This window comes from Rissa tridactyla, unplaced genomic scaffold, assembly GCF_028500815.1.
Source record: "Rissa tridactyla isolate bRisTri1 unplaced genomic scaffold, bRisTri1.patW.cur.20221130 scaffold_29, whole genome shotgun sequence".
In the NCBI taxonomy this organism is placed as follows: domain Eukaryota; kingdom Metazoa; phylum Chordata; class Aves; order Charadriiformes; family Laridae; genus Rissa; species Rissa tridactyla.
The window spans coordinates 3962681-4032949 of NW_026529507.1; the positions used below are offsets into that span (position 1 = coordinate 3962681).

At 52.4% G+C, this 70269-nt stretch overlaps 3 protein-coding genes across 3 annotated transcripts; 1 reads left to right on the forward strand and 2 right to left on the reverse strand.

Moving 5' to 3' along the window:
* Positions 1-5981: 5981 nt before the first annotated feature.
* LOC128903394 (olfactory receptor 14I1-like) lies at positions 5982-6281 on the reverse strand (the record flags this gene model as incomplete). Its single annotated transcript, XM_054187410.1, has 1 exon — positions 5982-6281. A coding segment is annotated over exon 1 (300 nt), but the record flags the coding sequence as incomplete, so codon positions are not given.
* Positions 6282-6633: 352 nt separating this feature from the next.
* Positions 6634-33295, reverse strand: LOC128903290 (olfactory receptor 14J1-like). Its single transcript, XM_054187306.1, has 2 exons — positions 32750-33295; positions 6634-6660 (listed from the first exon to the last, which is right to left on the reverse strand). The coding sequence occupies exons 1-2, from the start codon at positions 33293-33295 to the stop codon at positions 6634-6636; spliced, it is 573 nt and encodes a 190-aa protein (XP_054043281.1).
* A 21516-nt stretch (positions 33296-54811) lies between these two features.
* LOC128903321 (olfactory receptor 14J1-like) lies at positions 54812-55330 on the forward strand (the record flags this gene model as incomplete). The annotated part of the gene is made up of 1 exon (XM_054187336.1): positions 54812-55330. A coding segment is annotated over exon 1 (519 nt), but the record flags the coding sequence as incomplete, so codon positions are not given.
* Positions 55331-70269: the final 14939 nt, after the last annotated feature.

Genomic DNA, 70269 nt, shown 5'->3' on the forward strand with positions numbered 1-70269 from the left:
GGAAGAAGGTGGGTGAACTGTTGGAATCTCACAGGCTCTGGCAAATCCCCAAGGGACAGGGGACAGGGCGTAGCTATCTCCATTGATGAAGTGCATCAAAGGTTTTCAGAGCCACCTCCACATTTGATTTTCCACCTATAACCAGTGCTTCTGACTTTCTGCTTCACCGGTCCCCAGGGACAGGAATCTTGTCCGGTCGTTCCCTCCATGGTGTCTCCAGTGATGGGCATCAGTGGGGCCTGGTAACACCCTCACCATCTTGGGGTTTGCTGCTGAGTTTTACTTCTCTAGAGGCTTGCCCAGTGTTTGAGGGTCTACAGGATCTTGGCCGGAGAGGACTCATTTCCATACAAAATGCCATAACCAGCCAAGTCTCTGTGCATAGACTTCCTGGATTCCTCAGTTCTTCTGTGCTTAATTAGAGAGTTCTCAGATGAATACATTTCAATACTAAACAACCATAAGAAAGGATTGCTTCCTTCTTATTTTGTTCTTTATTTTTTCTTCTTACACATGAAATGATGCCAGCAATCTCCAGTTCATGTTGGTCCTGAATTAATGCTAATGGAGCCTCAAGACCCTTTAAGGCAAGACCCTTTATTGCAAACACTCCGTGGACAGGCTTTGTCTCAATCTCACCATGTCTCTCACCTGGCAACCAGGACTTACAGCAGCTTGTTCAAACCTGAGCTTTCTCCACTCCAGTCCGTAGCTGCGTGTTTCCACTCCTTGGCACCGGTTCCCACCTGCTTTACCTTGAAAACGAGCTGACACAGAATGGTGTTTCCTAATGGCCAACAAAGGAAATCAAAGGCAGGCAGAGTTCAATACAGAGAAGACATGCCTCAGCTGTATGTCACGTCCCCATTCCCTGCCCTGAAGTTCACTTTCCATTCTGGATGGCCTTAGACCAATAGAAAACACATTTTCCTGTCAAGCACAGATCCCAGACTGTGTTCCGAGGACATGTTTATTTTAATATATTTCACATCTGTATCTCCTATCTAAAAGAGGCTGGGCGCAATGAAGGTTGGATACGTTGGATAGATCCTGCCTTTATCTCTTTGCAGTCAAGCAATGGTCCCACCTGCTAGCACTTCCCTCCTATCGTCCCTTTTTTGAGATGGCCAAATCTTTATGGGGCGTACAATGGCATAACACCATGGCCCTCCAAGTGCCAAACCGTAACCGGTGTACATGTTCCCTGAGTTCATCCAGGCACCGTCTCCTTCAGGCACCCAGAAATGCAGTGCGAGAGAACATGCTTTGGGACATGTTCCTCATCTAAAGGGAAGCTAAGCAGCCTTTAGCTCCCCACCTCCTTCTCTGGACCCTTTTGAAAGATGCATGCAGCATTTACTTTTTGCCAGATGTCAGGGAGTCCCGCCAGCCTCCAGGACCTTTCCAAGATGATGGAGAGTGGCCTCACTGTGACATTCTCTTACTTTCCAGCACCTCTGGATGTAACCTGTCCATTCCCATGTACTGGTAGTGGTTGAGTTTGCTCCAGTAGATCCTGATTTCATTCCTATCCGCCATTGGCTGTTCTTGTCCAGAGTCTTGCCTCGAGGCACAAAGCCCTGAGAGACCTTGCTGGGGAAGTCTGAGGCAAAAAAGGCATAGAGTGTCTCGGAACTCTCTCTCCCTACTCTAACTCAATACAGCAGTGTCCAACTAATATCTTTGTTTTCTTCTGTAAGAATTCCTGAAGTTGGAAATCTCGTTATGATTCCCCTGAATTTACTTTCAGGTTTCAAACTGAGTTTTGATACAGGCCAATGTTCTCCTTGGAGGATGCTGTCCTTGAAGACCAGCTGTACAGAGCTTTGCGCCACCTTCAATGCTCCTGACCATTGGATCCCCACGAAAACTCCTCAGCGTAGGCCAAAGGCAAAAGGACCTCTGAGGTCCAGCATCTGCAGTCTTCTGTTCTGCTTCCTCACTGCCCTGGAGTGCTGGGACCCCACTACTTCAGGATCACGACAGCCAATCTTCACGTCTCTGACCAGCTCTTCCTGCATTGCAGGTATCACATCAAGGTTGGCATTATTTTTGTTGGCCCATCTGGCAGCTGTGCTAAGACGTTGTCCTAAGACACTCCAGAAACCACCTGGACTGTACATGCTGCTGTGCTCCTCTTTCAGAAGCTGCCAGTATCATGGCAGTCCCCAGCGAGACCCAGGCTCGTACAGCCAGACGCTTCCCTGGGATCCTTCAGAAAGACTATACCCTCTTCCTCATCCTGACTGTGGGTTCCTTATCTCCCACCATGACAGGACACTTCTACTGGCCTCTCACCCTCACCCACAAAGGCTCACCAAACTCTTCACCTGCCCCAAGGAGTTGCGCCATACATCCAGTTAACGGCTTCACTTTCAGGAAACCCCACTCCTGATCCTTCCAGCCTGTCTCTCCTGAAAAGCCTGTAGCCATCCATTGCAGCACCCCAAGCTGTGTGCCTTGTCCCACCATGCCTTGGCAGTTCCTCTGTCAAAGTCAAAAAGCACAGGCTCTCTCTCAACTTGTCTCTTCCCCTGGCTGGGAGTTTTGGTGCACATCTGGGCTGTGGCACCTCAGGTGTAGCTCCAGGCCAAGCTCGGACGTCTCTTAAAGGAAACCTGGTACCAAGCATTGAAGACCTTCTGTGTGCAAAGGCTTTGCTTCACGGCAGAGACATGGTCAAGTGGACGGCACCTGGAAGCTTAAAGCTGAAATTGGATGTTGATGGTGAGCAAAGCCTGCTGTCTGCAAGAACAGAGAGAAACAGGGCTGGGAAGGGCGGCCCTGGCAAGAAAGAGGGTTTTTGTCAGTGGTGTCTCTGCAGCCCTCAAGGGCCTTTGACAAAGGTGAAGGTGATCTCCATGAATGACAAGGTGCTGCTGACAGGTCCCCCATGAGATTTTTTTGCCTGTTCCTTGACTGTATTATGAAGAGGGCGAGTAAATGTTGGGCAAGAGAAAAAACAGCACTTTGAGTGCAACACATGAGTGGAGACCCTGGTGCGACGTGTCTTGTGTTCTAAACTGCCTCACATCTACTGCATGGAGAAGGGAGAGACCTTGCCCCACTGCAGTGGCAATCAGTCACTTGTGTTATGAAAATTTGCAAGTGGCCCGTGCTGACCGAGCAGAGAGGCTAGGACACAAAGTACAGAGGTGCACGTGTAAATATTTAGTCATGTGCATGAGGCGTCCGAGCTCAATTGGGGTACCTCAAATGTGGTTAAACACAGGGTTCTTATGCCATTCAAGCATTCAGGTACCTTATTATTTGACTAATGACTAACTAACACAGACACGGAGTACCAATTACTAATCACAGTAAAACTGCACAAAGTAGCTATATCTCTGCAGCTCCATCAGCCATCAGCCTTCTCGTGGCTTGTCTATTGATCCAGACGTCCCCGGAGTTGGTCTATTGCTAATTACTTGTCTGTGATGCTGGACACTGGGAGAGTTTCAAAGGTGTGTAAGAGGGACGAGGATACTGGCATTATCTCGGTTCTCCAGGGGTATCTTTTATCCTTCATGGACAGCTGAATGATTCTGAGAAGTCCTTATTTTGAGGGCAGGGCTGTTCTTCTGCTCCTTGTGATGAGCTGACCTCCTTTAACTCACTTACCCAAGCATGATAAATCAGTACACAATGGGAGCTAGCTAGCTATATATCTTAAGAAAGTTAATTCATTCTCATACGATAAAGACTGATGGGCATAACAGTTAGGGAGGTAAATTTTGATACCCTTGGATCAGAGGATGTCTGTGGCCAGGTGGGTCCTGCAGAGAGCTTTTTGGTGGTCAAGGATCACCTCTTCGTCATCCAGAATGGTCCATGCCAACATGCAGGAAGTCATGCCAAGGTGTCAGGAGGCTGGCATGCATGAGAAAAGAGCTCTGAGTAACATCAAGCCTGAAGAGGAAGCACAGAGAAGGTGGAAGCTGGCTGCCTTCCAGCCTCCAGGGTTCCGTGGTTCTGTGCTGGAGTTGAACTTTCGGTTTTCCTTTTTCCTCTTTCCCCTTCCCAAGTTCTTTTCTTTAACCATTGTCGTAGATTCCTCTACAAACAGCCCAGCTTCTCTTTCCCCACAGGCCCTACATTTGCTTGCTTTGTGCCCTCTCTACGGGGCACAAAGATGTTTCTAACATAGCTGTCGTGACAATTCCTCTGCTGGACAGTACAAAATTAGGAATGTCTTTAATTCCCTGTAGTGCCCTGCAACTCCTCGTGCTGTTATCTTGTGCTGATGCATCACCACAACCATGGTGAGCTGCCTGCACGCAAACATGAAGAACGAACAAAATGGATCTTCAGTCCAGGGGGACCTTGGGAAATTCTGGGACTCAGCCAGAAGAAACTGCTTAAGTTTTACAAAGAGAAGTGGCCAGTCCTGCATCAGGGGGAAGAAAAACACCGTATTACAGTGCCAGGTGGGATGTGACAGGATGAGCAGTGACCCTGAGGAGAAGGGCCCACGCATTATGAGGGACACCACATGAGCCAGTGGCGCATGCTGACCATGAACGAGGCCAGCTGCACACAGGGATGGATTAGGAGGAGAGGGCTACCCAGACAGCTTGACTTTTCATGCCCTTTCAGTGAGCCGTGGTGTGGCCACACCTGGACGTGTCTGTCCCTCTGTGGGAATTCCTGCTGTAGACAGGTGGGGAGGAACGGGAGAGTGCCCAGAGGAGGTCTGCACATGGCCTCTGCTTGAGGCCCCAGACCCCATCCTTCTGACCTCTGCCATCCCAGCACAACCCCAGGAACATGCTGTCCCTGGAGAAACACCAGCCTCTCCAGACAGCTCCAGATTCCCCTCCCACAGGATGGGTGGCCTTTATGTCATCTGTGTGAAGGGCTGGGGTACGTCCCTCAGTTAAACCCACGATCTTACCTCTCACCAGACACCGACTGGTGACTCCTAAATCCAGTCCAATATCTCTAAAATGTTACAAACGGACAGTCAGCTTTTTATTCCTGGACACATGGAGGAAGAAGACCTTCAGGGGTGAATTTCCTCAGGCATGTTTGGAGAAAGACCCCAGCATTAAAGCACTGCACCAGGGAGATCTTGCTTTGTTAACGGAGACTCTGTGAAAGAGGCCAGCTCTGAGCCACTGTGAAATACATTTTTAGAAGGGAACCAGGTGAAACTAAGACGTAAATGTCTCAGGTGTAGTGACACAAGTGAAACCTTTGTGTAGGAGCATAAAAACCATAAATGACAATATCAACAGCAATGATGAGAAATGTAATCATTAAAAACACAAAGCCAATAACAAAACACACAAAAAAGCAGATGGAATCAAATAGTGCGGGAGTCATTTGTGGAGAGAGGTGGAACATTTCTCCCTCTTGAAAAAAATCCATGAAATCAGATACCTAATGGCCTCCTTGAGCTCCTGGTTCCTCATGCTGTAGATGAGGGGGTTCAGTGCTGGAGGCAACACTGAGTACAGCACAGCCACCACCAGGTCGAGAACTGGGGAGGAGATGGAGGGGGGCTTCAGGTAGGCAAACACGGCGGTGCTGAGAAACAGGGAGACGACGGCCAGGTGAGGGAGGCACGTGGAAAAGGCTTTGTGCCGTCCCTGCTCAGAGGGGATCCTCAGAACGGCCCTGAAGATCTGCACGTAGGACAGCACGATGAACACAAAACAACCAAAGCCTAAACAGGCACTGACCACAAGAAGCCCAACTTCCCTGAGGTAGGAGTGTGAGCAGGAGAGCTTGAGGATCTGGGGGATTTCACAGAAGAACTGGTCCAGGGCATTGCCCTGGCAGGGGGGTAGGGAAAATATATTGGCCGTGTGCAGGAGAGCATAGAGAAACCCACTGCCCCAGGCAGCTGCTGCCATGTGGACACAAGCTCTGCTGCCCAGGAGGGTCCTGTAGTGCAGGGATTTGCAGATGGCAACGTAGCGGTCGTAGGCCATAATGGTGAGAAGACAATACTCTGCTACCATCAGAAAAGGCAAGAGAAAAACCTGTGCAGCACATCCAGCATAGGAGATGGCCCTGGTGTCCGAGAGAGAATTGGCCATGGCTTTGGGTACAGTGGTGGAGATGGAGCCCAGGTCGAGGAGGGCGAGGTTGAAGAGGAAGAAGTACATGGGGGTGTGGAGGCGGTGGTCACAGGCAATGGTGGTGATGATGAGGCCGTTGCCCAGGAGGGCAGCCAGGTAGATGCCCAGGAAGAGCCTGAAGTGCAAGAGCTGCAACTCCCATGTGTCTGCAAATGCCAGGAGGAGGAACTGGGTGATGGAGCTGCTGTTGGACATTTGGTGCCTCTGGGCATGGCTGACCATTGAAAGAGGAGAAGACATTGACAAGTTACAGCTGACTTCTTGAGTCAATCCTAAGCTAGTTCCCCCAACACCCCCTCAGAATTACTTCTCTTTGAGGGAGCTCCACTCATCTTTTTTGTGAGCTCAGGTTTTTGCTGCTGAGTGAGGGCACTTGCTCTGAAGGGGCAGAAATCCTCATCTTTCCCATTGCTCTCAGCCTGACCACTGGTGAGCCCTGAGCAACAAATGGGCTCCCTGTGCCCTAATGCAGAGTCAGGAGAGCCGGTCTGCCCATGAGTGACCTGCTGGTCACCACACAGGTGCCCTCTGCTTACACGTCTCTCTGTTAGAGGATGTTCTCACTAGAAACCTTCTTGAAGAAGAAACGGGAGTTTTCTGAGCTCAGAAGAGTCCAGTTTCAAAGTCCATTTCTCCAAACTCTTCCCTCTCTCCCTGTGCAGCTGAGCAGAGAGTGATGCAGAGGGGTGGCCTGGCTCTCTGCTGCCTGGAGTTGTCCCTGCTGGGAGCTGTTTCTCTGTCTCCAAGTCTCCTCCCTGCCAGTGCTCACAGACCCCATCCCACCCGCTCTGTGCTCAGCTCTGCCCTGCAGGCACCTCCTGGCAGAAGGGCACTGCTCAGAGGCACCTCCCTGTCAGCAGGTCCTAAGGAGTAGTTCAGATAAGCACTGATGCCGCAAGCAAAGGTGATGCCGGTGCTGTCTGTAGGTAGAGGAGTGGGGGAAGGCACTTACGAGGCTTTTGGCAGATCTGCTGATCCCTCAGTGCAACAGGGCAGGAGGCTCAGTCTTAACCTTTAGAGCCCCTTTCTCCTTTCCCTTAGAAGCAAGCTGAGATCACAAATCCTGGAAAGATCTTCAGCTCTAGGATAGGCACTGCCTTGACCATTGCTCTTGAAATGCTGCCTCTGCCAATGTCCTGGTGTGATGTGGAGCTGTGAGCTGCCCTGGCCCATGCAGCACCTTCTCACAAAAGAAGGACCCTGCCCTGGCAGAGGTCACTCCTCTTACCCACAGCTTCTCCCCGCAGTGCCATGGGGAGCTCCCCAGGCAGGCTGAGAGCTGACCCTGGCAGGCGGCAGAGTCCCTGCCCCGGCAAACAGATCCCTGCAGCACAGGGACCCTGCTCTGAGGGACAACCGTGGCCACCCCTGGCTGCACACCCACCTTCACACCCCTGCAGCCGCCCCTGTCCCTGTCATGCCCTGTCCCTCTGATGGTGCAGCAGGGAAGCCCTGCTCTGAGCACGTCCTCCTCCTCTGTAGAAGACAGAGAGCCCACAGGCTGTGGGTTATGCCAGCTTTAGGAGATCCCTTCACGAACTGCAGCTGCATTGCCCTGCACCCAGAGACTTACTGTGTCAAGGACCGCAAAGACTTCTCCCCTCTTGAGCACTCAGCATCCTCCCACTCCTGACTGCCTTTAAACCTTTTTCTGCCTCCCTCCTCTGCCCTCGCTGCCTGCAGGCAGTGCCCTCAGCCCTGCTGCGCTTGGCAGAGGAGCTGCTCCTGGGCAGAGCTGTCTCTCTGCAGCGCTGCCCGCTTGCCATCAGCTCCCTCCATGCCAGGAGCCCAGCCCAGCTCAGACGCAGAGGACCAGCCAAAGGCCTTTTAATGTCAGATTCAAAACCCAAAGTTCCCTGGAGCGTTAATGGGTCCCACTGAGGACCATTACTGACAAAGCCTCCCCAGTGGCTGGTTAGAGCAGTCAACTGGAGGCAGAGATGACAGATAGGCAAAGGGAATGTCCAGGTGGAACACATTCGGAGTAAACCTGGATGGGTTCCATTCAGCCAAAGGGCGAAGCCGTGACCCCCAGCCCTTGGAAAGGGAGATCCTGTCCCTCAAAAGTAACTCAGGGCTCTTCCTGGGGCAGTGAGATGTGGGGATGCTCAACGGTAGGACTATGCAACAACAGCTCCCAGGCTCTTGGGTGGGGAAGGGGAGGCAATGAGACACTAATGCTGTCAGGATAAAGTGCTTCCTCACAGGCATCGGTGGCAGAGACAACAGCCGAGGGCAGAAAGAGCTCATCCCTGTTGGTGCGTTTCAGGCTTTCTTCATCCCTCTATCAGCTCCACCACAGGCTGTCCTACAGTGTCCCACACCTGCACCTCTTTCTCTGCAGGCTGTAGACCTCCACCCTGCCACCACACCTTGCTCTCACCTCAGCATCTTCCTTCCTTTACTGATGTCTCTCCGTCCTCCCTGGCTGTTCTTTGAAACACAAAGCCATGGGCTGATCCCGTCTCCCTCTGGGTGACTTGTTACACCACAGCACTGCCCTTGGAGTGACATTTCTTTTTCCTCATGTGCAGTCTGGACCTCCCCAGCTGCACGTTGCATCGCTATTTCTTTCTCATGCTGTACCTTACGAGAAAGGAAAGGCCCATCATCTCTGAAAGCAGCCTTCAAGCGCTCTCAGGTTACTGCAATACTGCCTGGAGCCCCCACAGTGCTGGGCCAAGGAACTGCACATCCCTCAGCCACCCCACACAGGTCACGTGCACGAGGTCCCGAACCCCACCTTGGCAGACCTCCACTCAGCACTCTCTAGTTCATCACTACTTCTCAGAAATGGGGAGCGACACACTGGGACACAGCCACATGTGTGGGGCCACACCGGTGCTGAGTTGAGGGGGATGAGAACTCAGGTTCTCTGGGTGGCCCACGCTCCTCCTAATGCAGCCCCATATGCAGCTGGCCTTGTTCATAGTGTCCCTACTCTACGGGCTCGTAGGGCATCCCTCGTAGTGCCCAGGCCCTTCTCCTCAGAGTCTCTGCTCAGCCCGTCAGGTCCCAGCCTGTGCTGATGTATGGGCTTATTCTCCCCCTTTCCCCCCAGCACCCACCAAGGCAGGACTGACCACTTCTCCCTGTAAAACTTCAAGGGACTTCCACTGTCCGAATCCCAGAGTTTCTCAAGGTCCCGGTGGACTGAAGCACCATTTACTCAGCTTTTAATGTTTGCACGCAGCTGGCTCATCTTGACTGGGGTGTCTCTCACAAGAGAACAGCATGAGGAGTTGCAGGGCACTACAAATACTCCTTCCTAGAGAAACTGTGGGTCTGGTACTGGTCAAGCCATAGGTCTGGACCCAGAGGGGAAGTTGCCCTTTCTGGGAGAGAGCAGCAGGAACACGTGGGGCTCTGCCTGGGGGGAGGTGATGAGTCAACTGAGAGCTGAAGGGCCAGCACGAGAGGGCAGGACATGGGCACCGCTGTGGTGGGTGGATGTCTGCTATGGATCCCCTGACCAGGAAGAGGAAGCAGATGAGGCCTTCTTCAGACACCTGGAAGAAACCTCATGTTTGCAGGCCCTGGTCCTCATGGCCGACCTAAACTATCCCAGCATTTGCTGAAGGGGCAAGAGAGTGAGGTGCAAACCACCCAGGAGGGGTTTGGAGCTCATTGGGGATGTCTTCCTTACAAGGGTGACTGTGATGCCATGAGGTGAAGTGCCCTGTGGGACTTCCTCCTTACAAACAGGGAAGAGCTGGTCAGGGCTGTAACAGTCAGGGACGGGAAGGTAAAGGTGAGGCTCCTGAAAGAAGCAAGCCCATAGCTTTTCCCTTTTGGTCCTTCCCCTCTTTTGTGTTGCTTTTAAAATCTTCTTTTGTTTTTCCCCCTCACAGCCAGAATGATTTACCAAAACTGGTTTTCAGCGAGAAAGTGGTCAGTGACTGAGGACCTTTCCCTCCTCCCTGTCTTGCTTACCTTTACTTCCCACGTCTCCTCATTTGTCACTCTCTCCATGCCACTTTCTCCACTTTCTGAGGTGTTTTCTCTTCCAATAGAATTCCTTTTAGCGTATCCTAAATGATGTATTTAAATAAGACTAGAGGAAGAACTAGAGGAAAAAGACTAGATTGAGAAACACCAATTGTGGTCTCCATTTACTGTAAAGAGACTCTTGGGTAAAGAGCGCATGTGCAATAACTTACCTACTGTTTCTAGTGAAGTCCTACTCTCACTCCCTTAATAACTTTGTTCTTTGTACATCAAAGGATGTCTTCTTGCTCTCAGATGATTCTCCTCTCCATTCTGTTTTCCTTCCAGCCTGTGCCCGAATGTCCCCATGAACCTCTTTTCTCGTCCTTCTACACTCTTTCGCTCTGTCTCATCTTCTTTTTACCTCCTGAAGCATTGTTTCCTCCACTGACCATCTGCCCTTGAACACTGCAGCTTGGATGCAAACTATTGAACCATACCAGTGTCACGGAGTTCCTTCTTTTGGGCTTCCCCTCCCTCCACCATCAGGAGGTGCCTAATGGCAATAACTCTCTGGGCTTCGGACCTGGTTATCTTAGTTTGCCCTTTTGAGAGGCCTGGTTGACAGAGTCCCCTGGGAGGCAGTCCTGAAGGGCAAAAGAAGTCCAGGAAGGCAGGACGTTTTTCAAGAAGGAACTTTTAAAGGCGCAGGATCAGGCCATCCCCATGTGCCTAAACACAAGCTGGTGGGGAAGAAGACTGGCCTGGCCGAACAGAGAGCTTTGTCTCAAACTCAGGGGAAAAAAGGAGATTATGACATTTTGAAGAAGGGGGAGGCAACTCAGGAGAACTACAAGGATGTTGTGAGGTTATGCAGGGAAAAAATTAGAAAGGCCAATGCCCAACTAGGTCTTTACCTGGCTAATGTCATAACAGACACTAAAACATGTTTCTATGATTACATTAGAAACACAAAGAGAGCTAAGGAGAATCCCCATCCTTTATTGGATATGGCGGAAAACATAGTGAAAATGGATGAGGAAAAGGCTGAGGTACTTAATACCTTCTTTGCCTCCGTCTTTAGTGGTAAGACCAGCAGTTCTCTGGGTACTCAGCCCCTGAGCGGGAAGACAGGGATGGGGAGCAGCATGAAGCCCCCATAATCCAAAGGGAATAGTGAGGGACCTGCTACAGCACTTAGACATACACAAATCTATGGGGCCAGATGGGTTCCACCCACAGGTACTGAGGGAGCTGTCGGAGATGCTCACCAAGCCGCTTTCCATCATTTTTCAGCAGTCCTGGCAAAGCGGGGAGGTGCCAGTTAAGTGGAGGTTAGTAAAGGTGACACCCATCAACATAAACGGCCAGAAGGAGGATCCTGGGAACTACCGCCCTGTCAGTCTGACCTCGGTGCGGGGAAGATCATGGAACAGATCATCCTGAGTGCCATCATGTGGCACATGAGGACAACCAGGTGATCAGGCCCAGTCAGCATGGGTTCATGAAAGTCAGGTCCTGCTTGACAAACCTGATCTCCTTCTATGAGAAGGTGACCCACTTAGTGGATGAGGGAAAGGCTGTGGATGTTCTTTACCTGGACTTTAGAAACGCCTTTGACAGCATTTCCCAAAGCATTCTCCCTGAGAAACTGGCTGCCCGTGGCTTGGACGGGAGTACTCTATGCCAGGTGAAAACCTGGCTGGATGGCTGAGCCAAAGAGTGGCCAAAGTGGTGGTGAACAAAGTTTAATGCAGGTGGCAGCTGGTCACAAGTGGTTTTCCCCAGGGCCTACAACTGGGGCCAGTTCCTTTTAATGTCTTTATCAATGATCTGGATGAGGGGATCGAGTGCACCCTCAATAAGGTTGCAGACGACACCAAGTTGCTTGGCAGTGTCGACCTGCTTGAGGGTAGAAAGGCTTTGCAGAGGGATCTGGACAGGCTGGATCGATGGGCAGAGGCCAGTGGCCTGAGGTTCAACACAGCCAAGTGCCGGGTCCTACACTTGGGTCACGAAAACCCAATGCAGCACTACAGGCTTGGAAGTGGCGAGGTGGCTGTTGGTGTCTTCTCCCAAGTAACGAGTTACATGACAAGAGGAAATGGCCAGGAGTTGTGCCAGGGAAGATTTAGATTGGATAGTAGGAAAAACATTTCTTCACTGAAAGGTTTGTCAAGCACTGGAATACTTTTATTTTCAGCCAAATCAAAGGGATTTGGTTGGTATCAGACAGCCAAGTTTAAACGCATGGGGGATGGAGGGCCCTGGGGACAGCCCAGTCCAAAAATCCAACCCCAACAAATCTAGCCCACAAAGAAAAACCCAACCCAAACACCCCCACCCCAAAAAAACCCAACCAAAACCACCCCAAAATCCACTCCAAACAACTAAAAATCCCAGGGTTCAAAAAGCCCAACCCCAAAAATCGAGTCCCCAAAACCCAAAATCTAATCAAAAAACCATAAACCGAACCCCCAAAAACCCAATCCCAAAAAACCCAAACAAAAAAACCCAACCCAAAATTCAACCCAAACAACCCGAAAAATCCAACCCGAAAAATCCAACCTGAAAAACCAAACCCCAAAAATCAAACCCCAAAAATCCAACCTGAAAAACCCAAAATGCAACCCAAAATATCACTCAAAAAACATAAAATCCACCCCAAAAAATCCAAGCCCAAAAAATCCAAGCCAAAAAAGGTAAAGCCCAAAAATTCCAAAATCCAAGCCAAAATCCAACCATTAAAAAAAAACCCACTCCAACTTCAAACCCAACCGACCCAAAATCCCAGGGCTCAAGGCCAGCTTGGATGGCATTGGAGGAACCTGACCTGCTTGAACATGTCCCTTCTGATGGCAGCCCCACCACTGCGGGCAGCACATCAGCGGTTGCCATGCCACCACCGCCAGACAATCAGCGCTGGCCCTGTCACTGTCATGTCACAATGGCTGCCTGACACACCCATGCAGGGGTAAAAATCAAACCCAAAAAACCCAACCCCAAAATCCAACCCAAAAAATCAAACCCAAAAAAGTCCAAAACCCAACTCCAAACAACCCAATCCCCAAAAAACCCAACCCAAAATTCAACCCAACCAACTGCAAAAATCCAATCCAAAAAGTCCAACCCCAAAAATCCAACCCCAAAACCCAAAATCCAACCCAAAATCTAACTGAAAAACACCCCAAATCCACCCCAAAAAATCCAAGCCCAAAAAACCCAAGCCCAAACATACAACCCAAAAAAATCCAAAATCCAATCCAAAATCCAACCCAACAAAACAAAATCCACCCCAACATCCAACCCAACCCACCCAAAATCCCAGGGCTCAAGGCCAGCTTGGATGGCATTGGAGGAACCTGACCTGCTTGAACATGTCCCTGCCGATGGCAGCCCCACCACTGCAGGCAGCACATCAGCGGTTGCCATGCCACCACCGCCAGACACTCAGCACTGGCCCTGCCGCCCTCGTGTCACAATGGCTGCCTGACACGCCCGTGCAGGGGTGAAAATCTAACCCCAAAAATCCAACCCAAAATCCAACGCAAAAATTCAAACCCAAAAAAATCCAAAACCTGAACCCAGAAAAATCCAACCCCAAAAAACCCAACATGAAATTCAACCCAACCCACTTGAAATTTCTAACCCGAAAAATCAAACCCAAAAAACCCAAAATATGACCCAACATCTAACTGAAAAAAAACAACAATCCACCCCAAAAAATCCAATCCGAAAAAATCCAACCCAAAATTTCTAACCCGAAAAATCCAACCCGAAAAAAATGAAAAACCCAACCCAAAATGCAACCCGAAATTCAGCTGGGTTAACAGAAAAAATCTAACCTTAAAAATCCAACCCGAAAAACCCCAAATCCAACCCCAAATACAACAACAACAACAAAAAAACCATACAAAATCCAATCTAAAAAATCCAACCCCAAAAAACCCAAATACTCAATGGAAAACTCAACCAAAAAATCCAACATAAAAAATCCAACCCTAAAAAAACCCGCAAAAAACGCCAAATCCAACCTAAACGACCCAAAATCCCAGGGCTCAAGGCCAGCTTGGATGGCGTTGGAGGAACCTGACCTGCTTGAACATGTCCCTGCCGATGGCAGCCCCACCACTGCGGGCAGCACAGCAGCGGTTGCCATGCCACCACCGCCAGACACTCAGCGCTGGCCTGCCGCCCTCATGTCACAATGGCTGCCTGACACGCCCGCACAGGGGTAAAAATCAAACCCCAAAATTCCAACCGACCAACCCATAATTAAACCCAAAATCCAACCCCAAAACGTGAACCCCAAAAAACAACTTAAATAAATAAAAAAAACAACCCCAAAAATCCAACAGGAAATGTCCAACAAAAAGAATCCAGTCCAGGAAACTCAACATCCAATCCAAAAGCCAAATCAAAAAACCCAAAATCCACCCCAAACTCCAACCCAACAAACCCAGAATCCCGGGACGCAAGGCCAGGTTGGACTAACAGCGTTCTGACCTGTATCAGGAACAGTGTGGCCAGCAGGACTAGAGCAGTGACCGTCCCCCTGTACTGGGCACTGGTGAGGCCCCACCTCGAGTGCTGTGTCCAGTTTTGCGCCCCTCACCACAAAAAAGACACTGAGGGGCTGGAGCAGGTCCAGAGAAGAGCAATGAAGCTGGTGAGGAGTCTGGAGAACAAGTCTGATGAGGAGCAGCTGAGGGAGCTGGGGCTGTTTAGCCTGGAGAAAAGGAGGCTGAGGGGAGACCTTCTCGCTCTCTGCAACTCCCTGAAAGGAGGGTGTACAGAGGTGGGGGTCGGTCTGGGGGCCGCCTCCGCTGTGCGCTAGTGCCTTGGTACCCGGGCCTTGGGAGAGGGTGCTGCCACACACACAGATGCAGCTCCTCGGGGCTTGTGAGCCGTGCTTGGTTGCTGAGGAAGTGGTGCCTGGCTGGTGTGTGTCCTGTTGTCGTTTGAAGGTGGCTGTCAGAGACCAAGAAGTGGGCGCTTTCCTTCCCGTGTATCTCGGACAGGAGGCACTAGCCCCTTCTGACACAAAAGTGTGCCTGGGCACTCTCAGTGGCCACTTCTGCGCGTGGACTCGCACATTTAGCACGAACCTGTGAGCTGCACTAAATGGCCGCATGGTTCATGGTGCTGGTTTCGCGTCTGGTTGAAAACCTCTGGTTTTCATCCAAAGACTTCTGCATCCAAAGATGCAGCGTCCCTGAGCCTGACAGTGCCGGTGCTTGGCCATTCGTGGGTTGGTTTTCTCTTCAAGGCAGTCTTTGATTAGCCCAGTTCTCATTAGCAGGGGGCCCATTAAATGCTGCCGGCCTTCCGTCCCCTGCAGCAACCTCTCGGGAAGTGTTTCCGGATAGTGTGGGGTGGTATCTATGCCCGGGTGAAGGGTAAAGCTCCCTCGGCCATGGCAGTCAGGCTGTCAAGCTGCCAAAGAGCAAATGACGGGAGAGGACGGTTTCAGGCTGCTGCCTGTCTCTGTTCTTGACTTGCGAGTTCTTCCCCACTTTGCCCGAGGCTGGACTTTCAGACTGCCTCCTGTCCCAAGGACATTTCCTTGGGCTGTCAGACAACAGCCAGGTGCCAAAAGAAAAGGGATTGTTTCCTTTTCTGCTCTCAAAAAAACTCTTCTTGGCATTTGGCCTTGAAAAGGGGCAAACCGGTCCCCTGATACAGGGCAGCAGTGCCCCGTGAGCGGCTGGGACCTGTGGCAGAAGAGACTGGAGCAAGGAGCCTGGTCCAGTACCTTCCACCACTTTCCCTCCGCTCTGCAACGCTGCCCAGCGCCTCCCGCGGCTGGAGCCAATGAGCCCGCTGGAAGTACCAGCCCGTGCGGGGGCTCGCTGTGCCCTGGGGCCTGTCCTCCAGACACGATCTGCGGTACTCAGGCAGCCACTAGCTTGCAGTGGAGGGCCGGCCCGTGGCACCTGGTTCACCGTGCTGAGGTCCAGGGCAGGTACAGTGCCCTTTGCTCTAAGCAACGTGGCACCTGCTGGATGCCAAGAAGTGCCCACAACACTTGGCTCGTGGCCACAGGAAACCAGAAACCTCCCTGTGCCCGCTAACCTACAGAGAAACCAGAGGTTTTCAAGCTGGACTGCTAGGGACTCCTCTGGGCAGGGGTCTTGTGAGGAGGAAGAGGAAGGCAAACCGAGGTGAAGGAACACAGTCCCTCATCATCTGCTCCTCATTCTAGTCTCCAAAGTGTGCCAAAGAAGAAGAAGCGCCTAAAAGCATCCAGCCTACGCTGCTGCAGGCTACGCTGGACGAAGACCAGGAGGTTGAAGAGAAGGCCGAGACCATGGTCGAGGAAGTGCTGGAGCAGGTGAAGGCGCTGGACCAGTCCGTCCACGTCTTAAGGAGGGCTCCCGATGAGGTCAGCGGAAGCTCGGTTGCCAGTGCCAGAGGGGCAGATCCTTTGGACACTTCTTCTTCTTGGGCAAAGCTGCTCATCTTGCAGCCACTGCAAAAGGCTGTTGATATCTCCCGAGTGAGTCGTGAGACTGCCAAGGAGAGCACGCAAAAAGCCATCTCCAGAATTCAGCAGCTGGGTGCAGAATCGGTCGGGTATGCCAAAACCATTGACCCTGAAGTTGTGGAAACCTTGAAGAAGAAGTCGGAGGAAGAAAGGATGTCAGAGCAGAAATGAGAGAAGCTTCAACCAAGGAAGGTCTTGCCACCTCTCAGCCTCCCTCCAACAGTCCCACCTGCAGAGGAAGCAGGAGAAATCAAAGACGAGAGCTCACGGACTCTCCTCCCACCCCTCCCCTGAGGCACTGAGTGAGATGCTCCCCGGCCAACAGAAGGCCTTCAGCAGTCCCGGCATTACACCTCTGGAGTCACAGAAGCAACTAACTACTTTAATAAAATATGAATAATAAAATAAAAAGAAACTATTGAAATTATACGATATGCACAAAACTGTATCAGACTCCCAGGATGACGATCACGTCACCGGCAGGCACTGGGAAAGTCCCAGACTGGACTCAGTGATGGACGGGAGCTGGATTCCCGATCTGGGTTTGGGAATGCACGGTTCAGGATTAAAGTCAGGTGAACTGACAGAGTCCTCCTGGGACGTCGGCCGTCGAAAGAAGAGACTGCCCCATGTGATCCCTCAGCTTTTATACTGAGCGTGGGGCAGGTGGGATGGAATACCCCGTGGGTCAGTTTGGGATCCCCCGTCCTGTCCCCTCCTCCCCGCAGGTGCCGCCCCTCTACGCTTCTCCGCTTCCCCCCCTCCAACGGGGCAAATAACACAGTGAGCTGAGCTTGGCTGTGACAGCAATAAGGATGAGCAGGAGCCTCTCTGCACACCGTTCCTTGGCATAAATTAGAAACAACCAGGTCTTATCACTCTGGGAGCGAACAGCGTCTGGACAATACGCTGTTAATGTCAGAGAGTTCAGTTGGTTCGAAGAGGCTTAGCTGCAGAGTAAAATTACTGAACACAAAATTGGTTCTGCTTTACCTCAAACCAGGACGCTCCCAAGGGCTTGCTTGTACCTACAGGAGTCACGCCAGGCCACACCGTGTCTGGGCATTTTCCCTGCAACGTTTTCCCTCGTCTTCCTCCCTCCTACAGCCCTGGTCAGGCTAAGACCCAGTTTTACAGGGAATGTGAAGTAGGGAAGAGAAAAGCAGCCAAGGTTTTAGCCTTGTGTAGGAAGCTTTGCGGCTGGGCTCTCTGAGGGGCTGGTCCAGCCCTGCAAAGCTCTACTCATGCCGTAGGCGAGTCCCATCTGCAGGTGCTGCTGAAGGCTGCGCCTTCTTCTGTGCCTTTATCCTCTGGTCCCCTCAAGAGCCCTGATGGGCCTTTCGGTTCCCACCCAGGGCCCTCGCTGGGCCTTTTGGTGTCCTGCCAATGGATGGGCTTCAGCTTGTTGTCTTTGCCACGGGACCCCTCCTCTTGTCTTCTCAAGGCCTGTTTCCTTCCCCTGTCCCCCCGGGACCAGTGTGTGGGCCTTTCGGGGCAGCTGAGGGGCCACCAAATGGCCTTTGGCTGCCTCCCAAGGACCTCCATTTCTCTTTGCGTGCTTCCTAAGGCTCTCTGCTTGCCCCTTGGTGCGGCCCTGGGCTCTAGATGTGCCCTTTGCTGCAGCCCAGAGCCCTCTGGCTGCCTCTCGATGCCCACCCCGAGCCCTTGGCGTGCCTCTGGGTACCCACCACGGCCCTCCGTGTGCCCTTGGGTGCCACCCAGAGCCCTCCCGCTGCCTTTCTCTATGCCCGGGGAACTCCTTTTATCCTCTTGTCCCCTCCAGCCTGGCTGGAGCCCTGCCAGAGCAAAAGGAGCAGGGGAGAGGGTTTAGGCTCCAAAGCTACACTTACAGTGTCCAAAGCCTCATTTTTGTTTTCCAAAGTCTTAGTTTGGGCTTCCAAAGCCTCATGGTAGGCTCTAAAGCACCATTTTCATGGTCCAAAGGCTCCGTTTCAGTTTGCAAAAGCTCCTTTTCAGAGTCCAAAGCTGCATCTTAAGTGTCCAAAGCCTCATTTTCAGGCTCCAAAGCATGGTCTTGACGATCCAGCCAGTCGTTTTTAGGGTCCAGGTTGCACTGTAAGTGTCTAAACCCTCATCTTTATGGGCCACAACCCTCCCTTAAAGATCAAAGCCACACTTTTTAGGCTCAAAAGCCTCATTTTTAGAGTCCAACACCTTCATTCTAGGCCTGAAAGGCTCCTTCTTTGGGTCCAAACCCTCCCTTTTAGGGTCCAAGACCTCATTTATACTTTCCAAGCCCCACTTTTAGGTCCAATGACTCATATGAAGGGCCGAGAGCACCATTTTTAAGGCTCAAAGTCTGATTTTGGAGGGCCAAAGCCTCATTTTCAGAATCCAAACTTCATTTCCAGGACCAAATCCTCATTTTTAGCTTCCAATACCTCATTTTCAGGGAGGAAAGCTCCCTTTTTAGGATTCAGTCCACAATTTGGAAGGCCGAAAACCTCATTTTGAGCCTCCCAAGCCCCATTTTTAGGGTGTAAAGCCTCAGGCTTTGGTACCAAAGCATCATTTGAGGGCACAAAACCTAATTTCAGGGTTCAAAGCTTCCATTTCATTTCCAACGCCCCGTGTTTAAGGCTGAAATCCTGTTTTGGGACTCAAAACCATCTTTTCCGACACAGAACATTTCTTCAGGGCCCACAGTTCCAACCTGAGGGTCTGAACCCAAAGGCGCAGCTTGTCGCCTGCCAATGTCCGCCCTCCCCTCTGTGTCCCGCCTATCTGCCTGAAAGAGCCAATCGCCTTTGAGGAGGCGGGAGCAAGGCACAAGATTGATGTGTAAACAACCAATCAATCTTCAAGGCGTGCAGGGAAGGTGGCAGGAGTCAAAAACAACCCTTGGCACCCTGTGGGGGCGGGGCATGTGGGCTCCACCAATCACAGCTGGAGTTCGAGCAGCACACAGATGATTGATAAGCGTCTGACCCATCAGTTGATGGGAGGAGCAAGGCAGAAGTAGAGCCAATGAAAGAAAAGATCCTGGGCAGAGTGACAGCCCAGACAGCCAATCAGAGAGTGCACCACCTCAGGTGACCTGCGCCTGGGCAGCCTGACCACCTGGGAGCCAATCAGGAGCCGCCTCCAGGCAGGGCAGGCCCCAACGCAGGGCAGAGTGACAGCCGAGGGGACCAATCGGAGGCAGCATCACCTCAGGGGAAGGGCGGGTGCTGCTGCTGTGCAGCCTGAGCACCCAGGAGGAGGGCGGTGGGCTGGGCCGGGATGGGGGAGGGGGATGTTGGCTGTGGGGCCGCCCGCCATCACCTCACCCACTCCCCTCCCGCCAGTCCAACTGACCCTGTGGCAGCCTGAAGGCTTGTGAGGAGGGGGGGACACGTCCCCGAGACGGTGCGTTGAGCAGGGGGAGATGGCGGTGCTGGGGCCTCCCCCTCAAAGCCGGGGGTGCCCAGGGTTGATGCTCTCCGCCCCCCTCTCCCCACAGCTGCTGCTCATCATCTCCTTCCTGACGCTGCCCGACCTGCTGAGCCTGGACCCGACGTGCCGCTGCCTCCCCTCCGCACCCCTCTCCCCTGCCAGTGCCTGGCCCTGCAAGAGGGCCGCCATCCTCAACTGGGAGTCGGCCGTTGCCACGGGGGCGTGGGGGTGGTGGCCCTTTGTCCCACAGCCAGTAACAACGTCCCGGCGTCCCCCCCTCCAGACACCAAGGGGCCGTACCTGCAGAGCCTGGGCCGCGGCTGGCAGCGAGCACTGATGGCCTCCATCCTGTCTCCCCCCTCTCATGGCTACCACAAGCTGGCGCTTGCCCAGCAGCACCTCTTCCTCCTGGGTTACAGCAGGACCCACCTCTTGCTCCGTGACTCTGGCCGTCACGCCTGCTCCTGCCAGGCCCTCTCCCACGGCGTCAGGGATGTATGCCGACCCCTCACTCCCCCTTCCCCCCCTGCCACCGCCATGCTGGGTGACCGTCCCCTCCTCCCCACAGTGACAGTGGATCCCCGTGGGGAGCCCCCCCACGCCTGCATGCTGACGGAGCAGAAGCAGAGCGACACCCTGGAGGTGTTCGACCCAGCCGACGTCCAGCACATCTTCTGCATCAGCTTCCCCTCCTCCCTCCACGTCAGACAGGCGGTCGTCACCAGCACGGAGGTGACGTGGACCCTTCTGCTGCTCACAGGTTTGGGGGGGACACTGAGGAGATGGGGAGAGCACCTTGGGGTGTGGGGACACTGCGGGGAGGGGGACACACGTGCCAGATTCAGCCCCCTGACTTCCCCGTGTGGGACCGCAGAGGAGGGGCAGGTGTACAACCTGCAGCTGACCCTATCCCTGACCCCAGTGTCATCCCTGTAGGTGCCATGTCCCCATCGCTGTCCCCACAGGTGTCCTGGCCACACCACTGTCCCCAGCCCTGTCTCTGTCCCTCCAGGTCTCTTGTCCCCCTCCCTGTCCCCGCAGGTGCCCTATGCCCAGGGCTGTGGGGACAGCGGCCGCCTGCTGGGCTGGTTCCATGGCAGCATCAGTTTTGTCCACCTCCGTGTCACAGTGAGACCAGGGGACACTGTCGACCCCACTGGGGGCTGGGGAGGACCCCAAGGCTCAGTTGTGGTGTGTAATGTCTCCTTTCAAGAGTACAAAAACGCACTTTTAGTTTCCTAAGCCCTTTTTCAGGCTCCAAAGAGGCATTTTTAAGATTAAGCCAGTCAGTTTTAGGGTCCAAGGTGCATCTTGAATGTCAAAACCCTCATTTTTATGGTCTAAACCCCTCTTTTAGGCACCAAATTATCATGGGTTTGATCCCAAAGCTTTATTTTTAGGGTACAAACCCTCATTTACAAGTTCCAAAGCCCTTTTTAAGATTCAAAGACTCATTGTCAAGCTCTCAAACAGCATTTTTAGCATCCAGGCAGTCGTTTTTAGATTCACAGCCACATCTTGACTGTCCAAAGCGAGAGCGAGTGGCCCACACGCGTGTCCAGACGGACCTCCAGGTGGGCCCCGGGGTGGCTGGGCAGCAGCCGGGCAGCGGCGTGGCAACATGACGATGTGCAGTGCGGTGTCGCGGCAACGTGACGATGCAACAATGTGCGTCTGCTCTCTAGAGCCGCTTGCTGGGAGACTGGCTGTGGTGGCCGCAGCTGGGTGCCTCTGGAGCGAGAGGTGGCAGCGCAGGGTCACAGCTCCAGGAGAGCTCTTGCAAGGAGCCATGGAGCACCGTCTCACTGCTGGCGTCCCAAAGGTGGACACACTGCTGAGCACAGCGGGGAGGAGGGGAGAGGTGAGCAACGGGCTGATGGAGAGGGCTCAGCCCGGGAGCCGGGGACACGTGGGGCTGCTCTGGGGCCTCGGGGCGTGTGTGGGGAGCTGGGAGGGATGGAAAGGTGGTGGTGCTGGGCACAGTTGCGGGGAGTCGTGCCTCTCTGCCCAGCATGGCTCACGGCTAAGCAGGTGGCAGGGGTTGCTGCGACAGGAGGCGGATGTGGGTTGAGGAGAGGATGGGAGTTGTGGGGCCGGGGGCGAGGAAGCAGAGAGCAGCTTTTGACGGGGCTTGCTCTTGGCGCTGCCCCTGGTGGGAGTCTTGCGAGAGCCTTTCTAGCAAGTGCCGTGCAGGAGGCTTATGGAGATAGTGCCTGAGCGCCCCTGAGTGTGTGTCTCTTTCTAGCTCGGGAGCAGGAGACAGCCGCTGGCAGAAGGACCTACAGCGTTGCTGGACCTCCCGCTCGGGGTCAAGGTCCCCGTGCTGTCTGGCTCCAAGCCTGTCTTCTGCAGGACAAAGCTGGGGGAAAAGGTAAAGGAAGTGGAAAGGGGTAGAAAAGCTCTCCTCTTTGACAGAGTCCCCCTGTCCTTCCCCCTTGTGGCCAGCTGCTCTACAGTGGGCGCTGCAGCCCTTCAACGTGGCAGCGCAGGGGAGGAGAGGGGAGCTCCTGGCTCCCTGGCACAGAGACAAAAAGGAGGACTTGCCAGTTTTCTGGGTTGGTTTCTGGCACCGTGCCAATGCGCGGCCGGGGCCCTGCCTGCAGCAGGCGTCTGTGTGTCCAGGTGCTGGGGCAATGTGCCCTTCTGGCTCATCCAGCAGCATTGAGCCGGGCCCCGGGGCACACTTGAGGGAGAATCATAGAATCATAGAATTGCCTAGCTTGGAAGGGACCTTTCAGATCATCTAGTCCAACCATCAGCCTAACTCTAAGAAAAACCATCATTAAACCAAAGGTCTCTCAGCACTCTGTCTACCCGTCTTTTAATTACCTCCAGGGATGGTGCCTCAGCCACTTCCCTGTGCAGCCTGTTCCAATGCCTGAAAAACCTTTCAGGGGAAAGATTGTTCCTAATATCCAGTCTAAACCTCTGCTGGGGCAACTGGCGGCCGTTTCCTCTTCTCCTGTTGCTTGTTTCTTGGGAGAAGAGACCGACCCCCACCTCTGTACACCCTCCTTTCAGGGAGTTGCAGAGAGCGAGAAGGTCTCCCCTCAGCCTCCTTGTCTCCAGGCTAAACAGCCCCAGCTCCCTCAGCTGCTCCTCATCAGACTTGTTCTCCAGACTCCTCACCAGCTTCATTGCTCTTCTCTGGACCTGCTCCAGCCCCTCAATGTCTTTTTTGTGGTGAGGGGCGCAAAACTGGACACAGCCTCTTCTGGGTCGGTTGGGTTGGATTCTGGGTTGGATTTGGGGTTTTTTGATTTGGATTTTGGATGGATTTTGAGTTTCTTGGACTGGATTTTTGGGGTTGGATTTTTGGACCGGTATTTTTGTGGTTGGTTTTTGGGGGTTGGGTTTTTGGGGTTGGGTTTTTTTGGGGATGGATTTTGGGTTTAATGAGTTGGATTTTGGGTTTGATTGTGGGTTGGTCAGGTCGATTTTTTAGGGTTGGATTCTTTGCCTTGTATTTTCACCTCTGTGCAGGCGTGTCAGGCAGCCATTGTGACGTGACGGTGGCAGGGCCAGCACTGAGTGTCTGGCGGTGGTGGCATGGCAACCGCTGATGTGCTGCCCGCAGTGGTGGGGCTGCCATCGGCAGGGACATCTTCAAGCAGATCAGGTTCCCCCAACGCCGTCCAAGCTGGCCTTGAGCCCTGGGATTTTGGGTCGGTTGGGTTTGAAGTTGGAGTGGGGGTTTTTTTAATGGTTGGATTTTGGCTTGGATTTTGGAATTTTTGGGCTTTACCTTTTTTGGCTTGGATTTTTTGGGCTTGGATTTTTTGGGGTGGATTTGGGGTTTTTTTCAGTTAGATTTTGGGTTGGATTTGGCGTTTTTTGGGTTGGATTTTTTGGGTTAGAAATTTCGAGTTGGTTGGGTTGAATCCTGCCCAGCCCCATCCTTGGCTATTGAGCCATGAAGGAAGATGCAAAAGGGCTCAGCAAGCATGAACATCGTACGGCTGGGGCTGCTCGGCACTATGACCAGCCCGGCCAGTGCAGGGTCTTTCCATGGCCACAGGGCACCGCAGCCCCCTCCTTCTACAGAGCAGCACCGCCAGCTCGGGGCCCTGCAGGGCGCATGAGGAGGCAACCATGAACGGCCAGCCAGGCCAGCAGAGACACACTCACCTGGGGAAAGGCTCTCTGGGGAGAAGGAGTGTCTCTGGAGAAGAGCAAGGGAGCATTTGTTTGCCTGCAGGGAGGAATGCGTGAGAAAGAGAAACTCTTTCTGCAGGCACACGCCTGGGGCAGGCTGCTCTGTCGCTGGGCCAGGGTGCTTGATCTGGCCTGGGGAGAGGGGCTGGAACTGGGGGAGCTCAGGCAGTCTGTGGTGAGGATCTCCTGGACTTGAGACCAGGGATCATGAAGTTTCACTAACCTCCTTTTCCTCCTGCTGTGTTCAGCCTCCAGCCCAGGGGCTCATGGGGAAACAGAGACCCCTCTCTGCCCCCCAGCAGCTGCTGAGCCCTGTAGAGGGGCTGTGGGGTGAGCTCCCCAAGTGTTGCTTCACCCTGTGGTGGGCTCTGCCATGGGGCCAGCCCAGAATGGGCTGCTCTGCTGGTCTGGGTTCAGCTGGGTGAGGGCGAGGGAGGTGAGGAGAGCTGGCCTGGACTGCAAAGTGACCAGGAGAGAAAAAAACCAAAGAGGATTAACTGGGCGGTGTGACTATGCAGGGTGAGGACACGCTCCCGTGGGTGTGCAGTGCAGAGCCAGGTGTCCATGAAGGGAGCGGAGACACGTGGGTGGAGGAGAAAGGAGGCTGCTGTGTGCCCTTGGTGGCATGAACAGACCAGGAAGGTGTCCGGGACATTCATCACCCCAGCATGTCCCATAGGCCATTGCCAGCACCTGCCACTCGCCCCAGGTAATGGGTGAGGTTTGCTGGTCTCAGCGCCTTTGTCGGGGGAACACCCCACCGTGCCCAGTCTCTCTACTTGCCCAGACCTTGGTTGACCCCACAGCAGGACTGTCTGCGACCCTCCGTGTGGGACACGGCTGGGGCTGGGAAGCGGTCAGGCACTGAGGGTGCTGTCAGTGCAGGAGGGCAGACATGGACTGAGCACTGAGGGCTCTCAGGGCATTTTGCCCTGGTGATCTCTCCCCACCCCTGAACCGATGCATCCCACGGGGCTCCTGCACAGTGGGACCGAGCGTGGGGCTGGGGCTGGGTATGGAGAGGGCACTGGTATGGGCCACAAAGCAGGTGTCCAGGAGGTGAAAGTAAGGACGGGTTACAGAAAAGTACTTGGCATTTATTGTCTGTGTTGCACAAGAATGTTTTTAGGAAAGGCAAAGCTCACCTGGAGCTGATGGTTGCAAGGCAGTCTTGATGCCCTCCCCTCTGCCCCTAATTTTGCTCTGGTCACCCCCAGAGTAGACAGTACTGGCCACTCTTCTTGTTCAGCAGTCTCTAGGGCCAGTTGGATGGCTTTCACTTCTGCAAACTGCCTTGACACCCTTTCTCCTTCCGTGGCTTCAGCAACTTTTTGTGTGGGACTCCACACCACAGCTTCCGATGGTTTCCTACAACACGACAGGATCTTCAGTGAACGGAGCATAACACCTTTCATCAGTAGATGACAACTCATTGTATGAGGGTGCCACCTGGGCAGGAGCCACCTCCTCATGAGATGCTCCAAAATCTATGCCCTCTGGACAGTCCGTAATCTCTTCAAGGATTCCTGGAGGTTTGGTTTTCCTGGTCGAGCTCACTGTGTGATCAGCACTACCCGCTTAGTCCATGTAGCGTCAGTCGCGTGATGTGTGGAGGGGATATCCAGTGTAGCACAGGCAACTGCTGTGCCAGGAGGAGCCGTGCTTGCCCATCAACAACTTCTGAAGTGGCTCAAACCCCCTCATACGCTGTCAGGATCTCTTTTTCGGTTGGGGTGTTGAGGGCTTCCGATCCTCAATACCCTCATCTCCAAAGCCTAGAGGTTGACCTCAGGTTTCTCCCGATGATTTCTGCCAGAGGCTCCAGGTGAGACCACGTGCCCCAGCTGCACTGTAGAGACCATTACGCACGGCTGGTCCTGTCTGGACAGACCCAAGAGCTACCACACGAGCTATCTCCTGTTTGATCTGCTCAAAGGGTTGCTGTTGCTCAAGGCCACACTCAGAATAGATCTTCTTTCAGGTTACTCCATAGAGAGGGCTCACAAGCTGATTATAACCTGGAATATGCATTCTCCAGCATCCCACAAGGCCTAAGAAAGCTTGTGCTTCCTTCTTCTTAGCTGGTGGAGACATGGTTGCAATCTTGTTGACCGCATCCGTAGGGACATGACGGCATCCATCCTGCCATTTTATTCCCAAGAACTGAATCTTCTCTGCAAGTCCCTTGACCTTGCTTCTTTTATGGCAAAACCAGCTTTCAGAAGAATCTCAATTGCTCTTTTCCCCTTTTCAAACACTTCTGCTTTGTTGCCCCACATGATGAGATCATGGATGTATTGTACATGTTCAGGAGTATCACGCTGTTCCAGTGCAGTTTGGATTAGTCCATGGCAAACTGTAGGATAGTCGATTACAGAATCACAGAATGGTAGGGGTTGGAAGGGACCTCTGGAGATCACGTAGTTCAACCCCCCTGCCGGAGCAGGTTCATCTAGAGCACGTTGCACATGAATGCGTCCAGGCGGGTTTTGAAAGTCTCCAGAGAAGGAGAGTCCACCACGTCTCTGGGCAGCCTGTTCCAGTGCTCTGCCACCCTCAAAGTCAAGAAGTTCCTCCTCATGTTTGGATGGAACTTCTTATGTTCAAGTACCTCTTGTCCTGTCACTGGGGGCATTCCAGGTGCATTGGACACCACGTGAAAGCAAACTGTGGCCTGCACCCTGCTGCCAAAGGGATTGAAAAAGAAGAATGCATTGGCAATGTCAGATGTAGCACACCACTTGGCTGCCTTTGGCACCAGTTCATATTGGAACTTCCACCAGAAGGTTCAAGCAAGTCGGGGGGCTAAGGCATCTTCTGTGCGAGGGGAACATTATCAGGGCTTTGGAAGAAGGTGGGTGAACTGTTGGAATCTCACAGGCTCTGGAAAATCCCCAAGGGACAGGGGACAGGGCGTAGCTATCTCCATTGATGAAATGCATCAAAGGTTTTCAGAGCCACCTCCACATTTGATTTTCCACCTATAACCAGTGCTTCTGACTTTCTGCTTCACCGGTCCCCAGGGACAGGAATCTTGTCCGGTCGTTCCCTCCATGGTGTCTCCAGTGATGGGCATCAGTGGGGCCTGGTAACACCCTCACCATCTTGGGGTTTGCTGCTGAGTTTTACTTCTCTAGAGGCTTGCCCAGTGTTTGAGGGTCTACAGGATCTTGGCCGGAGAGGACTCATTTCCATACCAAATGCCATAACCAGCCAAGTCTCTGTGCATAGACTTCCTGGATTCCTCAGTTCTTCTGTGCTTAATTAGAGAGTTCTCAGATGAATACATTTCAATACTAAACAACCATAAGGAAGGATTGCTTCCTTCTTATTTTGTTCTTTATTTTTTCTTCTTACACATGAAATGATGCCAGCAATCTCCAGTTCATGTTGATCCTGAATTAATGCTAATGGAGCCTCAAGACCCTTTAAGGCAAGACCCTTTATTGCAAACACTCCGTGGACAGGCTTTGTCTCAATCTCACCATGTCTCTCACCTGGCAACCAGGACTTACAGCAGCCTGTTCAAACCTGAGCTTTCTCCACTCCAGTCCGTAGCTGCGTGTTTCCACTCCTTGGCACCGGTTCCCACCTGCTTTACCTTGAAAACGAGCTGACACAGAATGGTGTTTCCTAATGGCCAACAAAGGAAATCAAAGGCAGGCAGAGTTCAATACAGAGAAGACATGCCTCAGCTGTATGTCACGTCCCCATTCCCTGCCCTGAAGTTCACTTTCCATTCTGGATGGCCTTAGACCAATAGAAAACACATTTTCCTGTCAAGCACAGATCCCAGACTGTGTTCTGAGGACATGTTTATTTTAATATATTTCACATCTATATCTCCTATCTAAAAGAGGCTGGGCGCAATGAAGGTTGGATACGTTGGATAGATCCTGCCTTTATCTCTTTGCAGTCAAGCAATGGTCCCACCTGCTAGCACTTCCCTCCTATCGTCCCTTTTTTGAGATGGCCAAATCTTTATGGGGCGTACAATGGCATAACACCATGGCCCTCCAAGTGCCAAACCGTAACCGGTGTACATGTTCCCTGAGTTCATCCAGGCACCGTCTCCTTGAGGCACCCAGAAATGCAGTGCGAGAGAACATGCTTTGGGACATGTTCCTCATCTAAAGGGAAGCTAAGCAGCCTTTAGCTCCCCACCTCCTTCTCTGGACCCTTTTGAAAGATGCATGCAGCATTTACTTTTTGCCAGATGGCAGGGAGTCCCGCCAGTCTCCAGGACCTTTCCAAGATGATGGAGAGTGGCCTCACTGTGACATTCTCTTACTTTCCAGCACCTCTGGATGTACCCCGTCCATTCCCATGTACTGGTAGTGGTTGAGTTTGCTCCAGTAGATCCTGATTTCATTCCTATCCGCCATTGGCTGTTCTTGTCCAGAGTCTTGCCTCGAGGCACAAAGCCCTGAGAGACCTTGCTGGGGAAGTCTGAGGCAAAAAAGGCATAGAGTATCTCGGAACTCTCTCTCCCTACTCTAACTCAATACAGCAGTGTCCAACTAATATCTTTGTTTTCTTCTGTAAGAATTCCTGAAGTTGGAAATCTCGTTATGATTCCCCTGAATTTACTTTCAGGTTTCAAACTGAGTTTTGATACAGGCCAATGTTCTTCCTGGAGGATGCTGTCCTTGAAGACCAGCTGTACAGAGCTTTGCGCCACCTTCAATGCTCCTGACCATTGGATCCCCACGAAAACTCCTCAGCGTCGGCCAAAGGCAAAAGGACCTCTGAGGTCCAGCATCTGCAGTCTTCTGTTCTGCTTCCTCACTGCCCTGGAGTGCTGGGACCCCACTACTTCAGGGTCACGACAGCCAATCTTCACGTCTCTGACCAGCTCTTCCTGCATTGCAGGTATCACATCAAGGTTGGCATTATTTTTGTTGGCCCATCTGGCAGCTGTGCTAAGACGTTGTCCTAAGACACTCCAGAAACCACCTGGACTGTACGTGCTGCTGTGCTCCTCTTTCAGAAGCTGCCAGTATCATGGCAGTCCCCAGCGAGACCCAGGCTCGTACAGCCAGACGCTTCCCTGGGATCCTTCAGAAAGACTATACCCTCTTCCTCATCCTGACTGTGGGTTCCTTATCTCCCACCATGACAGGACACTTCTACTGGCCTCTCCTCTCACCCTCCCCCACAAAGGCTCACCAAACTCTTCACCTGCCCCAAGGAGTTGCGCCATACATCCAGTTAACGGCTTCACTTTCAGGAAACCCCACTCCTGATCCTTCCAGCCTGTCTCTCCTGAAAAGCCTGTAGCCATCCATTGCAGCACCCCAAGCTGTGTGCCTTGTCCCACCACGCCTTGGCAGTTCCTCTGTCAAAGTCAAAAAGCACAGGCTCTCTCTCAACTTGTCTCTTCCCCTGGCTGAGAGTTTTGGTGCACATCTGGGCTGTGGCACCTCAGGTGTAGCTCCAGGCCAAGCTCGGACGTCTCTTAAAGGAAACCTGGTACCAAGCATTGAAGACCTTCTGTGTGCAAAGGCTTTGCTTCACGGCAGAGACACGGTCAAGTGGACGGCACCTGGAAGCTTAAAGCTGAAATTGGATGTTGATGGTGAGCAAAGCCTGCTGTCTGCAAGAACAGAGAGAAACAGGGCTGGGAAGGGCGGCCCTGGCAAGAAAGAGGGTTTTTGTCAGTGGTGTCTCTGCAGCCCTCAAGGGCCTTTGACAAAGGTGAAGGTGATCTCCATGAATGACAAGGTGCTGCTGACAGGTCCCCCACGAGATTTTTTGGCCTGTTCCTTGACTGTATTATGAAGAGGGCGAGTAAATGTTGGGCAAGAGAAAAAACAGCACTTTGAGAGTGCAACACATGAGTGGAGACCCTGGTGCGACGTGTCTTGTGTTCTAAACTGCCTCACATCTACTGCATGGAGAAGGGAGAGACCTTGCCCCACTGCAGTGGCAATCAGTCACTTGTGTTATGAAAATTTGCAAGTGGCCCGTGCTGACCGAGCAGAGAGGCTAGGACACAAAGTACAGAGGTGCAAGTGTAAATATTTAGTCATGTGCATGAGGCGTCCGAGCTCAATTGGGGTACCTCAAATGCGGTTAAACACAGGGTTCTTATGCCATTCAAGCATTCAGGTACCTTATTATTTGACTAATGACTAACTAACACAGACACGGAGTACCAATTCCTAATCACAGTAAAACTGCACAAAGTAGCTATATCTCTGCAGCTCCATCAGCCATCAGCCTTCTCGCGGCTTGTCTATTGATCCAGACGTCCCCGGAGTTGGTCTATTGCTAATTACTTGTCTGTGATGCTGGACACTGGGAGAGTTTCAAAGGTGTGTAAGAGGGACGAGGATACTGGCATTATCTCGGTTCTCCAGGGGTATCTTTTATCCTTCATGGACAGCTGAATGATTCTGAGAAGTCCTTATTTTGAGGGCAGGGCTGTTCTTCTGCTCCTTGTGATGAGCTGACCTCCTTTAACTCACTTACGCAAGCATGATAAATCAGTACACAACGGGAGCTAGCTAGCTATATATCTTAAGAAAGTCAATTCATTTTCAAACGATAAAGACTGATGGGCATAAGAGTTAGGGAGGTAGATTTTGATACCCTTGGATCAGAGGATGTCTGTGGCCAGGTGGGTCCTGCAGAGAGCTTTTTGGTGGTCAAGGATCACCTCTTTGTCATCCAGAATGGTCCATGCCAACATGCAGGAAGTCATGCCAAGGTGTCAGGAGGCTGGCATGCATGAGAAAAGAGCTCTGACTAACATCAAGCCTGAAGAGGAAGCACAGAGAAGGTGGAAGCTGGCTGCCTTCCAGCCTCCAGGGTTCCGTGGTTCTGTGCTGGAGAGGGCCATTTGTTTGTGTGTGTGTGTGCTTGTCTGTGCATGGGGGAACTGGAGGGATGAGGGAATCCCGAGGCCAGCTTCTAGAGAGATGGAGGGTCTGAGACCAGCTCCTGGAGGGATCCGTGCTGTCTGTGTATCTATAGAGGTACACATCTAACACTAACGCTAACTAGCATGCAAACAGCCCCATCCTCATTGCCCTTTCTCCACAGACTGTGGATTGTCTTGGTCTGGAGTCTTCCCAAGGTCCCTTCCAGGATGAGAGACTGTGCATTTCTTTCCACCACGGGTCTTCCCTTCATGATGAGGGGGAGAGCGCTCACGTTGCCCATGACCACAGAAGTAAGCAGACATAACGTTGGTCCACTCCGCTGTGGGTTTTTTGTCCCACTCAAGGCATTGACTCAATGCTGCTCATCGGGTATCTCCAAACCGCTTTCATCATATCCTGAGTTGAACTTTCGGTTTTCCTTTTTCCTCTTTCCCCTTCCCAAGTTCTTTTCTTTAACCATTGTCGTAGATTCCTCTACAAACAGCCCAGCTTCTCTTTCCCCACAGGCCCTACATTTGCTTGCTTTGTGCCCTCTCTACGGGGCACAAAGATGTTTCTAACATAGCTGTTGTGACAATTCCTCTGTTGGACAGTACAAAATTAGGAATGTCTTTAATTCCCTGTAGTGCCCTGCAACTCCTCGTGCTGTTATCTTGTGCTGATGCATCACCACAACCATGGTGAGGTGCCTGCACGCAAACATGAAGAATGAACAAAATGGATCTTCAGTTCAGGGGGACCTTGGGAAATTCTGGGAGTCAGCCAGAAGAAACTGCTGAAGTTTTACAAAGAGAAGTGGCCAGTCCTGCATCAGGGGGAAGAAAAACACCGTATTACAGTGCCAGGTGGGACGTGACAGGATGAGCAGTGACCTTGAGGAGAAGGGCCCACGCATTATGAGGGACACCACGTGAGCCAGTGGCGCATGCTGACCATGAACAAGGCCAGCTGCACACAGGGATGGATTAGGAGGAGAGGGCTACCCAGACAGCTTGACTTTTCATGCCCTTTCAGTGAGCCGTGGTGTGGCCACACCTGGACGTGTCTGTCCCTCTGTGGGAATTCCTGCTGTAGACAGGTGGGGAGGAACGGGAGAGTGCCCAGAGGAGGTCTGCACATGGCCTCTGCTTGAGGCCCCAGACCCCATCCTTCTGACCTCTGCCATCCCAGCACAACCCCAGGAACATGCTGTCCCTGGAGAAACACCAGCCTCTCCAGACAGCTCCAGATTCCCCTCCCACAGGATGGGTGGCCTTTATGTCATCTGTGTGAAGGGCTGGGGTACGTCCCTCAGTTAAACCCACGATCTTACCTCTCACCAGACACCGACTGGTGACTCCTAAATCCAGTCCAATATCTCTAAAATGTTACAAACGGACAGTCAGCTTTTTATTCCTGGACACATGGAGGAGGAAGAAGACCTTCAGGGGTGAATTTCCTCAGGCATGTTTGGAGAAAGACCCCAGCATTAAAGCACTGCACCAGGGAGATCTTGCTTTGTTAACAGAGACTCTGTGAAAGAGGCCAGCTCTGAGCCACTGTGAAATACATTTTTAGAAGGGAACCAGGTGAAACTAAGACGTAAATGTCTCAGGTGAAGTGACACAAGTGAAACCTTTGTGTAGGAGCATAAAAACCATAAATGACAATATCAACAGCAATGATGAGAAATGTAATCATTAAAAACACAAAGCCAATAACAAAACACACAAAAAAGCAGATGGAATCAAACAGTGCGGGAGTCATTTGTGGAGAGAGGTGGAACATTTCTCCCTCTTGAAAAAAATCCAAGAAATCAGATACCTAATGGCCTCCTTGAGCTCCTGGTTCCTCATGCTGTAGATGAGGGGGTTCAGTGCTGGAGGCAACACTGAGTACAGCACAGCCACCACCAGGTCGAGAACTGGGGAGGAGATGGAGGGGGGCTTCAGGTAGGCAAACATGGCAGTGCTGACAAACAGGGAGACGACGGCCAGGTGAGGGAGGCACGTGGAAAAGGCTTTGTGCCGTCCCTGCTCAGAGGGGATCCTCAGCACGGCCCTGAAGATCTGCACGTAGGACAGCACGATGAACACAAAACAACCAAAGCCTAAACAGGCACTGACCACAAGAAGCCCAGCTTCCCTGAGGTAGGAGTGTGAGCAGGAGAGCTTGAGGATCTGGGGGATTTCACAGAAGAACTGGTCCAGGGCATTGCCCTGGCAGAGGGGTAGGGAAAATGTATTGGCCGTGTGCAGGAGAGCATAGAGAAACCCACTGCCCCAGGCAGCTGCTGCCATGTGGACACAAGCTCTGCTGCCCAGGAGGGTCCCGTAGTGCAGGGGTTTGCAGATGGCAACGTAGCGGTCATAGGCCATAATGGTGAGAAGACAATACTCTGCTGTGAGAAAGAAGATGAAGAACAAGAGCTGTGCAGCACATCCGGCATAGGAGATGTCCCTGGTGTCCCAGAGGGAATTGGCCATGGATTTGGGGAGAGTGGTGGAGATGGAGCCCAGGTCAAGGAGGGAGAGGTTGAGGAGGAAGAAGTACATGGGGGTGTGGAGACGGTGGTCACAGGCAATGGTGGTGATGATGAGGCCGTTGGCCAGGAGGGCAGCCAGGTAGATGCCCAGGAAGGTCCAGAAGTGCAAGAGCTGCAGCTCCCGCGTGTCTGCAAATGCCAGGAGGAGGAACTGGGTGATGGAGCTGCCATTCGACATTTTCTTCCCCTGGGCTTGGAGACCTGTTAATGGAAAGAAAAGCAGTGAGAAGTTGGGGAAGATTTCTCTCAAACTAAAGTATTCAATTGGTCTTAGAAACCCACCAAACTGGCTCTCGCCTTTCAGGAAGACCTTTTGCAGGTCCTTTTTGTACACTCTGGTTGGTGCTGGCTGATAGTCCACCAGAGAGCTGAGATCTCTGCAGGATTCAGTCCTGCCCTACAGCCATGGGTAAAAAGGAACACGGGGTGATCTCAGATTAAATCCACTCCTGGCATCAAAGGGCTTTTCAGCATTGTCACCCGACTGCAGGGCAGAGCTCAGGGCACCTTGTTGTTGGTGTTGTTCTGTTGTAGTTTCCCCACCACACCTGAGGAGTGTTTTTAAGGCAGAAATCCCTGGCATTTCTGCTGTGCTGCAAGTGAAACCTTGTGGGTCCTGCGAGCCAAGGGGACTGTCCCTCAGTGCAGAGCGAGGACAGCGAGTTTGTCCATCGGAATTGCTCTCAGCTGCCCTGTGCTGCTGCCTCTTTGAGCTGGAGGATGATCCCAAGCAGACATTCCCCTGAGAAGAACCTGGACACTGCTGAGAGCAGAGGAGTCCCATTTACAAGCGCAGTTCTCCCAGCCCCTCACCTGAGCTCACTGGACCCGAGGAGGATCTCAGCTCTCCCCTCCCAGCCAGGGACACAGGGGGCTCACTGCAGCTGCCTACATTCAGCCCTCCAGCTGGATTTACGTGGCCTTGGCACTGACATGTCTACTCCGTGGGGCTGCTAGACGACACAGGGATGCCACGGGAGAGCTGAGCCCTTCTGGAGGGCAGCGTGCAGCCAAGCAGGACACTCCTGGGAAAGAGCCAACTAGCCTAAAGATGGGGTGGCTTACTCTCGGCCCCACACACTGCAGTCCCCAGAGCCCAAAATATTAAAAGCATTTGGATGCTTTTCCTCCCTGGATACACAGGCATGACAGGACGTGCAGCGTCAGTGTCTGAGCTGCACCTGAATCCTCAGCCCCCACCACAGTGGAAGAAGGGAAGGAACAAGGACAGCAGGGGTGAGAGGGGAACAGGTGAAAATTCTTCTTCAAAAAGAGTCAGGACAGGGAGACACTTGAACATTTCTCCTCCAGGATGTGGGAGAGGAGACCAGGGAGTATTTCCAGGGAATGTATGTGTGGTGGTGGGGAGGTGCCATCCTAAATGGAAAAGGAAATTCCTTTCTCCCACTCCCCATGCATCCCACTAAAGGTGGAAAATTCAAAACATGGGCTCCATTTCTTTCAGGTAAATGCTGCCTTGAAGTCCTTCTCCAAAAGGATCCTCTGCAAATGTCCTGGGGGTGATCTGGAGCTGGGAGGAAACACGACCCATGCAGCACCCTCACGACTGCAGAAGGACCCTGCCATGACACGACTGGGGTCACTCCTTCCACCCACAGCTTCTCCCCGCAGCGCCAGGGGGAGCTCCCCGGGCAGGCTGAGAGCTGACCCTGGCAGGCAGCAGAGTCCCTGGCCCAGCACACAGTTCCCTGGGACACGGGGACCCTGCTCTGAAGGACAGCCCTGAGCACCCCTGCACGCACACCCACCTTCACAGCCCGGCAGCTGTCCCTGGGAGAAGGCAGCCGACATGCCCTGTGCCTTTGGTGATGTGGTAGGGGTGCCCTGCTCTCGAGCACATCCTTCTCAACACCGACGGAGCCTTGAGAGCCTTCCTGACAGATCACATTAGCCATGGGCTATGCCAGCTTTAGGAGACTGCTCCAGGGAGCCTCTCTGCATTATACTGCAGCAGAGACACAGCATGCCCTGTCCCTCTGACGGTGCAGCAGGGAAGCCCTGCTCCACACGTTGTCCTTCTCCTCGAAACTAGAGAAACTGTGAGAGTTGTACTTGCAGATCCCGTAGGCTGGGGGTTGGTCCAGCTTCTGGAGATGCCTCCAGCAGCTGCAGATTCAATGCCCTGCAGCCAGAGACTGTGCAAAGGCTGTGAGGATTTCTCCCAGTGAGCTCTCAGCACTCTCCCACCCCAGGCTGCCTTTAAGATCCGCTGGCCTCACACGTCTCCCCTCGTTACCTGCAGGCAGTGCCCTCAGCCCTGCTGCCCTTTGCAGAGGAGCTGCTCCTGGGCAGAGCCGTCTCTCTGCAGCGCTGCCCGCTTGCCACGAGCTCCCTCCATGCCAGGAGCCCAGCCCAGCTCAGACGCAGAGGACCAGCCCGAGACGTCACTTTCTCTGCCTCCTCGGGGCTCCCTGGAGGTGTCCCTGTGCCTCCAGGGGAACCTGCTGGGAAAGAGACTGAAGTAATACTGTGTGGTCTCTCTTGCACCTCTGGAGAGACGCTTCTTTCCAGCCGGGTAATTTCTCCTGTCAGAGAGCTGCGCACGAGAAAGGTCTTGTTCCTTCTGGTATGAGACAGGAAACCTGGACAGTGCCAGATCTCCTTTGCCCCGGCTGAGCAAAGGCAGTCGGCTTCGTCAATTGAGGCATCTCCTCCTTGGTTTGTAGTCCTGGGTGTGAAGTGGACTCAGCTCTCACTTAGGGCTGCCACAATCCCACAGGAGGGGGGATTCCTCTTGCCTCTCTTCAGGTGGGCACAAAACAGGCACCTGCTGCATGGGAGCTGCTGGTCTCAGCTCCCAGCGTCATTGCTGGAGATGGAGGCCAGCAGTGAGCTCTTCAGACTCAAACACCTACTGACATTTCAGGTCTCAGACGTGGTCCAAGATACGTGCCGGTAACTGCAAGATCTAACGGAGCAGTTCATGGAGACAGGGCAGTATCTGCTGCCACCATCTTTGAGATTCATGAGGAATTCCTTTGGCCACCAGCACATGCCCACATTTCGGACAACTGAACTTTTCCCTACTCTTTCAACCCAGGGCAGCCTTCTGAGGTAGTCAGGGGACCAGATGTACTCATTGCCATTGACATCATCCATCTTCTCCATCAGCCGTGTATACTAGATCCCCACTGACTGTAACGGCAGATGTCTCATGGACATCCCCACATCACCTAACCTAATTCAGGGCAGCTACTCAATGGCCATGGACAGGCCTGTTGTGCTACAGGAGATGCCAGGGCTCTCCAGCACAACTGCAGGTGGCCAGCAGGGACTGCACAGGACCTACGGGAAAGGCATCGCCTTCAGAGTGGGTGCGAGACACACACTCCAGATGCCATGTCTCATAGATTCAGTTTCTGTTGGCCGGCAACTGAATCCCACGAGGGCAATGAGGCAGGGTCTGACCCACCTCCATCCAGTCGATGCAGAGCAGTTCAGGAACAGGAAGCACATCACACTGGGATCTCCACTCATTTGCCTATTTAAGCAACACAAGGAAGTCTCCAGAATAATGACCCCAGGTCTTATTGGAGACATTAATGACCCTGACACCACTGGAAGGGGAACACAGCAGCATGCATACTGTCCAGCAGGTTTCTGTGTCTCTTGGGACAACATCTTTGCACAGGCGCAAGGTAGGCCAACAAAGGTGTTGCTGAGTCCAGTCAATTCAGAGGGAATTCTGATCAGGGGTGTGAAAATGTCAGCCTGGGCTGTAGCGACCATGAAATAGCGGGGTCTCAGCTCCCAAGGGGAGTGAGAAAAGACCGCAGCAGACTACAGATGCTGGGTCTCTAGAGGAGAAATGGGGATGGCTTTAGGTAAGCTAGAGCTTCCCAAGTGTAGACCCTTGCAAGGCAAGGGTTCGAGGGCACCAAGAGGAGAGGCCGCTGCTTCAGGAACAGTTAAAGAAGAAACAAAGAGAATGAGTGGCCACTGCTGGAATTTAGTAACAGCAGGAGTAGATGAATCTGAGATTCTCTGTGTCCTTCTTGCCTTGGTCTCCTCCAGCAAGTTCTCCCAGGCCTTTGTGCCTTGAGGCAGGACTCTGGAGGGAAAAAAAAACAGTGGTGAATTTGGAGAGAGTCAGGAGTTACTTGAGCAAACACAATCCTTACCAGTCTATGGGACTGGAGGGGTGGCATCCGAGGGAGCTGAGAGGGCAGGACGATGCCACAGTAAAGCCACTCGCCATCATCATTGAAAGGATCTGGAGTTTGCGGGAACTCCCTAACAACTGGCAGCACCCAAATGCTGCAGGCACTTTCTGCTGTGACCCTGCTTTGCGTAGAATGTTGGTCTATAGAAATCTTGCAAGGTCACTTCCAGCCTGAACGGAAAGTTCCCAGAACAGGCCAATGTCTGCCACCCTGAGACCTGGAATCTGCACTCTGCTCTTCGTCCTCACTCCCTCGGGAGCTGAGACTCCACTCTTTCTTTGCTACTAGAGCCAAGGCTGACAAGGATGACACAGGTTTTCTGATCCAGGTGAGCATCGCCTTGCTTGGCCCATCTGGCAGCTGTGCTAAAAAGCTGAGGCAAAGAGCCTCCAGACACCTAAAGGAGCATTTGCACCGTGCTCTCCTGGGAATGTCAGGGGGTGCTGGGCTGACTTTTGGCTGCCAGGTGCCCACCCAGCTTCACTCCCGCTCCCCCTCCTTCTCCACTCGCCTTGCTGTCTGCAGGGCTGTTTCTCTCCATGTGTCTCGCTCCTCTCTCTTACAGTGACTGCACACTGCTGTTTAGCCTTGCTTCAATATGCTATCACAGAGGTGCCACGAGAATTGCTTACTGGCTCAGTTTGGGCAGTGGCATGTCCCCTTTGGAGCCAGCTGAAAGTGGCTGTCTCTCACATGGAGTCACCTCTTGATCCCTTTTCTCCTAAGCCACCTCTGCAGCCCCCTCACCCCTACCAAAACCTAGCCATGTCAACGCAATACACAGGGTCATTGATGTCCCCAGTAAGACGTTAAGTCGTTGGTGAGCCCAAGACTTCCTCAGGTTGGTTAAATAAGAGTTGGTCCCCTTCCTCTCCTTCATTATAGGTTCTTTGTGTCAGAGCAGAGATGTGCTGGACCTCAGTTGTGGCACCAGGGCCAAGCTCAGGCGTGCAACAAAGCCAGCTGTTACCAAGTGCCCAAGTACCGTGCAGGCAAAAGGTTTGCGTCAGAGCATGCTGGGGGGGATGGCAGATGGCAATGTAAAGGGGAAAGGAGGAGATCAATCCCTGCTCTCCTCAGGACGAGAGAGAAGCAGGGCTGGACTCTGCAGCCCCAGCAGGAGAGGGCTTTGCTGTCTGCGGGGTCTCTGCAGCCCCAGAGGGCCTGTGGTGCAGGTGAAGCTGATCTCCAGGCAGGACAAGGGGCTTTTGCAAGTGTCCTTGGCTATGGGTATCCTGAGATCCAGGAACACTGTGAAAATCATTGCTCTGTTCCTTGACCGCATCATCAAAGGGATGACGGAGGGATGTGGGAGAAGCACTCCCTGCATCTACTGGATTGAGATGGGACAGCACTTGCCTCACTGCAGTTGCTTGAAGGAAAGCACTGAACGCCTCAGAAGGTCTCTTGGGGTCTCTTACACGGCTGCTCTGAATGGGGATGATGTTCGCGCAAGTCCTGTGCTGTCCCTGCCGGCTGCACGCAGTTGTGCTGGAGAGCCCTGGCACCTCAGGCAGCTCCACAGGATGGAGTCAACCTTGAAATTGGGCAGCTGCCCTGAATTAGGTTGGGCATTGTAGGGGTGCCAGTGAGAACCCAGCCCTAACTGCCAATGGAGATCTGGTAACGACGGCTGGTGGAGCAGAGAGAGAGACGTAGCTCTTCAGATGGCAATGACTCCATTTGCTCAGAGGAATAGCTCTGTAGGCTGCCCTGTACATAGTGAGCAGGAACAGGCTTCATTGTCCTGAAGGTGGTCATCTGCTGTCACTTCAGCTGCCCAAAGCAATGCCCCAAGAGCCTCCAAAATGATGGCCCCAGACGCTGCCCTGTCCCTCTGAACTGCTCCATCAAAGTTTAGAGATACCTGCACATGTCTCGGGCCACCTCTGGCACTTCAAATGTGCACTGTGGTTTGCAGGGGTACAGGAGATTCCTCCCTTTCATTGTCTGGGTGTCCTGTCTCATAGGTGGAAAAGAAGAGGTCGTTCTGGGACCTAACTCTGCCTCTGATAGGGGAAATGATACTGCCAGAAAGGAATGTCCCCCCCAACAGCTGAGGGAGGAAACATCAGTCATGACTTCAGCTTGTTTCACAGCAGGTTCCCCTGGAGCTTCAGGGACATCTATGATGGAGCCACAGCGAGCTGAGAAAGTGCCACCTGATTAGGTCAGAAGTCCTCGATTGCATTGCATGGAGGAGACTCAAGCATGCACATCATGTGCATGTGGGGAGAGGAACCCGAGTTGAGCACAAGTGCCACCAGCTATTCCCAGAGCGTCCACGAAGGCCTGTGGGACACACTCTGTCTTCGGGTAACTTGACTTTGAGAGGAACGTCCTCTGGGAAACCACCTGGATGCCGCACTGGGATGTGCTTCCGTGAACCAGGGTCCCTATGTCCATACCTCATGCCATGAGGCATCTCAGACGGGCACCACACCACAGGGCTGAGGTGCCTCCCAGCATCTGGGAGTGGCAGCAGGAGGCCAGAGAGTCCCTACGCCTCTGCACGTGGAAGGGAAGGGCTCGCGGCTTTGAACACCCCTGTCAGAGCCCTGACAATTCTGCGTGTGACTTCAGGAACAACCCCACCGGCCCAATGAGATTTCTCTCACCTGCCTTTTCCGGTTCATCGCAAGTGCCTCTGTGTGCTGCCTCACCCTCCCCTGTCCTTATGGCCCATCCCTTGTTTCACACAGTCTGAAAGCAGCATGTCCACAGAGCATTTCGCCCGCGCAGTCCGAAAGCGTTCTGCAAGCAGGAGTGTCGCTACCCTCCAGAAGATGGCTTTTCTCACCCTTCACACAGAACAGAGCATGTCTAGGGACTATGATGCACTCAGAAGCACAGACACCTCCGTGTTTCACCTCTCTGAACTTCCTTCCCAATGTCCTTAGGCACCTAACAGAGAAACAAATGTGGTCACTCGAAGGCGCACCCACAAGGAGAGAGGGGACAGGAAGACCTAAAATTTCCCATGGAAAAAGGGGATTAGGACAATTTGTCATCATCAGTGGAGTTTCCCCTAATGGGAATGGGCAACGTCCCCAACCTTCAGAAAAATCTCTTCCTCCTCCCTCCCATGACCTGCCCCATAATTGCAGTTGGGAACAGCCTCAGCATGGGGCTGCTGGTGGAAAACATGGAAACCTGCTACAGCTCCGCCACCCTGACTGTCCTCCCACTGGGCACAGCACCATCTCTGCTCACAGCGCTCTTAGGGCTATTTCCTGCACCTTTGGCAGGTACAGAGTGGCTCCTGCTGGTGGCCACATGCTATGAACAGTACTTGGCTCTGTGCCACCCCCTGCTCTCTGCAAGACTCCTGAACTGGAAGGGTTGTCGCTAGAAGACAGCTGCACCTTGGCTGGGGGGATTTCTGTCATCTGCAGTAATCATTTCCTTCTTGTCCCAGACACATTTGCTGGCCCTGATGTACTAGACCACTTTTGTGATTTTGCCCCAAGGCTGGAGCTCTCCTGCAGTGAAACCATGACGCTCATGCTCTCAGCTTTGGAAACGTGCTGTTTAGATCCAGTCTTCCCCTTCCTGGTCACACCGGCATCTTGTGTGTGCATCAGAGCTTCCATGGCCACCGAATTAATTCGCATCAGGTGCAGGGATGCTTTACACATGCCCTTATACAGCCCTGACCATATCAAGAATCCTTCAGTACTCCTTCAGGAGTTTGTTTGATCTCCCAAGGAGTATCAGTACCTATTAAAAAAAATATAAACATACATATGTCCAATGCAGCAGTCTGCATCTCTGTTAGAAGCCTTGAAGCAGTGTCCGGGGGAGCAGGGCTTGAGGTGTGAGCATCCCGTGAGTTGACGGATCCCCTTTCCCAGCAGATGGGGTCAGGGCTTGGCTGTCCTGCTTGGTGACACACATCAAGGGCTTTCACAACCACGTTCCACGTTTGATTTTCCACCTCGAAGCAGCACCTCTGACTTCCTGCTTCACCAGCCTCCAAGGACTCTCGGAAACTCTTGGAGGTTTGCTGCTGACTTTTAATTGTCTTGAGGCTTGTTCAGTCTTTCAGGATCTGCAGTTCAGGCACTTGGCACCAGAGGGCTCATTAACATGCAAAATGCCCTAACAAGTCAAGTCTCTCTGGGCATATTTTTCCTTAAAGTCTTCAATTCTCATGTGCTTAATTAGAGAAGTTGCAGGAATGTAATCAAAGTGAAATAATATGATTACTAAACAACAAGAAGAAAGGGTTTCTTTTTTCTTTTTCCTACTTTATTTTTCTGCTTATACATGAATGGAAATCAGCAGTCTCTACATGATACTGATCCTGAGCGTCTGCTAATGCAGTCTGAACAGATATGAAAATCAAGACCCTTTGTGTTCCACAACCTATGGCCAGTCTTCATCCTGCCCCCAACCCAGCATTTCTCTCATCAGCCCCCTGGGACTTACAGCAGCCCTGTTCCAATCTGAGCTTCCTCCACTGAAGCTGCGCGGTTCAGCCCATTGGCACCGGTTCCCACCTGGGTTACTTGGAGAACGAGCAGCACACGGACACAGAAGGGTGTTTGTCACTTGCCAACAAATGGAAACAAAGGAATGCATAGTTCAGTAAAAAAAGGAGACATTCCTCAGCTATGTGTAAAGTCCACATTACCCCCACCGAAATCTGCTTCCTACAGCGGCTAACCTTAGACCAACAGAAAACATAATTTTTGTTAAATCACAGATCCCAAGACTTCCCAAAAGATTCCCTGTCCTGGACTTTCTTTCTTTGTCCATAATTGTTCTTTGCACGCAGTGAGGCTTACACTCACGTCACGAGCTCCCTCGATTCGCAGAGAGAAGCAAAGAGACAAAGTAAATCAAATGGTCTTTTGAATACACAAATCTGCCTAAAGGGGGCCCTGAGCAGCAACAAGCTTTTGGACAAATCATGGAATAACAGAATGATGGAACGTGTGGGGTTGGAAGGGACCTTTAAAGGTCATCTAGTCCATCCCCCCTGCAGTAAGCAGGGACACCGACAACTAGATCAGGTTGCTCAGAGGCTCATCAAACCTGGCCTTGAATGTCTCCAGGGATGGGGCCTCCACCCCGTCTCTGGGCAACCTGTGTCACTGTCTCACCACCCTCAGTGGAAAGAACTTCTTCCTAAACTCTAATCTAAACCTGCCCTGCTCTAGTTTAAAACCACTGTCCCTCGTCCTAAGGCTACATGCCCTTGCAAACAGCCTTGCAACAGCTTTCTGACAGGGCCCCTTCAGGTACTGGAAGGCCGCTATAAGGTCTCCCCGGAGCCTTCTCTTCTCCAGGCTGAACAAACCCAACCTCTCTCAGCCTCTCTTCACAGGAGAGGTGCTCCAGCCCATTAATCATCTTCGTGGCCCTCCTCTGGACCCGCTCCAGCAGGTCCATGTCCTTCTTGTGCTGAGGGCTCCAGAGCTGGACACAGTACTCCAGGTGGGGTCTCACGAGAGCAGAGTAGAGGGGGAGAATCCCCTCTCTGGGTCTGCTGGCCATGCTTCTTTTGATGCAGCCCAGGACATGATTGGCCTTCTGGGCTGCAAGCACACATTGTTAGCTCATGTCCAGCTTTTCATCCACCAGGACCCCCAAGTCCTTTCCCACAGGGCTGCTCTCTATCAAGTCATCCCCCAGCCTGTATTGGTAACGAGGGCTGTCCTGACCCAAGTGTAGGACCTTGCACTTGGCCCACCTTGATTGCCGTGTCCAGTTTTGCACCCCCCACCACAAAAAAGACACTGAGGGGCTGGAGCAAGTCCAGAGAAGAGCAATGAAGCTGGTGAGGAGTCTGGAGAACAAGTCTGATGAGGAGCAGCTGAGGGAGCTGGGGCTGTTTAGCCTGGAGAAAAGGAGGCTGAGGGGAGACCTTCTCGCTCTCTACAACTCCCTGAAAGGAGGGTGTACAGAGGTGGGGGTCGGTCTCTTCTCCCAAGAAACAAGCAACAGGAGAAGAGGAAATGGCCGCCAGTTGCCCCAGCAGAGGTTTAGACTGGATATTAGGAAAGTCTTTCCCCTGAAAGGTTTTTCAGGCATTGGAACAGGCTGCACAGGGAAGTGGCTGAGGCACCATCCCTGGAGGTAATTAAAAGACGGGTAGACAGAGCGATGGCACCTCTCGCTCCAGAGGCACCCAGCTGCGGCCACCACAGCCAGTCTCCCAGCAAGCGGCTCTAGAGAGCAGACACACATTGTTGCATCGTCACGTTGCCACGACACCGCACTGCACATCGTCATGTTGCCACGCCACTGCCCGGCTGCTGCCCAGCCACCCCGGGGCCCACCTGGAGGCCCACCTGGACACGCGTGTGGGCCACTCGCTATCGCTTTGGACAGTCAAGATGTGGCTTGGACTCTAAAAATGACTGGCTGGATCCTAAAAATGCTTGTTTAGAGCTTGACAATGGGTCTTTGAATCTTAAAATGGGCTTTGGAACTTGTAAATGAGGGTTTGTACCTAAAAATGAAGCTTTGGGTTCAAATGCATGATAATTTGGTCCCTAAAAGAGGGGTTTGGACCATCAAAATTAAGGTTTTGACATCCAAGATGCATCTTGGACCCTAAAACTGACTGGCTTAATCTTAAAAATGCCTTTTTGGAGCCTGAAATAGAAGCTTTGGAAACAAAAAATGCGTTTTTGTGCTCTTGAAAGGAGACTTTACAAAACACAACTGAGCCTGGGGGCCCCTCTCCAGCCCCCAGTGGGCTCGCTAGTGTCCCCTGGTCTCACTGTGACACGGAGGTGGACAAAACTGATGCTGCCATGGAACCAGACCAGCAGGCGGCCGCTGTCCCCACAGCCCTGGGCATAGGGCACCTGTGGGGACAGGGAGGGGGACAAGAGACCTGGAGGGACAGAGACAGGGCTGGGGACAGTGGTGTGGCCAGGACAGCTGTGGGGACAGCGATGGGGACATGGCACCTACAGGGATGACACTGGGGTCAGGGATAGGGTCAGCTGCAGGTTGTACACCTGCCCCTCCTCTGCGCTCCCACACGGGGAAGTCAGGGGGCTGAATCTGGCACGTGTGTCCCCCTCCCCGCAGTGTCCCCACACCTCAAGGTGCTCTCCCCATCTCCTCAGTGTCCTCCCCAAACCTGTGAGCAGCAGAAGGCTCCATGTCACCTCCGTGCTGGTGATGACCGCCTGTCTGACGCGGATGGAGGAGGGGAAAGATTGTTCCTAATATCCAGTCTAAACCTCTGCTGGGGCAACTGGCGGCCGTTTCCTCTTCTCCTGTTGCTTGTTTCTTGGGAGAAGAGACCGACCCCCACCTCTGTACACCCTCCTTTCAGGGAGTTGCAGAGAGCGAGAAGGTCTCCCCTCAGCCTCCTTTTCTCCAGGCTAAACAGCCCCAGCTCCCTCAGCTGCTCCTCATCAGACTTGTTCTCCAGACTCCTCACCAGCTTCATTGCTCTTCTCTGGACTTGCTCCAGCCCCTCAGTGTCTTTTTTGTGGTGGGGGGTGCAAAACTGGACACGGCAATCAAGGTGGGCCAAGTGCAAGGTCCTACACTTGGGTCAGGACAACCCTCGTTACCAATACAGGCTGGGGGATGACTTGATAGAGAGCAGCCCTGTGGGAAAGGACTTGGGGGTCCTGGTGGATGAAAAGCTGGACATGAGCCAACAATGTGCGCTTGCAGCCCCTCAGGCCAATCGTGTCCTGGGCTGCATCAAAAGAAGCATGGCCAGCAGACCCAGAGAGGGGATTCTCCCCCTCTACTCTGCTCTCGTGAGACCCCACCTGGAGTACTGTGTCCAGCTCTGGAGCCCTCAGCACAAGAAGGACATGGACCTGCTGGAGCGGGTGCAGAGGAGGGCCACGAAGATGATCAGAGGGCTGGAGCACCTCTCCTACGAAGAGAGGCTGAGAGAGGTTGGGGTTGTTCAGCCTGGAGAAGAGAAGGCTCCGGGGAGACCTTATAGCGGCCTTCCAGTACCTGAAGGGGCCCTGTCAGAAAGCTGTTGCAAGGCTGTTTGCAAGGGCATGTAGCCTTAGGACGAGGGACAATGGTTTTAAACTAGAGCAGGGCAGGTTTAGATTAGAGTTTAGGAAGAAGTTCTCTCCACTGAGGGTGGTGAGACAGTGGCACAGGTTGCCCAGAGACGGGGTGGAGGCCCCATCCCTGGAGACATTCAAGGCCAGGTTTGATGAGCCTCTGAGCAACCTGATCTAGTTGTCGGTGTCCCTGCTTACTGCAGGGGGGATGGACTAGATGACCTTTAAAGGTCCCTTCCAACCCCACACGTTCCATCATTCTGTTATTCCATGATTTGTCCAAAAGCTTGTTGCTGCTCAGGGCCCCCTTTAGGCAGATTTGTGTATTCAAAAGACCATTTGATTTACTTTGTCTCTTTGCTTCTCTCTGCGAATCGAGGGAGCTCGTGACGTGAGTGTAAGCCTCACTGCGTGCAAAGAACAATTATGGACAAAGAAAGAAAGTCCAGGACAGGGAATCTTTTGGGAAGTCTTGGGATCTGTGATTTAACAAAAATTATGTTTTCTGTTGGTCTAAGGTTAGCCGCTGTAGGAAGCAGATTTCGGTGGGGGTAATGTGGACTTTACACATAGCTGAGGAATGTCTCGTTTTTTTATTGAACTATGCATTCCTTTGTTTCCATTTGTTGGCAAGTGACAAACACCCTTCTGTGTCCGTGTGCTGCTCGTTCTCCAAGTAACCCAGGTGGGAACCGGTGCCAATGGGCTGAACCGCGCAGCTTCAGTGGAGGAAGCTCAGATTGGAACAGGGCTGCTGTAAGTCCCAGGGGGCTGATGAGAGAAATGCTGGGTTGGGGGCAGGATGAAGACTGGCCATAGGTTGTGGAACACAAAGGGTCTTGATTTTCATATCTGTTCAGACTGCATTAGCAGACGCTCAGGATCAGTATCATGTAGAGACTGCTGATTTCCATTCATGTATAAGCAGAAAAATAAAGTAGGAAAAAGAAAAAAGAAACCCTTTCTTCTTGTTGTTTAGTAATCATATTATTTCACTTTGATTACATTCCTGCAACTTCTCTAATTAAGCACATGAGAATTGAAGACTTTAAGGAAAAATATGCCCAGAGAGACTTGACTTGTTAGGGCGTTTTGCATGTTAATGAGCCCTCTGGTGCCAAGTGCCTGAACTGCAGATCCTGAAAGACTGAACAAGCCTCAAGACAAGTAAAAGTCAGCAGCAATCCTCCAAGAGTTTCCGAGAGTCCTTGGAGGCTGGTGAAGCAGGAAGTCAGAGGTGCTGCTTCGAGGTGGAAAATCAAACGTGGAACGTGGTTGTGAAAGCCATTGATGTGTGTCACCAAGCAGGACAGCCAAGCCCTGACCCCATCTGCTGGGAAAGGGGATCCGTCAACTCACGGGATGCTCACACCTCAAGCCCTGCTCCCCCGGACACTGCTTCAAGGCTTCTAACAGAGATGCAGACTGCTGCATTGGACATATGTATGTTTATATTTTTTTTAATAGGTACTGATACTCCTTGGGAAATCAAACAAACTCCTGAAGGAGTATTGAAGGATTCTTGATATGGTCAGGGCTGTATAAGGGCATGTGTAAAGCATCCCTGCACCTGATGCGAATTAATTCGGTGGCCATGGAAGCTCTGATGCACACACAAGATGCCGGTGTGACCAGGAAGGGGAAGACTGGATCTAAACAGCACGTTTCCAAAGCTGAGAGCATGAGCGTCATGGTTTCACTGCAGGAGAGCTCCAGCCTTGGGGCAAAATCACAAAAGTGGTCTAGTACATCAGGGCCAGCAAATGTGTCTGGGACAAGAAGGAAATGATTACTGCAGATGACAGAAATCCCCCCAGCCAAGGTGCAGCTGTCTTCTAGCGACAACCCTTCCAGTTCAGGAGTCTTGCAGAGAGCAGGGGGTGGCACAGAGCCAAGTACTGTTCATAGCATGTGGCCACCAGCAGGAGCCACTCTGTACATGCCAAAGGTGCAGGAAATAGCCCTAAGAGCGCTGTGAGCAGAGGTGGTGCTGTGCCCAGTGGGAGGACAGTCAGGGTGGCGGAGCTGTAGCAGGTTTCCAGGTTTTCCAGCAGCAGCCCCATGCTGAGGCTGTTCCCAACTGCAATTATGGGGCAGGTCATGGGAGGGAGGAGGAAGAGATTTTTCTGAAGGTTGGGGACGTTGCCCATTCCCATTAGGGGAAACGCCATTGATGATGACAAATTGTCCTAATCCCCTGTTTCCATGGAAAATTTTAGGTCTTCCTGTCCCCTCTCTCCTTGTGGGTACGCCTTCGAGTGACCACATTTGTTTCTCTGTTAGGTGCCTAAGGACATTGGGAAGGAAGTTCAGAGAGGTGAAACACGGAGGTGTCTGTGCTTCTGAGTGCATCATAGTCCCTAGACGTGCTCTGTTCTGTGTGAAGGGTGAGAAAAGCCATCTTCTGGAGGGCAGTGACACTCCTGCTTGCAGAACGCTTTCGGACTGCGCGGGCGAAATGCTCTGTGGACACGCTGCTTTCAGACTGTGTGAAACAAGGGATGGGCCATAAGGACAGGGGAGGGTGAGGCAGCACACAGAGGCACTTGCGATGAACCGGAAAAGGCAGGTGAGAGAAATCTCATTGGGCCGGTGGGGTTGTTCCTGAAGTCACACGCAGAATTGTCAGGGCTCTGACAGGGGTGTTCAAAGCCGCGAGCCCTTCCCTTCCACGTGCAGAGGCGTAGGGACTCTCTGGCCTCCTGCTGCCACTCCCAGATGCTGGGAGGCACCTCAGCCCTGTGGTGTGGTGCCCATCTGAGATGCCTCATGGCATGAGGTATGGACATAGGGACCCTGGTTCACGGAAGCACATCCCAGTGCGGCATCCAGGTGGTTTCCCAGAGGACGTTCCTCTCAAAGTCAAGTTACCCGAAGACAGAGTGTGTCCCACAGGCCTTCGTGGACGCTCTGGGAATAGCTGGTGGCAGTTGTGCTCAACTCGGGTTCCTCTCCCCACATGCACATGATGTGCATGCTTCAGTCTCCTCCATGCAATGCAATCAAGGACTTCTGACCTAATCAGGTGGCACTTTCTCGGCTTGCTGTGGCTCCATCAAAGATGTCCCTGAGGCTCCAGGGGAACCTGCTGTGAAACAAGCTGAAGTCATGACTGATGTTTCCTCCCTCAGCTGTTGGGGGGGACATTCCTTTCTGGCAGTATCATTTCCCCTATCAGAGGCAGAGTTAGGTCCCAGAACGACCTCTTCTTTTCCACCTATGAGACAGGACACCCAGACAATGAAAGGGAGGAATCTCCTGTACCCCTGCAAACCACAGTGCACATTTGAAGTGCCAGAGGTGGCCCAAGACATGTGCAGGTATCTCTAAACTTTGATGGAGCAGTTCAGAGGGACAGGGCAGCGTCTGGGGCCATCATTTTGGAGGCTCTTGGGGCATTGCTTTGGGCAGCTGAAGTGACAGCAGATGGCCACGTTTAGGACAATGAAGCCTGTTCCTGCTCACTATGTACAGGGCAGCCTATAGAGCTATTCCTCTGAGCAAATGGAGTCATTGCCATCTGAAGAGCTACGTCTCTCTCTCTTCTCCACCAGCCGTCGTTACCAGATCTCCATTGGCAGTTAGGGCTGGGTTCTCACTGGCACCCCTACAATGCCCAACCTAATTCAGGGCAGCTGCCCAATTTCAAGGTTGACTCCATCCTGTGGAGCTGCCTGAGGTGCCAGGGCTCTCCAGCACAACTGCGTGCAGCCGGCAGGGACAGCACAGGACTTGCGCGAACATCATCCCCATTCAGAGCAGCCGTGTAAGAGACCCCAAGAGACCTTCTGAGGCGGTCAGTGCTTTCCTTCAAGCAACTGCAGTGAGGCAAGTGCTGTCCCATCTCAATCCAGTAGATGCAGGGAGTGCTTCTCCCACATCCCTCAGTCATCCCTTTGATGATGCGGTCAAGGAACAGAGCAATGATTTTCACAGTGTTCCTGGATCTCAGGATACCCATAGCCAAGGACACTTGCAAAAGCCCCTTGTCCTGCCTGGAGATCAGCTTCACCTGCACCACAGGCCCTCTGGGGCTGCAGAGACCCCGCAGACAGCAAAGCCCTCTCGTGCCGGGGCTGCAGAGTCCAGCCCTGCTTCTCTCTCGTCCTGAGGAGAGCAGGGATTGATCTCCTCCTTTCCCCTTTACATTGCCATCTGCCATCCCCCCCAGCATGCTCTGACGCAAACCTTTTGCCTGCACGGTACTTGGGCACTTGGTAACAGCTGGCTTTGTTGCACGCCTGAGCTTGGCCCTGGTGCCACAACTGAGGTCCAGCACATCTCTGCTCTGACACAAAGAACCTATAATGAAGGAGAGGAAGGGGACCAACTCTTATTTAACCAACCTGAGGAAGTCTTGGGCTCACCAACGACTTAACGTCTTACCGGGGACATCAATGACCCTGTGTATTGCGTTGACATGGCTAGGTTTTGGTAGGGGTGAGGGGGCTGCAGAGGTGGCTTAGGAGAAAAGGGATCAAGAGGTGACTCCATGTGAGAGACAGCCACTTTCAGCTGGCTCCAAAGGGGACATGCCACTGCCCAAAGCTGAGCCAGTAAGCAATTCTCGTGGCACCTCTGTGATAGCATATTGAAGCAAGGCTAAACAGCAGTGTGCAGTCACTGTAAGAGAGAGGAGTGAGACACATGGAGAGAAACAGCCCTGCAGACAGCAAGGCGAGTGGAGAAGGAGGGGGAGCGGGAGTGAAGCTGGGTGGGCACCTGGCAGCCAAAAGTCAGCCCAGCACCCCCTGACATTCCCAGGAGAGCACAGTGCAAATGCTCCTTTAGGTGTCTGGAGGCTCTTTGCCTCAGCTTTTTAGCACAGCTGCCAGATGGGCCAAGCAAGGCGATGCTCACCTGGATCAGAAAACCTGTGTCATCCTTGTCAGCCTTGGCTCTAGTAGCAAAGAAGGACTGGAGTCTCAGCTCCCGAGGGAGTGAGGACGAAGAGCAGAGTGCAGATTCCAGGTCTCAGGGTGGCAGACATTGGCCTGTTCTGGGAACTTTCCGTTCAGGCTGGAAGTGACCTTGCAAGATTTCTATAGACCAACATTCTACGCAAAGCAGGGTCACAGCAGAAAGTGCCTGCAGCATTTGGGTGCTGCCAGTTGTTAGGGAGTTCCCGCAAACTCCAGATGCTTTCAAGGATGATGGAGAGTGGCTTTACTGTGGCATCGTCCTGCCCTCTCAGCTCCCTCGGATGCCACCCCTCCAGTCCCATAGACTGGTAAGGATTGTGTTTGCTCAAGTAACTCCTGACTCTATCCAAATTCACCACTGTTTTTTTTTCCCTCCAGAGTCCTGCCTCAAGGCACAAAGGCCTGGGAGAGCTTGCTGGAGGAGACCAAGGCAAGAAGGACACAGAGAATCTCAGATTCATCTACACCTGCTGTTACTAAATTCCAGCAGTGGCCACTCATTCTCTTTGTTTCTTCTCTAACTGTTCCTGAAGCAAGTTCCTGAGACTTCCTTGTGTTGCTTGAATAGGCAAATGAGTGGAGATCCCAGTGTGATGTGCTTCCTGTTCCTGAACTGCTCTGCATCGACTGGATGGAGGTGGGTCAGACCCTGCCTCATTGCCCTCGTGGGATTCAGTTGCCGGCCAACAGAAACTGAATCTATGAGACATGGCATCTGGAGTGTGTGTCTCGCACCCACTCTGAAGGCGATGCCTTTCCCGTAGGTCCTGTGCAGTCCCTGCCGGCCACCTGCAGTTGTGCTAGAGAGCCCTGGCACCTCCTGTAGCACAACAGGCCTGTCCATGGCCATCGAGTAGCTGACCTGAATTAGGTTAGGTGGTGTGGGGATGTCCATGAGACATCTGCCGTTACAGTCAGTGGGGATCTAGTATACACGGCTGATGGAGAAGATGGATGATGTCAATGGCAATGAGTACATCTGGTCCCCTGACTACCTCAGAAGGCTGCCCTGGGTTGAAAGAGTAGGGAAAAGTTCAGTTGTCCGAAATGTGGGCACGTGCTGGTGGCCAAAGGAATTCCTCATGAATCTCAAAGATGGTGGCAGCAGATACTGCCCTGTCTCTATGAACTGCTCCGTTAGATCTTGCAGTTACCGGCACGTATCTTGGACCACGTCTGAGACCTGAAATGTCAGTAGGTGTTTGAGTCTGAAGAGCTCACTGCTGGCCTCCATCTCCAGGAATGATGCTGGGAGCTGAGACCAGCAGCTCCCATGCAGCAGGTGCCTATTTTGTGCCCACCTGAAGAGAGGCAAGAGGAATCCCCCCTCCTGTGGGATTGTGGCAGCCCTAAGTGAGAGCTGAGTCCACTTCACACCCAGGACTACAAACCAAGGAGGAGATGCCTCAATTGACGAAGCCGACTGCCTTCGCTCAGCCGGGGCAAAGGAGATCTGGCACTGTCCAGGTTTCCTGTCTCATACCAGAAGGAACAAGACCTTTCTCGTGCGCAGCTCTCTGACAGGAGAAATTACCCGGCTGGAAAGAAGCGTCTCTCCAGAGGTGCAAGAGAGACCACACAGTATTACTTCAGTCTCTTTCCCAGCAGGTTCCCCTGGAGGCACAGGGACACCTCCAGGGAGCCCCGAGGAGGCAGAGAAAGTGACGTCTCGGGCTGGTCCTCTGCGTCTGAGCTGGGCTGGGCTCCTGGCATGGAGGGAGCTCGTGGCAAGCGGGCAGCGCTGCAGAGAGGCAGCTCTGCCCAGGAGCAGCTCCTCTGCAAAGGGCAGCAGCGCTGAGGGCACTGCCTGCAGGTAACGAGGGGAGACGTGTGAGGCCAGCGGATCTTAAAGGCAGCCTGGGGTGGGAGAGTGCTGAGAGCTCACTGGGAGAAATCCTCACAGCCTTTGCACAGTCTCTGGCTGCAGGGCATTGATTCTGCAGCTGCTGGAGGCATCTCCAGAAGCTGGAACAACCCCCAGCCTACGGGATCTGCAAGTACAACTCTCACAGTTTCTCTAGTTTCGAGGAGAAGGACAACGTGTGGAGCAGGTCTTCCCTGCTGCACCGTCAGAGGGACAGGGCATGCTGTGTCTCTGCTGCTGTATAATGCAGAGAGGCTCCCTGGAGCAGTCTCCTAAAGCTGGCATAGCCCATGGCTAATGTGATCTGTCAGGAAGGCTCTCAAGGCTCCGTCGGTGTTGAGAAGGATGTGCTCGAGAGCAGGGCACCCCTACCACATCACCAAAGGCACAGGGCATGTCGGCTGCCTTCTCCCAGGGACGGCTGCCGGGCTGTGAAGGTGGGTGTGCGTGCAGGGGTGCTCAGGGCTGTCCTTCAGAGCAGGGTCCCCGTGTCCCAGGGAACTGTGTGCTGGGCCAGGGACTCTGCTGCCTGCCAGGGTCACCTCTCAGCCTGCCCGGGGAGCTCCCCCTGGCGCTGCGGGGAGAAGCTGTGGGTGGAAGGAGTGACCCCAGTCGTGTCATGGCAGGGTCCTTCTGCAGTCGTGAGGGTGCTGCATGGGTCGTGTTTCCTCCCAGCTCCAGATCACCCCCAGGACATTTGCAGAGGATCCTTTTGGAGAAGGACTTCAAGGCAGCATTTACCTGAAAGAAATGGAGCCCATGTTTTGAATTTTCCACCTTTAGTGGGATGCATGGGGAGTGGGAGAAAGGAATTTCCTTTTCCATTTAGGATGGCACCTCCCCACCACCACACATACATTCCCCGGAGACACTCCCTGGTCTCCTCTCCCACACCCTAGAGGAGAAATGTTCAAGTGTCTCCCTGTCCTGACTCTTTTTGAAGAAGAATTTTCACCTGTTCCCCTCTCGCCCCTGCTGTCCTTGTTCCTTCCCTTCTTCCACTGTGATGGGGGCTGAGGATTCAGGTGCAGCTCAGACACTGATGCTGCACGTCCTGTCATGCAGGTGTATCCAGGGAGGAAAAGCATCCAAATGCCTTTAATATTTTGGGCTCTGGGGACTGCAGTGTGTGGGGCCGAGAGTAAGCCACCCCATCTTTAGGCTAGTTGGCTCTTTCCCAGGAGTGTCCTGCTTGGCTGCACGCTGCCCTCCAGAAGGGCTCAGCTCTCCCGTGGCATCCCTGTGTCGTCTAGCAGCCCCACGGAGTAGACATGTCAGTGCCAAGGCCACGTAAATCCAGCTGGAGGGCTGAATGTAGGCAGCTGCAGTGAGCCCCCTGTGTCCCTGGCTGGGAGGGGAGAGCTGAGATCCTCCTCGGGTCCAGTGAGCTCAGGTGAGGGGCTGGGAGAACTGCGCTTGTAAATGGGACTCCTCTGCTCTCAGCAGTGTCCAGGTTCTTCTCAGGGGAATGTCTGCTTGGGATCATCCTCCAGCTCAAAGAGGCAGCAGCACAGGGCAGCTGAGAGCAATTCCGATGGACAAACTCGCTGTCCTCGCTCTGCACTGAGGGACAGTCCCCTTGGCTCGCAGGACCCACAAGGTTTCACTTGCAGCACAGCAGAAATGCCAGGGATTTCTGCCTTAAAAACACTCCTCAGGTGTGGTAGGGAAACTACAACAGAACAACACCAACAACAAGGTGCCCTGAGCTCTGCCCTGCAGTCGGGTGACAATGCTGAAAAGCCCTTTGATGCCAGGAGTGGATTTAATCTGAGATCACCCCGTGTTCCTTTTTACCCATGGCTGTAGGGCAGGACTGAATCCTGCAGAGATCTCAGCTCTCTGGTGGACTATCAGCCAGCACCAACCAGAGTGTACAAAAAGGACCTGCAAAAGGTCTTCCTGAAAGGCGAGAGCCAGTTTGGTGGGTTTCTAAGACCAATTGAATACTTTAGTTTGAGAGAAATCTTCCCTAACTTCTCACTGCTTTTCTTTCCATTCACAGGTCTCCAAGCCCAGGGGAAGAAAATGTCGAATGGCAGCTCCATCACCCAGTTCCTCCTCCTGGCATTTGCAGACACGCGGGAGCTGCAGCTCTTCCACTTCTGGACCTTCCTGGGCATCTACCTGGCTGCCCTCCTGGCCAACGGCCTCATCATCACCACCATCGCCTGTGACCACCGCCTCCACACCCCCATGTACTTCTTCCTCCTCAACCTCTCTGTTCTTGACCTGGGCTCCATCTCCACCACTGTCCCCAAAGCCATGGCCAATTCCCTCTTGGGTACCAGGGCCATTTCCTACAAAGGATGTGTTACACAGGTGTTTTTTTTCTTTTTCTGTGCTGCAGCAGAGTTTTATCTTCTCACCGTTATGGCCTATGACCGCTACGTTGCCATCTGCAAACCCCTGCACTACGGGACCCTCCTGGGCAGCAGAGCTTGTGTCCACATGGCAGCAGCTGCCTGGGGCAGTGGGTTTCTCTATGCTCTCCTGCACACGGCCAATACATTTTCCCTGCCCCTCTGCCAGGGCAATGCCCTGGACCAGTTCTTCTGTGAAATCCCCCAGATCCTCAAGCTCTCCTGCTCACACTCCTACCTCAGGGAAGTTGGGCTTCTTGTGGTCAGTGCCTGTTTAACCTTCGGGTGCTTTGTTTTCATCGTGCTGTCCTATGTGCAGATCTTCAGGGCCGTTCTGAGGATCCCCTCTGAGCAGGGACGGCACAAAGCCTTTTCCACGTGCCTCCCTCACCTGGCCGTCGTCTCCCTGCTTGTCAGCACTGCCATGTTTGCCTACCTGAAGCCCCCCTCCATCTCCTCCCCAGTTCTCGACCTGGTGGTGGCTGTGCTGTACTCCGTGGTGCCTCCAGCAGTGAACCCCCTCATCTACAGCATGAGGAACCAGGAGCTCAAGGAGGCCATTAGGTATCTGATTTCATGGATTTTTTTCAAGAGGGAGAAATGTTCTACCTCTCTCCACAAATGACTCCCGCACTATTTGATTCCATCTGCTTTTTTGTGTGTTTTGTTATTGGCTTTGTGTTTTTAATGATTACATTTCTCATCATTGCTGTTGATATTGTCATTTATGGTTTTTATGCTCCTACACAAAGGTTTCACTTGTGTCACTACACCTGAGACATTTACGTCTTAGTTTCACCTGGTTCCCTTCTAAAAATGTATTTCACAGTGGCTCAGAGCTGGCCTCTTTCACAGAGTCTCTGTTAACAAAGCAAGATCTCCCTGGTGCAGTGCTTTAATGCTGGGGTCTTTCTCCAAACATGCCTGAGGAAATTCACCCCTGAAGGTCTTCTTCCTCCTCCATGTGTCCAGGAATAAAAAGCTGACTGTCCGTTTGTAACATTTTAGAGAGATTGGACTGGATTTAGGAGTCACCAGTCGGTGTCTGGTGAGAGGTAAGATCGTGGGTTTAACTGAGGGACGTACCCCAGCCCTTCACACAGATGACATAAAGGCCACCCATCCTGTGGGAGGGGAATCTGGAGCTGTCTGGAGAGGCTGGTGTTTCTCCAGGGACAGCATGTTCCTGGGGTTGTGCTGGGATGGCAGAGGTCAGAAGGATGGGGTCTGGGGCCTCAAGCAGAGGCCATGTGCAGACCTCCTCTGGGCACTCTCCCGTTCCTCCCCACCTGTCTACAGCAGGAATTCCCACAGAGGGACAGACACGTCCAGGTGTGGCCACACCACGGCTCACTGAAAGGGCATGAAAAGTCAAGCTGTCTGGGTAGCCCTCTCCTCCTAATCCATCCCTGTGTGCAGCTGGCCTTGTTCATGGTCAGCATGCGCCACTGGCTCACGTGGTGTCCCTCATAATGCGTGGGCCCTTCTCCTCAAGGTCACTGCTCATCCTGTCACGTCCCACCTGGCACTGTAATACGGTGTTTTTCTTCCCCCTGATGCAGGACTGGCCACTTCTCTTTGTAAAACTTCAGCAGTTTCTTCTGGCTGACTCCCAGAATTTCCCAAGGTCCCCCTGAACTGAAGATCCATTTTGTTCATTCTTCATGTTTGCGTGCAGGCACCTCACCATGGTTGTGGTGATGCATCAGCACAAGATAACAGCACGAGGAGTTGCAGGGCACTACAGGGAATTAAAGACATTCCTAATTTTGTACTGTCCAACAGAGGAATTGTCACAACAGCTATGTTAGAAACATCTTTGTGCCCCGTAGAGAGGGCACAAAGCAAGCAAATGTAGGGCCTGTGGGGAAAGAGAAGCTGGGCTGTTTGTAGAGGAATCTACGACAATGGTTAAAGAAAAGAGCTTGGGAAGGGGAAAGAGGAAAAAGGAAAACCAAAAGTTCAACTCAGGATATGATGAAAGCGGTTTGGAGATACCCGATGAGCAGCATTGAGTCAATGCCTTGAGTGGGACAAAAAACCCACAGCGGAGTGGACCAACATTATGTCTGCTTACTTCTGTGGTCATGGGCAACGTGAGCGCTCTCCCCCTCATCATGAAGGGAAGACCCGTGGTGGAAAGAAATGCACAGTCTCTCATCCTGGAAGGGACCTTGGGAAGACTCCAGACCAAGACAATCCACAGTCTGTGGAGAAAGGGCAATGAGGATGGGGCTGTTTGCATGCTAGTTAGCGTTAGTGTTTGATGTGTACCTCTATAGATACACAGACAGCACGGATCCCTCCAGGAGCTGGTCTCAGACCCTCCATCTCTCTAGAAGCTGGCCTCGGGATTCCCTCATCCCTCCAGTTCCCCCATGCACAGACAAGCACACACACACACAAACAAATGGCCCTCTCCAGCACAGAACCACGGAACCCTGGAGGCTGGAAGGCAGCCAGCTTCCACCTTCTCTGTGCTTCCTCTTCAGGCTTGATGTTACTCAGAGCTCTTTTCTCATGCATGCCAGCCTCCTGCCACCTTGGCATGACTTCCTGCATGTTGGCATGGACCATTCTGGATGACGAAGAGGTGATCCTTGACCACCAAAAAGCTCCCTGCAGGACCCACCTGGCCACAGACATCCTCTGATCCAAGGGTATCAAAATCTACCTCCCTAACTCTTATGCCCATCAGTCTTTATCGTATGAGAATGAATTAACTTTCTTAAGATATATAGCTAGCTAGCTCCCATTGTGTACTGATTTATCATGCTTGGGTAAGTGAGTTAAAGGACGTCAGCTCATCACAAGGAGCAGAAGAACAGCCCTGCCCTCAAAATAAGGACTTCTCAGAATCATTCAGCTGTCCATGAAGGATAAAAGATACCCCTGGAGAACCGAGATAATGCCAGTATCCTCGTCCCTCTTACACACCTTTGAAACTCTCCCAGTGTCCAGCATCACAGACAAGTAATTAGCAATAGACCAACTCCGGGGACGTCTGGATCAATAGACAAGCCGCGAGAAGGCTGATGGCTGATGGAGCTGCAGAGATATAGCTACTTTGTGCAGTTTTACTGTGATTAGGAATTGGTACTCCGTGTCTGTGTTAGTTAGTCATTAGTCAAATAATAAGGTACCTGAATGCTTGAATGGCATAAGAACCCTGTGTTTAACCGCATTTGAGGTACCCCAATTGAGCTCGGACGCCTCATGCACATGACTAAATATTTACGCGTGCACCTCTGTACTTTGTGTCCTAGCCTCTCTGCTCGGTCAGCACGGGCCACTTGCAAATTTTCATAACACAAGTGACTGATTGCCACTGCAGTGGGACAAGGTCTCTCCCTTCTCCATGCAGTAGATGTGAGGCAGTTTAGAACACAAGACACGTCACACCAGGGTCTCCACTCATGTGTTGCACTCTCAAAGTGCTGTTTTTTCTCTTGCCCAACATTTACTCACCCTCTTCACAATACAGTCAAGGAACAGGCCAAAAAATCTCGTGGGGGACCTGTCAGCAGCACCTTGTCATTCATGGAGATCACCTTCACCTTTGTCAAAGGCCCTTGAGGGCTGCAGAGACACCACTGACAAAAACCCTCTTTCTTGCCAGGGCCGCCCTTCCCTTCTGTTCTTGCAGACAGCAGGCTTTGCTCACCATCAACATCCAATTTCAGCTTCAAGCTTCCAGGTGCCGTCCACTTGACCGTGTCTCTGCCGTGAAGCAAAGCCTTTGCACACAGAAGGTCTTCAATGCTTGGTACCAGGTTTCCTTTAAGAGACGTCCGAGCTTGGCCTGGAGCTACACCTGAGGTGCCACAGCCCAGATGTGCACCAAAACTCTCAGCCAGGGGAAGAGGCAAGTTGAGAGAGAGCCTGTGCTTTTTGACTTTGACAGAGGAACTGCCAAGGCGTGGTGGGACAAGGCACACAGCTTGGGGTGCTGCAATGGATGGCTACAGGCTTTTCAGGAGAGACAGGCTGGAAGGATCAGGAGTGGGGTTTCCTGAAAGTGAAGCCGTTAACTGGATGTATGGCGCAACTCCTTGGGGCAGGTGAAGAGTTTGGTGAGCCTTTGTGGGGGAGGGTGAGAGGAGAGGCCAGTAGAAGTGTCCTGTCATGGTGGGAGATAAGGAACCCACAGTCAGGATGAGGAAGAGGGTATAGTCTTTCTGAAGGATCCCAGGGAAGCGTCTGGCTGTACGAGCCTGGGTCTCGCTGGGGACTGCCATGATACTGGCAGCTTCTGAAAGAGGAGCACAGCAGCATGTACAGTCCAGGTGGTTTCTGGAGTGTCTTAGGACAACGTCTTAGCACAGCTGCCAGATGGGCCAACAAAAATAATGCCAACCTTGATGTGATACCTGCAATGCAGGAAGAGCTGGTCAGAGACGTGAAGATTGGCTGTCGTGACCCTGAAGTAGTGGGGTCCCAGCACTCCAGGGCAGTGAGGAAGCAGAACAGAAGACTGCAGACGCTGGACCTCAGAGGTCCTTTTGTCTTTGGCCTACGCTGAGGAGTTTTCGTGGGGATCCAATGGTCAGGAGCATTGAAGGTGGCGCAAAGCTCTGTACAGCTGGTCTTCAAGGACAGCATCCTCCAAGAAGAACATTGGCCTGTATCAAAACTCAGTTTGAAACCTGAAAGTAAATTCAGGGGAATCATAACGAGATTTCCAACTTCAGGAATTCTTACAGAAGAAAACAAAGATATTAGTTGGACACTGCTGTATTGAGTTAGAGTAGGGAGAGAGAGTTCCGAGATACTCTATGCCTTTTTTGCCTCAGACTTCCCCAGCAAGGTCTCTCAGGGCTTTGTGCCTCGAGGCAAGACTCTGGACAAGAACAGCCAATGGCGGATAGGAATGAAATCAGGATCTACTGGAGCAAACTCAACCACTACCAGTACATGGGAATGGACAGGGTACATCCAGAGGTGCTGGAAAGTAAGAGAATGTCACAGTGAGGCCACTCTCCCTCATCTTGGAAAGGTCCTGGAGGCTGGCGGGACTCCCTGACATCTGGCAAAAAGTAAATGCTGCATGCATCTTTCAAAAGGGTCCAGAGAAGGAGGTGGGGAGCTAAAGGCTGCTTAGCTTCCCTTTAGATGAGGAACATGTCCCAAAGCATGTTCTCTCGCACTGCATTTCTGGGTGCCTGAAGGAGACGGTGCCTGGATGAACTCAGGGAACATGTACACCGGTTACGGTTTGGCACTTGGAGGGCCATGGTGTTATGCCATTGTACGCCCCATAAAGATTTGGCCATCTCAAAAAAAGGGACGATAGGAGGGAAGTGCTAGCAGGTGGGACCATTGCTTGACTGCAAAGAGATAAAGGCAGGATCTATCCAACGTATCCAACCTTCATTGATCCCAGCCTCTTTTAGATAGGAGATATAGATGTGAAATATATTAAAATAAACATGTCCTCGGAACACAGTCTGGGATCTGTGCTTGACAGGAAAATGTGTTTTCTATTGGTCTAAGGCCATCCAGAATGGAAAGTGAACTTCAGGGCAGGGAATGGGGACGTGACATACAGCTGAGGAATGTCTTCTCTGTATTGAACTCTGCCTGCCTTTGATTTCCTTTGTTGGCCATTAGGAAACACCATTCTGTGTCAGCTCGTTTTCAAGGTAAAGCAGGTGGGAACCGGTGCCAAGGAGTGGCAACACGCAGCTACGGACTGGAGTGGAGAAAGCTCAGGTTTGAACAGGCTGCTGTAAGTCCTGGTTGCCAGGTGAGAGACATGGTGAGACTGAGACAAAGCCTGTCCATGGAGTGTTTGCAATAAAGGGTCTTGCCTTAAAGGGTCTTGAGGCTCCATTAGCAGAAATTCAGGACCAATATGAACTGGAGATTGCTGGCATCATTTATTGTGTAAGAAGAAAAAATAAAGAACAAAATAAGAAGGAAGCAATCCTTTCTTATGGTTGTTTAGTATTGAAATGTATTCATCTGAGAACTCTCTAATTAAGCACAGAAGAACTGAGGAATCCAGGAAGACTACGCACAGAGACTTGGCTGGTTATGGCATTTGGTATGGAAATGAGTCCTCTCCGGCCAAGATCCTGTAGACCCTCAAACGCTGGGCAAGCCTCTAGAGAAGTAAAACTCAGCAGCAAACCCCAAGATGGTGAGGGTGTTACCAGGCCCCACTGATGCCCATCACTGGAGACACCATGGAGGGAACGACCGGACAAGATTCCTGTCCCTGGGGACCGGTGAAGCAGAAAGTCAGAAGCACTGGTTATAGGTGGAAAATCAAATGTGGAGGTGGCTCTGAAAACCTTTGATGCACTTCATCAATGGAGATAGCTACGCCCTGTCCCCTGTCCCTTGGGGATTTGCCAGAGCCTGTGAGATTCCAACAGTTCACCCACCTTCTTCCAAAGCCCTGATAATGTTCCCCTCACACAGAAGATGCCTTAGCCCCCCGACTTGCTTGAACCTTCTGGTGGAAGTTCCAATATGAACTGGTGCCAAAGGCAGCCAAGTGGTGTGCTACATCTGACATTGCCAATGCATTCTTCTTTTTCAATCCCTTTGGCAGCAGGGTGCAGGCCACAGTTTGCTTTCACGTGGTGTCCAATGCACCTGGAATGCCCCCAGTGACAGGACAAGAGGTACTTGAACATAAGAAGTTCCATCCAAACATGAGGAGGAACTTCTTGACTTTGAGGGTGGCAGAGCACTGGAACAGGCTGCCCAGAGACGTGGTGGACTCTCCTTCTCTGGAGACTTTCAAAACCCGCCTGGACGCATTCCTGTGCAACGTGCTCTAGATGAACCTGCTCTGGCAGGGGGGTTGAACTACGTGATCTCCAGAGGTCCCTTCCAACCCCTACCATTCTGTGATTCTGTAATCGACTATCCTACAGTTTGCCATGGACTAATCCAAACTGCACTGGAACAGCGTGATACCCCTGAACATCTACAATACATCCATGATCTCATCATGTGGGGCAACAAAGCAGAAGTGTTTGAAAAGGGGAAAAGAGCAATTCAGATTCTTCTGAAAGCTGGTTTTGCCATAAAAGAAGCAAGGTCAAGGGACTTGCAGAGAAGATTCAGTTCTTGAGAATAAAATGGCAGGATGGATGCCGTCATGTCCCTATGGATGCGGTCAACAAGATTGCAACCATGTCTCCACCAGCTAAGAAGAAGGAAGCACAAGCTTTCTTAGGCCTTGTGGGATGCTGGAGAATGCATATTCCAGGTTGTAATCAGCTTGTGAGCCCTCTCTATGGAGTAACCTGAAAGAAGATCTATTCTGAGTGCGGCCTTGAGCAACAACAACCCTTTGAGCAGATCAAACAGGAGATAGCTCGTGTGGTAGCTCTTGGGTCTGTCCAGACAGGACCAGCTGTGCATAATGGTCTCTACAGTGCAGCTGTGGCACGTGGTCTCACCTGGAGCCTCTGGCAGAAATCATCGGGAGAAACCTGAGGTCAACCTCTAGGCTTTGGAGATGAGGGTATTGAGGATCGGAAGCCCTCAGCACCCCAACCGAAAAAGAGATCCTGACAGCGTATGAGGGGGTTTGAGCCACTTCAGAAGTTGTTGATGGGCAAGCACGGCTCCTCCTGGCACAGCAGTTGCCTGTGCTACACTGGATATCCCCTCCACACATCACCCGACTGACGCTACATGGACTAAGCGGGTAGTGCTGATCACACAGTGAGCTCGACCAGGGAAACCAAACCTCCAGGAACCCTTGAAGAGATTACGGACTTTCCAGAGGTCATAGATTTTGGAGCATCTCATGAGGAGGTGGCTCATGCCCAGGTGGCACCCTCATACAATGAGTTGTCATCTACTGATGAAAGGTGTGAAAGGCAGGGCCAGAAGGCTGGATGCCTCTCCCAAAGCTGGTATCAGGAGCACACCCAAGGAACTGTTCCATGAAAAGTCCTCATGGTATTCTGGGGTTCTCCACAGACTCAGGGGGACAGGGTCAGAGTTGCAGGGGGATCTGTTAGGGACCAAGGGCTGGACGAAGAGAGCTCCCTTCTTGGTGGCACATGTCCAAGCAGAGTGCACATGGCCTTCGATTATTCTTCCTGGTACTGTCCCACTTGTGGTATGGGTGATGGCCACCGCTATCCTGGAGAGGAACTTGGAGTTGCCAGGAGAGCTCATGGGATCTCCCGGAAAAGTATGTGAGTCTGGGTGAGCAGTGAGTGGCACCTCATCAAATGAGTGACCATCCAAGGTGGAGTGTCCTTGAAGGAAAGGTGAACCTAAAGAGCCCATGGGCTAACAAGGCCCCTGCAATGCCAGGAGCCAGCAGGCCAAAGGGACAAAAGACTAGACAATGGTTCAGCCCACTGTCCTGGAGACCCTGTGGGACCGATCTAGGGCAGCCCTTCCCTGCCCTTTGTGACACTAAAGACACCCCATTGTCCTGCCAAGCCCTGTCCTTGTCTACTGAGCAATCAGGGAAGATGGAAGGGGACTCAGCAGCGGTGATCCCTTTCTGGCTGGGGCTGCTCCCCACCTTGACCAGCATGGCGAGTGCAGGGTCACCCCATGGCCCCAGGGCACCACAGCCCCCTCCCTCTGCAGAGCAGCACCGCCAGCTCAGGTCCCTGCAGGAAACATGGGGTGGGAACCAGGAAGGTCCAGCCAGGCCAGCCTGGACACACTCACCTGGGGAAAGGCTTTCTGGGGAGAAAGGGTGACCAGGGAGAAGAGCAAGGGAGCATTTCTGTGCCTGCAGGGAGGAATCCATGAGAAGGAGAAACCTCTTCCTGCAGGCCCCCACTCTGGGCAGGCTGCTCTGTGCCTGGAGCAGGACTCTTGTGCTGGCCTGGGGAGAGGGGCTGGCACTGAGGGGACACAGACCATCTGTGGCCCTGGCACTGGGGGAGGTCACCAAAACAGGAGGGCTGAGGGGGACAGAGCCCTGAGGGCTGCTGGGGTACTTTGCCAGGGAGGTGTCTCCCCACCCTTGAGCACACCTGTCCCATGCGGTTCCAGCACGGTGGGGCCATTGGACCGTTAATGGGGCAGCAAGGACGGCCTTCCCATTGCTCTCCGGTTTCCCATCCCCTTACTCCTCGCTCAGTCACATCCCTCTAAAGTACCCAGGTGCTGCTTTGAGCTTCAGGCAGTTGGAAGAATGCCCTGGTCTTTCGGCAGGCTGATAATCTCTTCAGCCTAATCCTTCCATGTGTTTATATCTGTCATATCCCATCCATCTCTCTCCCATACTTGGAGTGAGGTTATTCCTTTTGGTTGGTGACCCTCGCTGGAGGAGGTTCACCAGGTTGAAGAAGCCCATGTCCCTCATCGTTCCCAGACAGGGCTTATGCACTAAGCCCCAATCCTCAAAACTAAGAAATTCCAACTGAACTCAAGAAAACAGGTTTTGGCATCAAGAACACACAACCCTGGCCCAGGCTGCCCTGAGAGGCTGTGGAGTGTCCTGTCGTGGAGATACTAAAAACCAGCCTGGACATCTTCTTAAGTGACCTGCTCTGGCTGACTCCCTCTAGGGCAGCAGGAATGAACTAGACGATCTCCAAATATCCCTTTCAATCTACATGATTCTGTGAGGACATGGCAGTCCAGCAACATCTAGGGTAGATGCTTGTGAGGTCCCTTCTGCCTGAGAACCCAACAGGCCAGCAGCAGGCCAAGGCCTGGCGTGTTGATTGTGAGGTCACCGCTGCTATAACGGCAGGAACCTGGTGGCAGGCCAACCCCCGGCTCAAGGCTGGGTTCGGTGCCTACGAGGTCATTTCTCCATGAGTACCTGAGAGGCCAGCAGCAGGCACGTGGTGTGGATGTTGGTTATGAGGTCAGTGCTGCCACAATCTCTGATAGGCCAGAAGCAGGCAGATATTGATTTGGAGGTCACTTCTGCCTGAGTCCTTGATAGCCCCGCAGCAGGCAAATGGCCTGAATGCCAGTTGTGAGGCTGCTGCTGCCTGAGGACCTGAGAGACCATGAGCAAGCTCGTGGGTGTTTGAAGCCCTGTGTTCCAGAGCACCCCTTAGGCCAGCAGGTTGAAGACCAGGCTTGGTTCTTGTGAGGCCCCAAGTATGGGACATGCCAGCAGCATCCGTATGAATGCAAGACACAGTATGGGACACGCCAGCATGTATGGAACACACCAGCAGCTAGAGGTCGCTTGTGGGATCACTGCTGCTTGGGCACATGATTATCCAGCAGCAGGCTCATGACTGGGGTCTGTGTTTGTGAAGTCATTTCCTTCTGAATACCTTTGTAGGCCAAAATGAGGCTTGTGGCTGTGTTTGGAGCCTGTGTGGTCTCTTCATCTTGGAAACTTTCTGGACTCTAACATAGGTGGTGGGACATCCACACTAATGGTCCCAAGGCTTCTTCCAGCTTTTACTTTCTGAGCAGTGAAATCTCTTGGGATTTCTCTTCCATGGGTTGAGGTTTCTGGGCTCACTGGTAGGGCGTCCAACAAAGCTAAGATGCCTGGGCATGAAGAGTGAAATATTTATTAATATACAAACAGTGATTTAACAAAATTAGTAGTGAACGCGACAGTGTTTTATGGGATGTGATGACAAGGTACACTTGATTCTTTATTGCATAGAGGACAGGGTCGGACAAGCTGTCAGGGAGACCCTCCCGTTGAGTCATGAGGCTCAACTTGCTTTCTAAACTCCTTCTCGGAGAGGAGTCTGCCTGAGGCTGGATCCAATGCTAGTCCCAGCCTTGGTTAACGGTTTATGTCTAAAGGATTATATATGTGCAATCAATCCTTTCTATCACTTAGCTAAGATTTCACAGTTTAACGTTCTATTAATCACCTACCGAGAATCTGTTGTGGCAAGGAATCTCTCGACGTCTAGGAGGAGAACCTTAAGCGAGCATCCCTGCTCAAGGGGAGATCCTGGCGTGCAGCCCACTGCCGTGCAGGAGAGCTCCAAGCACTCTTGGGCTGTCCACTATTTATAGAGTAAGAGAATTGACCTACAGTCATATTCGCATGGGAACAAAATATCTAGGCCCCCACTCCAGACAGTGTGTTGGCTGTGTTGCCAGCCATCCCCCAAAGTCCGGGTGACACTCATCACACCTCCCACTGATGGTTATGGCTTGAGCAGGAGCTGGGGAGGGGCAGAAGCGGGAGAGCGCAGCGCCACAAGATGCGGCACACAGGGATGTGGTTTAGTGGTGGACCTGGCAGGGTTGGGTTTACAGTTGGACACAATGATGTTAAAGATCCTTTCCAACATAGATGATTCCATGAGTCTGTGATTGTTTTGAGCCTCAGGACTCTGCTTCCTCCTCGCCCCTTCTCTGGGAGGCCAGGAGGTGTCACAGAATTTTCCTGCACTTGGCATTGCTCCCCCTCACATCCCTCTGCCCCAGGAAGAGCCCTGGGCCACAAGTGAGGGACAGGATCTGCCTTGCCAGGGCCTGGGGCTGAGGGCTTGGTCTTTCTGCTGCATCAAACCAACCAAGGGTTTCTTCAGCATTACAGCCACCTGCACTCTGCCTTTGCCCACCTGCAATCACAGCCTCCAATTATCTGCTCTAACGAGTCCCTGGGGAGGCTTTGTCAGGAATGGCCCTCAGTGGGGCTCATTAATGCTTCCAGGTACTTGGAGTTTGACTTCTGATTTCTTGAGCACTCTGTTCAACCTTCTCTCAGTATCTGAGGTCTGTGGACTCAGCAGCAAATACCCCATGGGGCTCATTAAAAGACAGAAAGCCTTAACAAGCTTCTCTTTTTGTAATTTTCTTCAAGACTTGTACAGCTAATTGGAGAGGTTTCATAGTGTAATGAAGTAGGAAGATTTCAAAATGCATCTGATAAAAATGATCTTTTCTGTTAAAGGATATATTTTATTACTTTTCACTTTGCAGAAGAGGTGATAGAAGCATTCTCTGATTGATATTGGTGCAGAGTGTTTCCTCAGGAAGTCTGGACACCTAGGTAAAGCAGTCCCTTGATGTCCATCGCTGGATGGACAGCCTTGCTCCTCACCTCCCCAACCTCACCATTTCTGACATTGCCCACCTGGGACTTGCATCACTGCTCCTTGCATCAGACTTCTCCACTGGTCTCTGCAGCTGCAGGTTACAGCTCCATTGCACCATCTCCCACCTGAGCCCCTTAGAGACCTGGCTGCACCCAGGCACAGGAGAATTTTCCCCATTCTTCAGAAAAGAAAAGTAAAGCACAATCAGTTTTCATAAACAATAAATGATATTCTGTAATCATATGCTAAGTACAAGCTACCACTAATGAAGTTGATTTCTACAAGGGATAAACTTAGGTAGTTAGATAAAAAACGATAGATATAAACATAATTAAAGAGCTGGCTAAGGAGGCAATTAGACTGTTGAGAGACAGTCAGGCTGTTCAGTCCCTGAAGGTGAAAGCAGCAGCGTGGGCGAGAGGTACCTGGATGAACAAAGAGTAAATGGAGAAGAAAACTGAAGAATTACGGAAAGGGCCTTTGCCTAGACAGTCTGGATCTGAAAAGGTGACTTTAGAAATGGTCACTGTATCAGGACAAGTAGACAAAAAATTAGAGAAGCTAACTGCACTGTGTAACAGGGAGAATAGTTGTAATGGCGTCACAGGGAAGATCAATATTTCTTTGGAATATCCTTTCTGAGAGGTTATGGGATTGGCAGAGGTCTCTTGTGAGAGAGGACAAGCAAGTGGTGCACCCGTCTTTGGAAGAATCCAACACTGCACCCCAGGGAACCAGAGGCTGCACAGGCTCACATCGGTGAGGAGCGGGCCATCAGTTGGAGTCCTCTTGGGTGACATTTGTGGGCACCAACAGCAGAACGTGTCGAAAACCCATCAGCATGGACTTACCAAGGGTCAATCATGCCTCGCCAACCTGACTGCCTTCACGATGTAGTAACTGCATTTGTGCATGAGGGCACTCTTGCCACGTTTGTCAATAGCAATAAACTCGGAGGATCATTTGTTTACCAATTAATTTACCAATTACTGCCATGGGCAAAACAGACCCAACTTGGGAAAATTCATTAAATGTATTTCCAATTGATTGTAACAGAATAGGACAGTGAGAAATAAAACACAATTCAAAACACCTTCCCCCCTCTCTCCCTCCCTTCTTCCCAGGCTCAACTTCATTCCTAACTCACGGAATCACGGAATCTTCAGAGTTGGAAGGGACCTCTAGAGATCATCTAGTCCAACTCCCCTGCTAGAGCAGGATTACCTAAAGCACATCCCTCAGGGCTGCATCCAGGCGGGTCTTGAAAATCTCCAGAGAAGGGGACTCCACAACCTCCCTGGGCAGCCTGTTCCAGTGCTCTGTCACCCTCACCGTAAAGAAGTTTTTCCGTGTATTTGAACGGAACTTCCTATGTTCTAGCTTGTGCCCATTGCCCCTTGTCCTGTCGCTGGGAACCATTGAAAAGAGCCTGGCTCCGTCCTCCTTAAACCCACCCTTTAGGTACTTGTAAACATTAATCAGGTCCCCCCTCAACCTTCTCTTCTCCAGGCTAAAGAGTCCCAGCTCTTTCAGCCTTTCCTCATAAGGGAGGTGCTCCAGTCCCATAATCATCTTGGTTGCCCTACGCTGGACTTGCTCCAGTAGTTCCCTGTCCCTCTTGAACTGGGGAGCCCAAAACTGGACACAGTACTCCAGTTGTGGCCTCACCAGTGCAGAGTAGAGGGGGAGAATGACCTCCCTCGACCTACTGGCCACACTCTTCCCTATGCAGCCCAGGATGCCATTGGCCTTCTTGGCGACAAGGGCACACTGCTGGCTCATGGATAATTTGCTGTCTACTAGGACCCCCAGGTCCTTCTCCTCAGAGCTGCTTCCCAGCATGTCTGCCCCTAACCTATACTGGTGTTTGGCATTCTTCCTTCCCAGGTGCAGGACCCTACACTTGCTTTTGTTGAACCTCATTAGGTTCTTCTCTGCCCAGCTCTCCAGCCTGTCCAGGTCACGCTGGATGGCAGCATGGCCCTCTGGAGTGTCGGCCACCCCTCCCAGCTTGGTATCATCAGCAAACTTGCTGAGGATACACTCTGTCCCCTCATCTAGGTCATTGATGAATATATTGAACAAAATTGGACCAAGTATTGACCCCTGAGGGACACCACTGGTTACAGGCCTCCAACTGGACTCTGTGCCGCTGATCACAACCCTCTGAGTTCTGTCACTCAGCCAGCTCTCGATCCACCTCACCGTCACCTCATCTAGCCCATACTTCCTCAGCTTCCTAATGAGGATGTTATGGGAGACAGTGTCAAAAGCCTTGCTAAGGTCAAGGTAGATGACATCTACGGCTCTCCCCTCATCCAGCCAACCCATTATAACATCATAGAAAGCTATCAGATTGGTCAGGCATGATTTGCCCTTGGTAAATCCATGCTGACCACTTCCAATAACTTCCTGTTCCTCTACGTGCTTGGATATGACATCCAGAATGAGTCGCTCCATTACCTTCCCAGGGACAGAGGTGAGACTAACCGGCCTGTAGTTCCCTGGGTCCTCCTTCTTGCCTTTTTTGAAGATTGGAGTGATGTCAGCCTTCCTCCAGTCCTCAGGCACCTCTCCTGTTCCCCATGACTTTTCAAAGACGATGGAGAGTGGTCTAGCGATAACATCTGCCAGCTCTCTCAGCACTCGCGGGTGCATCCCGTCAGGGCCCATGGATTTATGAACATCCGGCTTGGCCAAGTGGTCTCTGACCCGGTCCTCCTCAACTAAGGGAAAGTCTTCCTCTCTCCCGACCTTCCCCCTTGCCTCCAGGGTATGGGATGCGTGAGGGACGGCTTTATCAGTGAAGACCGAAGAAAAGAAGGCATTCAGTAACTCCGCCTTCTCTGTGTCTTCCACCACTAGGGCACCCGTCTCATTCATCAGTGGGCCTATATTTTCCCTAGTCTTCCTTTTTCTGTTGATATACTGGAAAAATCTCTTCTTGTTGTCTTTAACTGCAGTGGCCAAGCTGAGTTCTGATTGAGCTTTGGCCCTTCTAATCTTCCCCCTGCATAGCTTTGTTATATCTTGATAATCCTCATAAGTTGCTAAGCCCCTTTTCCAGAGAATGTAAGCCTTCCTTTTTTTTCTGAGGTCCAGCCAAAGCTCTCTATTTAGCCAGGCTGGCCTTCTTCCCCGTCGGCTCGTCTTTCGGGACATGGGGATGGCCTTCTCCTGTGCTTCTAAGAGCACCTGCTTGAAGTATGACCAGCCTTCCTGGGCACCTTTGCTCTTCAAAACTGCCTCCCAAGGGACACTCTCAACCATGCTCCTAAACAGGTTAAGGTCTGCCCTTCGGAAATCCAAGGTGGCAGTTCTGCTGGCTCCCCGCCTCACTTCACCAAGAATTGAAAACTCTATCATTTCATGGTCACTTGAACTCTTCTACCTTTGCCCCGAGTAGCACAGGGGGGTTGTGGAATGGGAGTTGCCGTCAGTTCATAACACTTCGTTTCTGACCTTGCCCAAATGTGGGTCCTTCCCACTGACT

What these genes read in the sequence shown, in the direction of transcription:
- LOC128903290 (XM_054187306.1), bottom strand. Translation starts at nt 33,295, where the DNA reads ATGGCCTATGACCGCTACGTTGCCATCTGCAAACCCCTGCACTACGGG. An exon ending in GGAACCAGGAGCTCAAGGAG is followed by an intron (nt 6,661 to 32,749) that starts GCCATTAGGTAT and finishes TTCTTCTTCAAG; the next exon opens with AAGGTTTCTAGTGAGAACAT.